The following is a 72,089-nucleotide window of genomic DNA, read 5'->3' as shown; positions in this document are numbered from 1 at the left end:
ACCACTTCATGGAATATAAGAATCTAGAAAATGAAAAAAAAAAAAAAAAAGTTCAAAATGACCTAGTTGTAAAAAATTCATGGTCTTAGTTATGTTTTCACATTTATCCATGGTAATAACACTTTTAAATAAACTAAAAATTTGTAATGCAAACTAAAAAATATTTAAAAAAAATTAAAAATTGTAAAGTATGTAAAATGTGTTACAAAGGCAAATTGAGAGAGAGAGAGTTGAAAGACAATTTTTCAAAAAATGGATAAGTTTTTCTTCTAGTATGGGTAAAAACGTATTTTGATTTTCCTTTCGAAAACTTGAATAACTGCAGCCAGTAAATGAACAAGATTTATTCCTTGTACTAGTTTTAAGCATGCACCGTTTATAAAATATTATGGCTAATTTTATTCGGCAGGAATAGTAACAGTTGGAACATGGATAAGGTATTTAGGTCAAGTATGGGTAAGAATGTGAATTTTTTCGTGTTTCCTTTTCGAGAACGTAAAAAGCGTAAGTAGGAAGAAGAATACCGTTTTATTCCAGTATGACTGCATAAGCGTAACGTTAAATCTGACTAACGTGAGCAAGAGTAGTAGCAATGGGAACATGAATCAGGTTTTTCTGCAGTATGGGTGCGTAAGTGTTTCGGTAAATATGACTTGAGTGAGCAGGAGAAATTAAAGTAGGAACAAAAACAAGGTTATTCTCCAGTATGGGTGCGTAAGTGTAACGTTAATCGTGACTTTTTTGAGCAGGAGTAGTTACAATTGGAACATGAATAAGGTTTTTCTCCAGTATGTGTGCGTAAGTGTACCGTTAAATCTGCATTGCGTAGGCAGGAGAAATTACAATGGGAACATGAATAAGGTTTTTCCCCAGTATGGGTGCGTAAGTGTACCGTTAAACTTGTCTTGTGTGAACAGGTGTAGTTACAATGGGAACATGCATAAGGTTTTTCTCCAGAATGGGTGCGTAAGTGAACTGTTAAATTCGATTTTTCTAAGCAGGAGTAGTTACAATAAGGACATGAATAAGGTTTTTCTCCAGTATGGGTGCGTAAGTGCAGTGTTAAACGTGACTTGCGTGAGCACAAGTAGTTACAATGGGAACACGAATACGGTTTTTCTCCAGTATGGGTGCGTAAGTGCACTGTTAAATTTGATTTGTGTGAGCTGGAGTAGTTACAATAGAGACATGAATGAGGCGTCTCGCCAGTATGTGTGCGTAAATGCATCGTTAAATGTGATCTATTTGAGCAGAAGTAGTTACAATAGGGACAGGAATAAGGTTTTTCTCCAGAATGAGTGAATAAGTGCAATTTCAAAAGTGATTTTTGTGAGCAGGAGTAGTTACAATGGAGACATGAATAAGGTTTTTCGCCAGAATGGGTGCGTAAGTGCAAAGTTAAATGTGACTTGCTTGAGCAAGAGTAGTTGCAATGGAGACATGAATAAGGTTTTTCGCCAGTATGGGTGCGTAAGTGCACTGTTAAATTTGACTTGCGTGAGCAGGAGTAGTTACAATGTAGACATGAATAAGGTTTTTCGCCAGTATGTGTGCGTAAGTGTACCGTTAAATCTGACGTGCGTGAGCACGAGTAGTTACAATGGGAACACGAATACGGTTTTTCTCCAGTATGGGTGCGTAAGTGCACTGTTAAATTTGATTTGTGTGAGCACGAGTAGTTACAATAGGAACATGAATAAGGTTTTTCTCTCGGATTCATCTTCAGGTCCGTTATCATGTCTGAAAAAGATGGCAAATAAAGCTCAATAAGTAGGTATCTATAATGAAACGATAAGATTATTAAAACTGATTCAGATAAAAACATCCATTTTACCTGCAGTCTCGGTAATACTTTTAGAGTGCTGTAAGCATTCCTTTTTAACATCTGGCAGGTCTATGTCTATTTCCGTATAAGGAATTCTTCCTCCGTCTTCTTCTCGGGATCCTGGTTTTTCCTTAATAGGTACAGTCTCCACATTAATGCTACCTGAAATATAACAACAACTAATGTTAATATATATATATATAGATATGAGAGCTATGTGTATGATAATTTGTATTTATTTTTAGATTGTTTCATATAGTTTAATCAAGATCCTGCTGAAAGATATTTACCTTACCAAATACAATATAAATTCCAATCATTTGAAAATCAATAACCGGATAGGTTTATTATATCGAAATCGACATATGGATATGCATCTGAAATATGGATATGGCGAATCGTTGTTGAAATGTTAATATTTCTCAAACTTATATCAATGGTCACATTAAACAAGCTTAGACGTGAAATATTGTGAAAAATCACGCGACATTATAATTCAAATTTTGAAAATGGAAAATAAAATAACTTGATGAAAAATTATTTTAATTATATAAGTAGGTTCTTAAGAACCCGTTTGGGTGAATTATTTAAGCAATTATTTTTTCATTTCATGAGTTGCCAGTTAAGCAATATTTTGAAGGTTAAATCAAAAGGGCAGCTGAGGTGAAATAACACAAACCTGCGCTATAAAAATGTTGTGTTATTATTATTAAAATAATGGAGGCCAATAGGGGAAGTAAAGAACAAGCAGCTGTTCTAATTATGTGAATTAAAGACTTCTGTGATATGCAATGCAACTTACTAGTTGGCTGAACACTCTCGTCATACTGCAAAAATTCCTTCTTCACATCCGGGAGGTGGATTTCAACATCCTTATAGGCCATTTCACCTGAGCCTCCTTCCTGTGACCATGGTTCAGTTTTAATGGATACACTCTTTGGGTTGGGATTCATGGCACTGCTGTGATAGCGTACTGTCGTGTGATGGTAATTATTCTCAGCTAAAAAAAAGTAAAATCTGTAACAAAACCTTTCTCTTTGAACCGTTCATATTATTAAAAATAATCAACACTTTTATTATTAACAAAACCAACATGTTTCGTAAGCAATGCTCATCAATTCAGGGTTTACTAATAACTAATGGTCCCACAAAAAAGGTTGGCCGTTTTTGAGGTAAGGAAAAAAATGACTGGATGTGACAGGGTAAAGGTAAGATGAACTTAATTATCGCTTGGTTGTAATGTTTGACAGCGTCCGTAAATGAACAATGAACAAACTCATGTACTCTCGTCTGTCTCTCGTGTTATATCGCGAATACTGTTTAAACTGGTCAATAAGGTGTTGTGCGATATAATATTACAATTAACAAGCAGAAATTTACGAGTTTAAGTGTTATTTAGTTAATATAATAAAACCTACTTACATAAAAGGCGAAGGACGAAGGTCAATTCCAAGACGTTAAAGAAACGTTATAAAAAAGCAGAAGCAGTTAAATTTCAATTTTTGTGTAGTTCGTATAATATTACGTTAGAGAGACGAAACAACAATCACATACGAGAAGGAAGCAAAGGCGACTGTGTCACACATTAGTCTGACTCATAAATCAACTATCTATAGAATGATAACTCCGCCCTATTTCCATACGTTTGGTTTGGTCAAGTTTTAACCTTAGATCTGGCAAATTTGTAGACACCACGCATTAATGACGTCACAGCACACCATCGATAATGGATAGAAGAAATTTAAAAAAAGGCACAACCATAGACAATATAATTCTGCTTCGGAACCTACCGAAAACCTAATTCATTAGCCTAAAACATAAGTAAAATAACACCCAAGACCACAAGGTCCCATCTGACAAAGCCCTGTCCTAAGAAAGAAATGACCTTTAAAGTATCTTCCTTTACAGCTCATTTTCTCAGGACAGCGTTTTATCAGAACGAAGCTGAAAAACAAACTCATAATTACATGTACAATAATTTTATTTTTTAAATATAAACATGAAATACAATAATATAAGCACAAAACACATTTAGAAGGTGAAATTACTGTATCAATATAAAACTAGCTGTTGGAAATGATAGTTATTTTCTTTCAACATCCAACGGCTATTGAAAAAAAATATTGTCAATAAGGCAGTCAACGATTCAACCTACTGTTTTCGCTGTATTAGCGTCTAATTACATTATTATTATTTTTGTTTCCCTCCTACTTATCTATTTACTTAAATATTTATACCTTTCATATATAAATAGTAATTATATAATACTTTTTTCTTTTAAAAATTTTATATGCCTTTTGGATATTTTTAACTCAGGAATAGTTCACAACATAAAGAATTTTTTTTATTTTTTTATAGTGAATACCTCACAAGAGTCCCAACTGCTCCCGTCTGAAGCCAGTGAGACTATGGCATTCCCAATTGGGGGATGTTGTGAGGCTGAAGGTAAGTGGGGAAGGGAAAGAGGAAGGTGGGGAAGTACCTGGCTATTCAGATCTAGTCACTAAACACGGCTAAAGCCATTTGGAGCAACGTTTCAATTCTGAATGGTGGTCTTACACCAGGGCGATACTGGTAGTATCTTCCACTCTGGAACGTGCCGCAAATATACTATATATTATTTTAATTAATTAATTGTGAAATAACACAAATTAATCAAATAAAATTTATTTGCGCACGCCGGGTTCGAACCCGCGACCTTCGGAATGGCAGTCCAATGCGTTACCACTGGACTATGCCGGCCGTGGGATAGATGGGATAAGGTGTTCTATCCCTGAGCATTACCTCCGTCTAGCTCTTATTAAGGCGTGACGATTCTCTCTCGAGGCGTGGAGTCAGCTATCAGGTTCTGCAACCATCATTCAGAACAGGACAAAGGGTTCAGTAAAGACAAGGGACTCAACGAAAAGTCAAGAAGATTTCAACGTTATATTATAGCGAAGGGCAACTTTAAAAAAGAAAAAGGATTATAACGTAGAACACTCATCTTATACTCATGGGGCATGCAAAGCATTACGAGTACAATATATAATCCTAACTAAGTTCAATCTTTCACTCTGAATTTAAATAACGAAATCGGAACTGATTCTATGAAAACACATGGAAAGGGGACAGGGTGGTCAGGCTGTAATTAACAACATAATTCTTCAATAAGTGTAGGCGGCCATTGTCCACGTGCATCGTACACGTTAAAACATGTGCATGCGAGTTAGTTTCATTGAGAAGTTCAGCCAGTAATTTATACTGTGTCCATTGTATGGTCGTGTATCCTTGCCAATTAATTTTCTATAGACATCGGTACACCATGCATTGATTATAAATGGTACAGTAATTTTGATAATGAAATGAATCAATTTTTTTTATGTTCGTTACAATTAAACCAATCAAAATAAACATAAGATTAAACTGTTGTTTTAAAATAACTTTATTATAAACTGTGATAAGTAAAAAAAAAGAAAAAAGTGGGTGTGTCAAGCCTACGCAAGACAGAAGTGAAACTTCTAGTTTCAGCTGATGCTTGGCGTGGCGCAGTTCGCTGGTGTCTGAGAGAGAGGAAAGAAGAGAAGAGAGAGAACGTTCGTGAGCGGCTCCCCCACCTCAACAAGGTTTCACTTCAAAAATGCCACAGCCGAGAATCGAACCTCGCTTAACTGATTGAAAGCCAACCACGCTGAGCACCAACTGTAAGCAAAGCCGCATAAATTGATTATATTATGTAGGTTCTGAAAATATGAGAGCTTGTTATGTTTTATAATGTTACCTACATCACACCCAAAATATAATATATTTTTAAAAATAATGTACAATGTACAGAAATAGAATCCCACACAAGATCGCGTAGTGCGCTCTAGCGAACGGATATTTTATCAGAGGGAGATAGTTTTAATTTTTTTTTCTGTAAATTATTACATATTATCAAAATAAATAAATTAATTAAATAAATGTAATACAATTATCATAATATACGGATTAGATAATAATTTTAATCCAACACAATAACGCAAAGCGCGCTCTAGCGGAGTAATGTTTTATCACAGTGAGATAAGTGTTTTTATTATTTTGCAATATTATTTTCTTTTAAAAAATGTTCTGACCTACTAAAAAATAAGATATTGAATGAAAAAGGCGTTAAAAACAAAAAAATAATGTGCGATGGCCGAGAATCGAACTCGGATCAACTGCTTGGAAGGCAACTATGCTGACCATTACACCACCAACGCCAGTTGTCGGGATGAGCTAAGAAGCATTTATATGTTACTTCAAAACTTTGACTAGATCAAATGAACTTTAATCGGTGGTGGGGGTACCCGCATTTTCGTTTCGGTCATGAGTCGGTTTTACTCCGGTCCTCGAAATTGCATGACGCGCGTAAAGAAGTTTCACTTCAAAAAAGCGCCATCTGTTGGACGTAAAGGCAACACGTGCTTTTGTTTCTCTTTCTATCTGCACAGATATACTTAGTCACAACAGCGCGTAGCGGGGTACAGCAAGTTAATAATAATTTGTTAAATTTATCGAAAGAGCCGTTGTATGATTTAACTTTATTATTCGATTTAATACTTGAAACTGAATTTCTTAAAGATCATACAATTTACTTTTGGAACACCAGACCTTTTTCGAAGGAAATCAAAAATGATCTCTAAAGGGTATCAAGTGCAAGCGATTCTCTTAAATAAATTAATGCACTTTCTCATGGCATACAGGTTTAAATCACATATTATCAAAAAACGCCAGCTAGGTCTAAATTCCAATGCCAGCAGCGCATTAACGGTTTGTCGGCGGGAAAAATTCTCATCACTGGTGCACGAATGGTTTTCTAGAGAAGCGATGGGAGTAGTACCTACGAGTCCTTCGAATGCAAATATCTTTGTTAATTTATTTGGCTATAGAATGAAACCCGAACAAGCTAGAAGTAATTTAAAATAAAGTAACGAAATGCATTATAATGCAAATATAAAAATAAATTTGTTTTTTGCAAAAGTTTACGTAATTCGCGGGCAATTAGTTAAACAGCATTTTCTAGAACAACAAAAACATGTCAATAATTCGAGGACTTAAAGTCAAACGTTGTCAACACAAAAACACGATTGGAAAGAAATGTTTTAATATCAAAATAACTAATAAATTGTATCTATTAACTGCCACCTGTATATTGTAAGTTCTTCTAGTCCTAAAATGAGTTTTGTAACTCATCATAGCAAGAAATAAAAAGAAACAAAAAAGAAGATTCTTAAAAGAAATTTCCTACTAACAATGTATTTAACGCAATCTTTGTAGAACCTATATAATTGTAGCAGTATTCTGTTCAGTCAACTTTATTATGGATATAAGATACAATATTGACAATTCTACAAAATAGAGCGATGAGATTTATACTAAAGAAAAATAGTTATTCGAAGGTCAAGGAAAAGTTGAAGGAGTTAAATATTCTGTGGTTACACATTATTTACTTCAATACTTTACTTATCTACGCACCCATACTGGAGAAAAACCTTATTCGTGTTCCCATGACAACTACTTATGCCTCCGCAAGTCACATTTAACAGTGCATTTACGCACCAATACTGAAGAAAAATCTTATTTATAACACGTTCCTACTGCAACTATTATTTTTATCAAATTCAAATGAAATAAATGAAACGAATTAAAAAGAAGCTAACCAGAATGTATTATAGGTTAAAAATGTATTGATGAAATAGTTTCTGAATGGAAGATACGTCGATGAAATAAAAGGGGTTGACAGATTACTCTACAAGTTCAAAGCGTTTTATATAATTCCATATTGCTCGCCATACAGTCCCATACAGCTATTACACTTGTGAAATGGATGAATTAATTTCACCTGAATTTAGGCCATGGGGAAAATAAAGTTTACGTAAAAACAGTTAAGAGTGGGTTATAGGGCATAATGGTGATTTGCTGGAAAACGGCTCCCTAAAACGGCTTAATACTACCTTTCGTATGTCATTCTCAGACTTCATATTTTTTTATACCAATTAATGGACTATTATTTTTCAGTCTGCCTATTTTTTTGTAGTTGTTGTAGGCATTGATTCGACTATAAAAAATAAAAACATTGATACACCATACAACCCACTTTTAAAACTTCGATCCATGATTATCGCATTAAAAACGGTTTTACACAATATTTAAAATTTAAAATATGTATATAATACACACATCTGTAGAAGTACGGCCTCTTATTATCTTTATGATATCTGTAGACATTAACAATTAAATAAATACTTCATCTTGCACCAAATTTTCAACACATTTACACTGTTTTACTTATTACGGGTGAGAAGCCCCCGAGAACGGTGGTGAAACTATCGCTCCCTGTTTCACGGCGTATATATTTCTAAAATGCCATCAAAATGTTTCATTTCTGGGTCTAAAAGTAGAATACCGACTCACTTGAAGCATTGCAATAATTTTAGGAAGCTACAAAAACGCTAAGTACTCACAAATACTCTTTTTTCACGTAAATTTGTCGCATTGTATTTTTTGAAGTGTCATATTCTTTGAAACGAATAAAATACAATATTCAATGTGCGTTGTGCGTTCCTTTTCCTAACGGTTAGCACGAACGTCACGATGTTGATTTGGGTGCCATTTATGCAAGTGTGTGTGAGAATTCATTGTCGCTCTGACTCAGTTGTGAGCGCGTTTGGTAATCAAACCAAAAATTACCATCTCACGCCAAATCATTTTTAGTTTGGTAAAATCGGCAATTTTAAGTGATAACAAGTCAAGTTTTTCACTATTCCGACCTTACATGGTAAGGCGTATTCATATAAGGAGTAAACAAGTTTATTACCGTTTTTTTTATCTTTAGATTAAACAGACAAAAAAACTTTTTAAGTCAATTTACGATTATATCACCTTTCTGCGTTTACACACGTAACCATTCACACTTTGTCAAATCAAAGATATTCTATCTATGTATTGTGTTGTAAAGTTCCAAATAATAAGGGTTTTTTAGGAAACAATTTTTTCCCTACCGAGAAAACACAAGGCCTCTAAGTCTATAATAGCCAGGTAACATTTTAAACACCCAAATGAGGCAAAAATTGTGAGGCGCATATGTCGCCGTTCTATTTGTATAAAGAACAGTAACTTTAAATTCAGTAAATTTAAATGATTCACCATTTCATATATTTATTACGCGTCAATACATCTTAAACAATAGGTCGAATCGTGGATTCGTTGAATAATATTTGTATTTAGGTATTATATTTCAACCCATTGACGTAATTTTTTTCAATAGCTTTGTTCGTTAAATGAATATAACTATTATTTCCAACGGCTAGTTATATTTTGATACAGTACTAGTATGCCTTGCACGATAGCTACTGCCATGGTTAAAACAGATTATTGTTTAGTTAACACTGAATAATTTAACAAATATATAAAATTAAAAAAAACTTTCTTTTATTTTTCGAGGTCAATATTATTATTATTATTTTATTTTTTTTATTATTTAACATTATAAATGATAACAATATGCAGACTTATAAATAATTTGTTCATTATTATTCTATTTCTCCATAAGTTGAGCTCCAGGAGCTCGTGTTTATGGGAGGAGTCTTTACATTTAGTTCTAATGATTTTTTAAACAATAATCAAAAACTTTTGAAATAAATACTAACATAATATTAACATAGGTACACAAATTAGAAAATTGTTTTTTTAAAGATAATTAAAATAATTCATCTTTTTACAGATTAAGTAAGCGTGAGGAAATTAAGGGTACAATATATCAAGAAAAATTTAGAAAAGTAGTTTTTTTTAAAGACAATCAAATTAATATATATTTTTTACAGATTGAGTAAGTGTAAGAAAATTAGGGGTACAATATATCATTATCCAATTTTAGGGACTTAATTAACTTTTTGAATTGTTCATAATTCACAGTTTCGGTTACACTAATTTTATTTTTGGACAATAATATATTGTACCATCTCACACCTAAATACGAATAGTGGTGCTGAGCCGTGGTCGTTCTAAGCATAGGAATAGCTATTAAGCCATTTGTTTTGAATCTATTGCTTATGCTATCTGAGGGGTGAATTTTATAAATAAAATATTCTTTATAAATTTGATATACGGCGATTCTCTTATACAATTCTGTTATAGATGGTACATTAAATTCCTGAAATATCTCTAAAGTAGGGGAGTCATATGGTTTTCTAAGGATGATTTTTATAATTATTCTTTGAATTGTAATTATGGGCTGTAAAGAAGCCTTAAAAGCCCCTCCCCACCCAATAATCCCGTACTGCAATAAGGACTGAATTAATGCATAATAGACAATTTTGATAGTTTTCTTATTTAAAATATTTCGTATATTATAGAAAATATAGATAAGTTTTCTTATTCTTTCAACAGTGAGATTAATATGGTCTTTCCATTTAATATTTTTATCTATTAAGATACCAAGATATTTTATATTGGATTTATGATTTAGTTTCGCGCAGTCCGTATTACATGTACCGTCATTTACACAGTTTTTAGAATGAATTGTTATGTTAATTAGGTTATTTGGCACATCTTCTTGTAGAGTGAAAGGAATACAATATGTTTTTTCTGTGTTAAGTGATAATAAATTGCCATCGAACCAATTTTTTATAACCTTCATATCCTGATTCGCTGCATTGGTAATTTCGTTCCATGTCTTTTTTTCGATAATTATTGCAGTGTCGTCAGCAAAGGATATAAGTTTACCATTAAGTGATAATTTAAACATATGGTTAACGTAAATTATAAATAAAATTGGTCCAATAACAGTCCCTTGGGGAATTCCAAATTCTAAAGTTTCATCTACGCTAAGTGAGTTATTAAGTTTTACTTTTTGGTTTCTTTGAGTTAGATAGCTTTGCAGCCAATACCGATAACCAATATTAATATGTATAGATATTCTATCAAATATAAAATTTTTAAATCTACCAAATAAATCCGCCTTCGATTTTCTCGAAAACGAAAGCTCAAATAAAAAAAAAATCGTAACCCAAAATTGACTTTAAATGAAAGGTAGATTTATTCACAAGTTATACCGTTTATACCACGAGTTTCCGAATACCGTGCAAAACAACCTTTCTTTGTATTGGAAATGTTTCTGAAATGCGATTCGTAAAGCCAAAAGCCGTTCAAATCTAATTAGATTGAACAACAGCAAGTGAATCATAAACATTTATAAAAAATGTCAAAGTAAATGCTTTACCAAAATAGTAGGTTCTGCAAATAAGTCATACCTTTTTACTAAGCTGTTTGTTTTACTTAATATTTCCGATTTCCGATTGCGTACGTGATGATGCGCGACATGATCATAACGCACATTTGACGTTGTATTTTGACAAGTTCATTAATGTACAACTACCGCCCTCTAGCGACAAAAAAATGAAGAGATTTTGACAGTTTGAGAAAATCCGCTGGCATATAACAAGCGCTTAACTTCCCTAAAGAAATGAACGGAGAAAACATACCTAATAACTTTAATAAATATTCATTGACAGCATCACTCAAACAACTGTGTACCTACGTTAATTTAATTTGATGAAGTGAAGATTGTTCGCAAAACATGTAGATTATGTAAAAACATAAAGCGATGTAAATTAAGTTAGGTATTAGTCAAATATTGCCATCATAAAGTGATATCCGCTTTTTTCGAAAAATCAAACATTAAAATATTCCAAAAGTTCCGAATTCACCAGTTTCGAAAGTAACCGGTTCCTCGAAGTAATAATATATTATGAAAGTTTCCAGTGACAGCCAAGAAATCGGTTACTTGTAGCCTCGACATGAATATAGACCATCCCTAGTGGATATGTCAAATTGATGTCAATGTTCTGCGTCTCCGTCTATTTTGCTTCCTTGTCGCTAGTAATTGTTGCTCGTTTTATCTAAAGTAATATCACATTAACTAAAATGCATATACCCAGTTTCCTGCATTTTATCTAAAATTAACGTATTCTTTGTATATAGGGATACATTTACAATGTTAATATTATATACTTCACGTGACCCACGCAAGAATAAAATTGACAGTTCTGCATTGTCTGCAAGTCACAGTTTGTGAAGCAAACATGGTAATTGTTTATTTCCTTTACTGAACGGTCACGCTTTTTTCGTTTTCAAAAGCAGTTGTTTATTATAGAGAAGTGCAGTAGGTAGTTTATAATAGATGGATAATTTTTATTGTGTCGTTTTCGTGAAAAATCAGCTCAAGGGCGATTGAGGTAATTTTTTCTACATAATTACGTACTTAAACTATAGTTTCAACATTCTTAATCACTTAATAACACATAACACTTCACTACAATCTAAATATCTGCCCTGATGATGGACACTGTAACGCTATCCGAAACTTTGGCTATAGAAGGAGGACGAGCAACTCGGCGTAATAACCCATAAATGACGATAATACTTTTGGCCTTGTGAAATATAAAATCATCTTTGATGTAATATGTTTTTAAGATTTTTTAGTCCTTATTTATTTTCAGCTGAGTATATTTACCATAACATAATAGGACGCTATCACAGCAGTCTCATGGATCTTCCCAATGCAGATAGTGTTTCCATCAAGACTGAACCATGGTCACAGGAAGAAGGCTCAGGTGAAATGGCCCATAAGGGTGTTAAAATCCACTTCCCGGATGTGAAGAAGGATTGTTTGCAGTATGCCGAGAGTGTTCAGCCAACTAGTAAGTTGCGTTGAATATCACATAGGTGCTTCAGATGGACACAGTCAGAACATCTGCTCGTTTTCTACTCCCTCTCTTATCGTACATCGGAACATTTGATTGTCGTTTTGCTAATTTTACTAATGACGAACTAAAGATACGTCTCCTTTGTTACCCGCAAACACTTCCCAATTCCTTAACCTAAAACCTATTATATGATTTTGCACAGAAACGGCGCTCTAAAAGTCATCCAAATATTATTATTATATATTATAACACCATATTCTATCATTCAAGTAAATCATCTCACCTTCATTCTTACAACAATTCTTTTGGATTATGAGATGATGCATGTTACTTGTAAATAACAATTTTCTCAATTCAATACTTAATATTTTGGTCTTCTAGAAGTGATTGAAATCTCTTATCTACAACGGATGTTAAATTACACATTTTCGAATAATAAAAAATATTTAACCATGTGCAACAACCGACATTATCAATATGAAATTCATTTACTACGCTAGTTTAATTTTAATCATTTATATTATTTTATTTTAACTGACGATGTATATCAATGATATTTAAAATGATGTAGATAGCTTGGTTTTTGAGGGATATTTGTCAAGTTGTGTTGTTGTATATTTGGAAAATTTAGAACTCATTTCCAAATGTAATACAATTTCCATTGGTATTATAGCAAAAAAAAATATCTCAAAGCTAACTAAGTCAATTAATCAATAAATTGTTGATAATTAAAAAAGAACAATTATTTTTAACTGCTCATGCAGCAACAGAAATTCTGGAGAATTGCTTTTCATCATATATGAATTTCAGATATATTTAGATATAATGGATATAAAACGAATTTGTATCTGCTTAGCAACAGCAAGTAGCATATCATATTTGAACAATATAATACAATCTTAAATAAATAAATACAAACAAACACATAAATTAAAAGCAGTCCTACGACATGGCTCTGACCTTTTAACCTAATACTAGCAAATCTTTATAAGTATTACCAATTTTTTTTATCTTGTTATTCTAGGTAGCATTAATGTGGAGACTGTACCAATCAAGGCAAAACCAGAACCCCTAGAAGACGATGGAGGAGGAATCCTTTATACGGATGACATAGACATAGACCTGCCAGATATTAAAAAGGAATGCTTAGAGCACTATGAAAGTACCGAAACTGCTGGTAAAATCCATGTTTATTTTTCTGAATTGGTTTTAATAATTTTATCGTATCATTATAGATACCTACTTATTGAGCTTTATCTGTCATCTTTTTCAGACATGATAACAGACCTGAAGATGCATCCGGGAGAAAAACCTCATTCATGTTCCTATTGTAACTATTCCTGCTCCGCCAAATCATGTTTAACAATTCACTTACGCACCCATACTGGAAAAAAGCCTTATTCATGTTCCTATTGTAAATACTCATGCTCACGCAATTCAACGTTGAAATTGCACTTGCGCACTCATACTGGAGAAAAACCGTATTTGTGTTCCTACTGCAGTTATTCATGTTCTCAAAAGAAATATTTAAAAGGTCACATTCTTGCCCATACTGGCGAAAAACCTTATTCATGTTCCTATTGCACTTATTCGTGTTCTCAAAAGGGACATTTAAATCGTCACGTTCTGATCCATGCTGGAGAAAAACCTTATTCATGTTCTCATTGTAACTACTCCTGCTCAGAAAAATCACGTTTAACAGTGCACTTACGCACCCATTCTGGAAAAAAACCTTATTGTTGTTCCTACTGTAGCTATTCATTTTCTCAAAAGAAATATTTAAAATGTCACATTCTTTCTCATGGTGGATAAAACTTTGTTATTGTTCCTGCTGGAATGAAATTTAAAAATATATAAAATAAGCCATATGCTAACTCATAGTGGAAAGTAATATTTTTCACTATCCATTTGCATCTATTTATGTTCACGAAATGTTAAGTAAAAAATTACATTCATTTTTTCTATTTTATTTATTCGTTTATTTGAAAATAAAATTACAATTCCAGAATCAAGAATCCTTATGTTTCCAACTGGGAAAGTTTCCCGTTTTAAGACAGTCGAAACTTTTCTGTGATGTGAAAAAATAAATGTGTAAGATTTATTCTTTTATAATAATTCGAATAAAATAACTTTAATTATTGAAGACAATATCAGCGATTTCTAAACGAAAATCAGAAACAGAAAAGGATACGGTCACATCTAGAACTCGAACCCAGGGCATTGGTGCCCCGGCAAGGCAAGGGTAGAAATCGCCCATATTGTCTTCAATAATTTAATATTACAATTTGAAGTTTTACTCAATAAAGTTTTTCTAAAAAATAAATAAAATAACTTTTTTTGTAATACCACTTTATTGTATATATATATATTTTTTAAAATTTTTATTCCAGATCTCGGGGAGTGTGGTGCAATCCCACGAGCTCCATATTATACATAGAATATATATATAAAGTAAATATAAAGAAATATTTTAAGATAATACATACACAATAAACGAATACAAAAGACCATAATAATAATGCAAAAAAAACATAATTTAATTAAAGTTTTTTTTTTTTTTAAAGAAAAAATCTTTAAAAAAAATAAATATATATATATATATTTATCTATGACATCAGGATTTGGCTCCATCGCTTGTAAATAGGTCCCTGCCAGACGTGCAGTGCTGCCATCACAAGACCGTTTTCGCTGGCGGCTAGTCGTGTTCGAAAGCTGGTGATCCGTTTTTTCATTAGTGCTCGGAATCCGGGAGCACGCCCTTCTACAAACATCTCAGTGGCACTGCAGTACCAGGACAGCCCAAGAAAGTATTCGGTAGGAATTATTGTACTGTACTTCCATTCTTTTTAGAGATGCGTTGTTGAAGTTGGTCCACAGCTCCGAGGTATATAGGCTCGTGCAGTATGTGTTAAAAAGTTGCCTTTTTGCTTTCGGGCCACACTTGTTAAATCGTCGAGAAATCATATTTGCTCTGATGCACAGTGATCTTCTCTGTCGCTCAGTATCCATATCATCATTGAGCTCCGCTGTTACGATGTGATATACTTTCAATATATAACACAAACCAATTTCACGGTTCACCCTGAACCTTATTCACCTTGTTGCATTAAAAACATTATTATTTTATTCTAATTATTATAATTATGTATATTCACAAAGTGTTTGCTACGTGTAAAAAAATATTATTTTTAACTGTTTCAAGACGTGTTTATGGTACATATTATTTGAGTTTGTGAAGTGCGGTGGGAATTTTAGGTCTATAGGCCAAAAATATTAAATAATATTGAAGGCAAACTTTAACGTATTTTACGTTGCTATGTCCCACTTTGCAACTCTACAATTTTATTTTAATCCGCCAACCTTTATTCTATAATCTTTCATAATCAAATAAGGTTTTGAGGTAAGCTTTTATAATTTATTATTACTTTCAAGCACTTTGGCTCCACTGCGTTATTCACAGAGAATCATTCACTCGCATCAAAATATTTGAGTTCTACATTGAATCTGGTTTTAAATTGAGAAAGTGATGAATTGACTTCATAGTTCAAGAAATTAGTTTTTTTTGATACCACGTATATTGAAAGTCTATTATTTATCTTGTATCTTTGTTATTAATTAGACCAACTAGATTCAAGTCACCTTATTATTGCAACAATACTGGAACTAACACAGAACAAAATTCAATAATCCATCGCTTGCACAAATTAGGCAATGAATATTCGAACATCGATCACGCTGATTGTCTATTATCATATAAAATATGCATAAATCAAAAATTGTCGATTAATACCATACCATCATATTGATTATGTACTCCAGATTAAAAACTACTCGATAGGTAGAAGCTGATCAGTGCATTATAAATCATAGTCATCATAGGTACTATGTAAAACTTTATCGGACTGTCAAGCAGTGTCGCACATTATTATTATACACGCGATTCTCCCGGTAGATTTACGTAATTTATTACTTTTGTTTCTTTTTCATATTATAATAGTATATATTTTATTCCTTTCATTTTCTAATAGTACCTATATACCTTTCTAATATCTTTTATTTTATTTTTTACAAGCTCTTAATGCCTTTTAGACATTTTATAAGCACTTCATTCTTCCTTATACTACTTTATTGTACCTATATTATTACATATAATTTCTTGCTTTGATTTATTAGGTACTATACTACAGATTGCTACTTATATTATATTTATATCTCTTTGTTTTTTCATACTTTTAACCTTACTTACTATTTACTGATTATACCATTATACTTACATTTATATTGTTGCATTCCTTATGTTGCTGTACTATTCTCTGTTAAATTAGTATGTGAATGGCAAATGTTGTGCCGTATACGTGAAATAAATAAATTAAATGTATAAACCCAAATAGGGCGAGAATTCATTATTCATTTCGGGAAATTGCATTTGTTGTTATTTTTCGAGGATATTAACCTTCCGAGGTCTCGAATTAATTAATGTAAGACAGATATCTGTTGTACGTCACTGTTACATCCAATACGCAGGAATTTAATACGACGGATTTTCAGCTCTAGACATTTGGCTACGGTTGCACATTAGGATGAACCTTTTGGTGCTTATAATATCAACTACGATTATAACAATCACTTTTCTCGATTGTGACTACTACTTCTGATTTAGAAACATCACTATTATAACTGAAATATTATTTTGCCAATGAGCAAGGCTTATAATAAATCATTTGTAGAATCTAGATAAGTGTATTATAACAAAGGTCCGACTTTCAAACATTTTCTAAGACGGTGCGTGGAAATTTTTTAAGATGAAAATATCAACATCATAGTTGGAAATTTCAATATGAATGTAGCAAACAGACATGTACACAGGGACGCCAATAAGCCAAATGGGTCCTGGCGCCAGTAAAATTTGGGCGCCCCTTGTCAAAACCAGGAGACGCCAAAGTAGGTGTTCACTGTAATAAATAATATTCGGATTATTTGTATTTTTGTTTAACGCCGTTTAATGAAAGGTAATCTAACTGAATTCAAACTGTTTGGTGTATTAAAAGCGCTTTGGCAATTCTGCACCCAGATCCAATCTGCTCTGATTGCGCCTGCATAGGTCTGGCTCTGCATATACATCCAAATACTTCGGGAGACATTTGGGTGTTTATGGTGTCCCCCGCGGGCCGCACAAGGGTTTTGGCAGCGAAGGGATATTTATTGTTTACACTGTATCCTTTTTAAGTTGAAAATTTAACCTTGAATCTTTGTTGAGGTTTATAATTTTACAAAATAATATTTTTTTTTGGAATAACTTAGTGACTAAAACCTCAAATTTTAATATTTAATTATTGAAGACAATATTAGCGATTCCTAAACGAAAATCTGAAACAGTTTTTGCAAAAAAAAAACACAATAAACTATTATTTTAAAAAGGACCAGACCAAAAAAAATCTTTATAAAAGGAAAATGATGAAGAAATATTAATATCGTGCCATTAATTTAATAGGACAACGATGTAAAAAAAGTTATTTTTTAAAAGTACAGAAGGAATAAGACAACTTAATGTGATTTGGAAGACTATATTGAAGTGGAGACTGATACAAATCGACGGTCCCGTAGAACAATGCGGATCTGCAAAAAAGCAAAAATCGTTTTTTGGCTTATTTTAAATTTCTTTTCTTGCTTTTGTAGTCTGCGTTTTCAGATTTTTTTATCTTAATTATTTCAGAAGTTATTGAAACAAACAAAGTCGGTTGTGACATACTGTCCGGAGAACATTGTCAGTAGAGCACAACCGACTTTGTTCGTTGTCACAAGTCCACCATTGGAGGTTCGCGTGCACAGTCGGATTGTCAGAATCGACTTAGTTCTTCGGAGAGTTAGAACGGTAAAGGCGTGTGTGAAAAATCAGTGCGTGCACATCAATATAAAAGTAAATTGTTGCTCTTTTGTTAGTAAGGCAGTATAAACTAACTATGCCTCGAAAATATAATAATCGTTTTGAATGTTTGCCTAGTAAAATGTGTCCAATTGAAGTGAATGAACAAAGTGCAGACAAAGATAAATGAGAACCAGGACATGCCTCTAACGTGTCAAGAAACATTAATTGTCGAATAAAGCAGTTAATGGACATTACAAATAACATTATTCATCCAAATCAGGATAATGAGAATGAAAAAGAAGTTGTACTAGGTAAGTTTTTATTGTTTTCCTACAGAACTACTATGATTTTAAATTACTTCATCGGGCCTCCCAAAAACAATGTCGAATTGTCAAACCGACAACAATCACAGAAAATAAATCATTTGTCTTTACAATGAGAGTTTTTAGTTTACATTAATTAAATCATTGTTAGGTGGTACTTAAATATGTATAAGTGATAAAAAATATGTGTCGCCGTAAAAGCACATCCGACATTTTTTGTTGGAATCTGTCAAGTAGCGGTGTGCAGGAAACAAACATCCGACTTTGTTCTTGGAACATTTAAATTTTTTCTCGTGTCGGATGTTCAGATCTAACATTATTCTTGGGAAGTTTTTTCAATACTACTTTGTTCGACAACAAAAAAGCTCTTAAACACCTGTAATTTTTTTTTCTGTGGTGTTGTTGATTTTACTAAAGGAAATGCAATCGTGCTTGAAAATCTATTATTGTATCATGTTGCATCAATTTTGTAAAGATTTATCTGCTGTGTAAATAAATTATTTAATAACATGATGATATTTTCATATTTGTGATACAATAAAAAATGTAATTTAATAAGTATTTGAGATTAACATAATATTCATTTAATTTTTTTTAAACCTTTTACAGATTCCTGAATCACCTCTTCCTGATGGTTCAGAAAAGATTCGACAAAGTTATCTTTAGATGGAAGTCTCAGCATTGCTCGGATGTTCAAATTGTATATTGAATGGTTTAACCCAGACATATATACCAAAAAGGCGACATCCGAACGACAATACAGACACATTGTTAGTAAAAAAATTAATTTAGGTTTCCATATACCTAAAAAGGATCAATGCGACCAATGGATCTAAAAAGGATCAATCCCCAAAGATGACATAGGCCCTGAGGGAAATTATTTTCTTCAGGGCCTCCTGTGTGGAGTTAATATAAAAAAAAAAAAAAAAATGCTATGCATTTAAAAATATGTCTCAGCCGTCTGATGAGCAGACAGAAGCCATCATTTTGCATCGCGAGGAGAAGGAGTTTGCCCGGGACCTAAAAAATAACGACAAAGCCAAAACTATCGCTTCTGATTGGTCAATCATATGTGCGACTTTTGATTTTCAAAAGGTGTTAACTTGTCCTCATGGTAAGGCGAATATTTTTTATTATCAACGAAAATTGTCCACCTACAATTTCACTGTTTACGATATGGCAGCGAGACACGGGATCTGCTATATGTGGCACGAAGGAATCGCAAAACGAGGAGCCAATGAAGTAAGTAGTTGTTTCCTAGATTTCATTAAAAAAAAGTTGAAAGGGGGGCTAAAGAATTCAGATACTGGTCTGATAACTGCCCTGGACAGAATCGAAATAGGTTGGTTTTTAGCCGTATTTATATGCAGCTAAAGAATTCGGAATCACCATTACACACAGCTGCAACCACTGGAACGATTTCGGTCGAAAAATCGACCACTATTATTGTTCTGCGATTGATATCGGTCCAAAAATGGACCGATTTTTCTACCATTCGTAAAATATTTATTGTAATTATTTAAAACGTTTATATGGCCAGCTACTTGTTTTATCGAATAGCTGATAATATATTTTCTTTGTCTATGAACTTATCCGTTGTCTTTGAAGTGTTATTTAACGAGTTTTCGCGGTTTTTTTATGGCGTCCTGTCAAAAAACAAAATTATAAATTTTCAACATTCACGAAATTTTGGACTCTTCCTAAAATGCCGTAAGTAATTAATTTATTGGGTTTTTAACGAATAATTATATATCTGTGTAATCATGATTGACTTATCTATCTTTGAAATGCGTTTTTAATTCGTTTGTTTGTATTATATTGTTTAGGTTGAAGTTTTTGTGTAAGATTACGTCAACTGAAGACGTCATCTGTTTTTGATTTACAATAATGTCTTAAATACTGCACTCGCGCATTTGAAATATAGATATTCCATCACAGTGATTCAAAACAAAGAGATATATATATAAGTTTTATTTGAATTGGTTCATTATTAATACAGATATTTGCTAACCAATTATTTTAAGTCATATGTCAAAAAGTTGACTCCTTTTCACATGTAAAATGGTGTAAAGCCTTCGTCACACAATAAAAATTTAGTAATTTAGTTGTATAATTAATTAATTTGTTTACTTTTACCAAATTTGTGCAGAAACAGCTGTCGTCCAGGGAAAGGGATCACTCCACGACCCAATAATTATTTTCAAATTTTATATTAGTGCAATATTTAACAAAATTTAAATATTTAAGTACTTACATTAAGTGTTTTCAATTTAAAATATATAGAGTGGTGCTGACTGCAAGATGAGGCAGAGGAAGAGGGAGAGGTGGGGTACGAGCTGGTGCCGGACTACCTGCACGTGGACGTCAACGCAGAGCTGCAATTGCAGCCTCGTCTGGAGTGTTAGTATTTTTTAATGTTTTTTTATGAAAGTACTTTGCTGTGTCCGTTGAACTCATCATATATTTGTATTTATTTAAACAGCGACCCTGCTTTGCTATTGGTGCGAGAGGATCGCGTCAAGGCCCTAAAGGCTGTTAGGGCCCTGCCTGCTTCCTTCCGGCTAGAGCTGGAAAGCCGAAAATTAAGAAGCAGGCGGCGCGCATTTTGCTCCCTACCGCACCTCCAAGAAAAACTAAACAAAAGTAAGTAATCGTATTTAGATGCTTGATACAATATTATTGTTTTTTCCTGACAGCGTTCCACTCTTACAGTGAGAGTTGGTAAGATCAGCGCTCTGTGCATTTGGCACATTCAGTGCATATTTTACAGAGTTCTAATTTTATTGTTTATTTACATACTGTACTTACTGTTTCACACGTGAATGAGAACAATTTATATGATTTATGTAAATGTTTTCAGAATTCCATATCCGGAGAGAACAACGTGTCCCTTTTCACAAGGGACGCCTTCACCGTTGCCACGACCCGTACCACCACCGTGGATGTCCACTCCCGCACAGACCCAATCAACGGCTCCCAATGCACCAATTATGCCTATCCGTGCAGCATCTCCCGAGCCGTTACCTGGGACATCGCGGAGTGGGGAACTCTTCTCTCCGGAGGCCGGCTATCACAGCGAGCTGTGGGTGGACGTGCCATTCTACGAAGAATTGTCGGCGTTTGGGAACGGTGAGTTTATTTTTTGAAATGTCATACCAGGGGCTCAATATAAAATCAATTATCTATATTTTATATTGATATCCCTAGCACAGTTTCACTGTTGGTATATTGGCAGGAAATAAGCATAGTACTTAAAAATTCCACATAACAAACATACAAAATGTATTGTTGTTATGACGTGGATGCATCATTACACATCTTTTTTTTTCTGTAACGGGTATTGCAGAGTGAGAAATAAGACATGCCGAACTTCTTTGCGAGGATTACATTTGATTCACCGGCTTCTAAACGGTGTAATACAGCATTTTTTTCTTAAATTGAAAAAACACTTTCGCTTCACGGGACTCATTGTGTCGAGCTTCCTAGTCAAAAGCGAGGCTGTATTGGTAGGTGGGTTTTGTAACCGGACAAATTATCATTAAAATAGGTCGCTTTACGTAGTTGGTCACTTTAAACGGATACGTTTTCCTACTAAAAGCTATGAAACCTTACTAGAGTTTACATTATCGTCACTTAAAACAGTAGACCGTTAAATGCAAAGTCATTATATCCAAATTCTACTGTAAATTTGTGTTTTCTTTTATTTCAGAGTCAGACATGGGCAGAAACAGTAACGTGGACGAGGCAGCTGTACTAGAAGAGTCTGTACTTGGAAACCGTGAGTTATAAAACTAACTAACTTACCTTCACGCCATTTCGGTAGGCAGAGAGGATGAACCACCATGCAACTCGATCTTGGCACACACACTCTTTTCTTCATTCCATACCTACCTGACTGTGCTATTCTGACTCCTGACATTGCCCGCCTCAAGTATTTGATTAACTTTTTTTTTTTTATATGAATACCTCACAAGAGCCTCAGCTGGAGCCAGTGAGACTATGGCATCCCCAATCGGGGTATGTTGTGAGGCTGAAGGTAGCGGGTAGGGGAAGGAGGTGTGGAAAAGGGAGGTGGAAAAGTACCTGGCTATTCAGAACTGGTCACCAAACACGGCTAAAGCCATTTCAAGCAACGTTTCAATTCTGAATGGGGTCTTACACCAGGGCGATACTATGGGTATCTTCCACTCTGGAACGTGCCGCAAATATAATAATATTATTTTTAATGAATTTTGTGTGAAAATAACACTAATTATTCAAATATAATTTATTTGATTTGATCCCGCGACCATCGTATTGCGAGTCATAAGCCGTACCAGAGGCAGTGGGTTATCGTAATATAGACACATTAAATTAATTTGGGTTTTCTGTTGTTTCAGAAATGGATATGGACAGATCGAGCGACGAGGATGACGAAGCGAGCGACGTCGACCACGAAGAGAGCGATGAGGATACATGCCACCAATACCTTATCATAATATTATCAACGTTTCACCTAACTCCCATAGACTTTAGTAGACAAGACCAGGTAGATAGTGAGGCAATGCGTTCGATTCTGCCGCCCGAAGGTTACTCTTTCGATTGGTCTAATGATATCTTACGGGATAAGGGAGACTTTCACAGGCACGCCAGGACCAACTTTCAATACCGACGAAATGGGCAAACCTTTCTTAAAATCTTTGATGCAGATTTCGTTGAACTGATCGCGAGAGAGACCAACAGGTATGCAGATCAATCAGACTTACAAACCTCAACTCGTACTAGACTATAACAAGGTAATGGGGGGGGTTGACCGAAAAGATCATCTTTTGTCAGGCTTCCCCATTGAACGACAGCGAAACCTGGTCTGGTACAAGAAGCTTTTCAGGAGACTACTAAGCGTTTCGGTGCAGAATGCGTATATATTGTACGGCTCAAAGCTCCGCAAGGAAAATAAACGCATTTTGTACCGAAACTTCAGGAGTGAGGTTGCGGATGAACTCCTTCTGCTGTTCTGTCGTAGTCAAATTGACACGACTGTGCGGACCATTGTCCTAATAGCTGAAGGAAAGACTCTGCGACCTATCCTGAAAGGCAACCACTTCGTGGTCCGTAGCGGGAAAAAGGTGAAATGTGCGTGGTGCAACATAAATAACATTTTCAAAAGGACCCTTACAAAGTGTGATGTGTGTGATGTGGCATTATGCTATGATTGCATGAAGCCATATCACACTACAATATAGATTTGCTGAGGGTTTTTTTTTATTTCATTTTTTTCTTTTTTGGTCTTTTAGTTATGAAATTCAAATTCATAAATTTAATTAAATTTGTTTGAACATCAATTATGATGGCCTGGATGGCTGGACTTAATCATTTCTTTCCGCATACTCACGTCTCATGTTATGTTGTCCTCAAAGGTTCTATATGATAAGGTTCGGTGGACATTTAATATGTATATTTCAATTCTGATCATTGAAATATGCATGTTAACAAATGCACAGGTATTCTCATTTTTCCCTGTTTATTGTACACATTAAATAACTCGTTTTATTTTTATGTCTTAATTATATTTTGTCAATTTTTCTGTAAAGAGGCTTTTCCAGATCTAGTCACTAAACATAACTAAGCCAATTCAAGCAATGTTCAATTCTGAATGGTGGTCCCTCACCAGAGCGATACTCAGAATCTCACTCTATAGCGAGGCACAATGATATTATTATGTATTGATTTTCTTAAATTATGAATAAACCAATAAACTGAATACATTTTTATTATGACAAAGTGTGTAAACAATGTTTAAATCATAGACATATGAATATAAGTAGACCTGCCCTAAGTGATTAAAAGCGTATTATCCCCACTCCCCATACCGGTTCCATTGGAGCCGGCTGTGCTCGCGTATGGCCTCAAGTGATTTTTGAAAACGTGACGTCATCATTCTTGTGCGAACTATGGTCGAGGCATCATCGGTTCATTTTACGAAATAACACGGCAAAATGTTGACTTGTGCTATGAAAACTTGTAAAAATAGATGTGAAAAAGAGAATAAACCCAATTGTCGTATTACATTCCATATATAAGCATTATTTTACTTTATTTTAAGCATATTCACATCGTTTAATATGGATCAGTTGTAGAAACATGTCTGGACGCGAAACACAAAGCTGGTTGGTTGCTGGGAAGTAAATTATGAACATTTATAAAAGTGTCTTAACTAAATACTTAAACGAAATATTCGACTCTGAAAATAGAACCGAATTTTTTTGCTGAATTTGGACTTCGCAAATTTGTTCATAACGCGGCGAGTAATTTGCGCTCCCATGTAAAAATGTCTATTCATTCAAAAGCAGATTTTACTTTTAAGAAGTAAATGGTGATATTATAATGCGAGATGCCTATTTACTGTCAGATTGATTTATTGACGAATCACAGTCAGCTTCACCCCCTTCGTTCTTCAACAGTTGATTTTACCCCTCGCCATTATCTTCTCGTCTATTAATTCCTATGTCTGTGGTTTAAATCAATATACTGCTCTTTCATTGTAACCATACAACTGTAATATTGATTTAAAAGGATATTAGGGCTTAATAAATAAATCAATTATTGGTTCCATCAATTATTTTCCCCTCACCCATTTTTTTACGATACCTTTGCGTTTAGATATAAAATTATCACTATGATTTTATTTGCCATTCTACGGTCATACAAAGGTTTGATATATATATACAAATTTATCATCATTTTACATATTCCGATTAACCCTATGTAGATTGACCTTAAGGTAGCTGTCAGAAGTGATTTTTCGTCATATATTGGTGAATTTCATCAACTTTCAAAGTATCCCCCTGAAATATTGGCAATGTTAATATCTATGATATATATCTCATTTTAAGCCTTATTTCCTCGTTTTGCACGTTATATAAAAACATGGTTACAAATCTCCAGTGCTAATTTACAATTATTTAAAAAGTAGCACCATGATTTTGACATCGTGAAATAGGCTCTCTGTATAATTCATCAAATGAATAAAATAAAGCCAACACGGCGACTATGCTTATTAATAATTGTAGACAGTTAATGTATCTTCCTAACGTTATACCAGTTTTTGTGGTAAATTTAGTATATAGTATAATACAGTGATTTCAATTTTGACACGTCACGCATTCAAATTTAAAAAAATTATTTTCTAACCAAACTTTTGAAGAGAGCATAACGTACAAAAAATTATTTTTCTATTATATTCTTGCATCTGTGGTTATCAAACAGGCCATAGAGAACATAAAAACGTAGAAAATATTCTATAAAGACATTTAAAACTGCCACTGGCGGCAATTTCAAATCACAAAAACGCTAATTTCGCGCATTTATAAAGTTTAAGATTTTTTAATAATTTATCTATCAATTCTAAAAATATAGAATAATTATAAAAATATAGGTGAATTCATTGGCTGTATAGCACTATAATCAGTTTTATGTCTCCGTATTAAAATTTGGAGGTTTGATTTTTTTAATGTTGGCGGAAAATATTCAAATTCGTCGCCAAAAAACCGCGAGCAATCGGAGAAAAAAGTTTTTTGACGCGCGATCGTTCGAGTGGGTATTATGGATCAGCCACGCTATCAATGGTAATAATGAATTGTTTCCAAATGTCATGGCTGCCTATTCAGAAACAATGTGCAGGCTTTGATAGTTAAAGACTTGGAGCTATTAGAAGAAAAAATGTACTGTTATTTTTCTAAGTTTGACCTACAACCTATGGACTGGGTACGAAATCCATTCTCGGATAACATTTCCCTTGGACATTAAAACTAAAATTTTCCAAAGTAGAGAATGTGCTAGCATATAAAAAATGAGTATCCACTGTTTTCAAAGCATGCCGTTAAAATATATATCCGTTTGCCAAACCTACTTATGCGAATTGGGATTTTTAACTCTCACTACTATTAAATTGAAAAAAAGAGAACGCCTGAGGACGATCAATGAAGAGATGAGAACAGTCTTATAAATGATTGCTCCAAATTTTGATCTCCTGTGCTCAGTTAAACAGGCTCACATTTCTCACTAAACATCTTTTCATGTTAGGTATATTGATTTTAGTAATAAATAAATATTAAATAAACATTGCTTTTTTCTTAAGTGTACCTCTAAAATTAATTGATTTGATAGGTGTACCTTGAACACAAAAAGTTTGCGGAACACTGCTCTAGCCCATTCAATAAAACAGTATGGTATCGTCGCATGGGGGGAGCCTACAAATCATCACTTTTACCGCTGGAAATCACTCAAAGACTAACAATAAAAATTTAAATAAAAAAAAAAACATTCAACTACCCAACCTCACAACTTCTCCGAGACTTACAAATCCCACCACTAAAATATACAAAAAATACGCTGCTTCAAATCCACAAAGATCTCTATAAGAAGTCACACCATGCCATGGTTCGTGTTAAGAGAAATAGGAAAAATACAATGGGTCGCTTGTGCACTCCATTAATGCACACCTATTAATTAAGTGGTGTGGTTTAATCAACTAACGACGAGATGAGGCTAAAACTGGACTATAATAAATTTGAAAATAAATAAAAACTTTACTACATTAAATAATTCAGTTAATTAGAATCACGATGACATCTCATTTTATTACTTTATATATTATTATTTTAAAACAAAAATCTCTTCATTTTGTATGTTTTTATGATTTTTTTTCTTCTAAATAGATATATATTTTTTTATTTAATTTATATAAGTGGGTACAAGATGTTATATAAGGACACATGGTTACAAAATATATTTATGTTCGCAATCTCACCAATGAAGAAACTTTTTCTTGTGATTGGTGAGCGAGTTACACTAATTAAGAAAAATAGAATACGATTATGATATTGGTAAGTAAATATATGGCAAGTATATATATAATTTATTTATAATTTCTAAAATTTTATAATTTCTATAATATAATTTCTTCATCATTGTGAATTCAAATTAAAACGAGATAGATTTTAGCCACAATCAGAAATCGAAGGGATTACCTAAAAAAATGATAATAAACTCGGTTAAACAGCCCCTTTTGGGTATTTAACTTTGAAAGTTCTTTAAACGCATTTATTGACTTTTATACTGTGGTGCAAGACGCCAAGTCGACTTAAATCAATTAATGTGTTTAAAATGACATTTAAACCATATTTAACTTATGGTGCAAGCCGCCCTAAGATTTGTAAGCAGGAACTTGAAAACTTACAAAGGTACATTATAAAACAAACATTATTCATGATGTTTCTTTTAAATTCCAAATACGGAATTAAAAAAATAGACCAGTGCGAAAGTGTACCGTTAAATTTGACTTCTGCTAGCAGAAGAGGTTACAATGGGGAAATGTATAAGGTTTTTCTCAAGTATGGGTAAGAAACTGATGTTTTAAAGATCCCCTTTGGGAACATGAACATTAAAGATGTTTTTCTGCAGTAAGAGTGAGTAAGTGCCTTTTTACAAGAGATTTGTATGAGCAGGAGTAGTTACAATGGATACATGAATAAGGTTTTTCTGCAGTATGAGTAAGTAAGTGTCTTTTAAAATGAGATTTTTGTGAGCAGGAGTAGTTACAATGGAAATATGAATAAGGTTTTTATCAAGTATGGATGCAAGGGTGCCTGTTTAAAAGTGACCTATGTGAGCAGGAGTAGTTACAATGGAGACATGAATATGTTTTTTTGCCAGCATGAGTGCGTTAGTGAACCGTTAAATGTATTTATTTATTTGCAAAAACAGTACAAAAACCAATACATTGCAAAAGCGGTAAACAAATTATGGAAGAAAATTTTATACATAAGTATACAGTTAAAACATATGCAAAAGCGGTTAGCAAAATATGGAAAAAAATTATACATAAGTATACAGTTAAAACAAATACAATATTTCGCGCTTAAAGTCGTTGTAGGACATATGGAAAATATCCAAGTTAGCTGGAAGGGAGTTAATTAACCTAGTGAGTCTTCCCAAGGGCATCACCATTGGTAAGTTAGTTCTGGACCTGAGAAGAATTAAAAGCCTGTGTTGGCGGCCTCTCGTGAAATTAAAATCATACTTCTGTGAGCAGGAGTGATTACAATGCGAACATGAATAAAGTTTTTCTACAGTATGGGTGCGTAAATGTATTTTTAAAGGTGGTTTTTGTGAGCAGGAGTAGTTACAATGGAGACATGAATATGGTTTTTCTCCAGTATGGGTGCGTAAGTGCCTTACTAATAGTGATTTTTGTGAGAAGGAGTAGTTACAATGGAGACACGAATAAGGTTTTTTGCTAGTATGTATGCGTAAGTGCACCGTTAAATCTGACTTTTGTGAGCAGGAGTGGTTACAATAGGACATGAATAAGGTTTATCGCCAGTGTGGGTTCGTAAGTGCACTGTTAAATGTGATTTGCTAAAGCAGGATTGGTTACAATGGGGACATGAATAAGGATTTGTTCCAGTATGGGTACGAATATGATGTTTTAAATTTCCTCTTTCGGTACATGAATAGCTGCAGAAGGAACATGAATAAGGTTTTTCACCAGTATAGGTGCGTAAGTGCATTTTCAAACGATATTTGCGTGAGTAGGAAAAGTTACAATGGGAACATGAAAAAGGTGTTTCGCCAGTATGGGTACGTAAGTGTACCGTTAAAGATGACTTGCAAGAGCAGGAGTAGTTACAATGTAGACATGAATAAGGTTTTTCGCCAGAATGGGTGCGTAAGTGCTCCGTCAAATGTGTTTTTGTTGAGCAGGAATAGTTACAATGGGGACACGAATAAGGTTTTTCTCCAGAATGAGTGAATAAGTGCACTTTCAAACGTGATTTTTGTGAGCAGGAGTAGTTACAATGGTGACATGAATAAGGTTTTTCTCCAGTATGGATGCGAAGGTGCCTGTTTAAAAGTGACTTTTTTGAGCAGGAGTAGTTACAATGAAGACATGAATAAGGTTTTTCGCCAGTATGTGTGCGAAAGTGTACCGTTAAATCTGACTTGCGTGAGCAGGAGTAGTTACAATGGAGACATAAATAAGGTTTTTCGCCAGAATGGGTGCGTAAATGCACCGTTAAATGTGATTTCCTTGAGCAGGAATAGTTACAATGGGGACATGAATAAGGTTTTTCTCCAGAATGAGTTAAAAAGTGCACTTTCAAATGTGATTTTTGTGAGCAGGAGTAGTTACAATGTAGACATGAATAAGGTTTTTCTCCAGTATGGGTACGTAAGTGCACTGTTAAATCTGACTTGCGTGAGCTGGAGTAGTTACAGTGGAGACATGAAAGAGGTTTTTCTCCGGGATGTGTCTTCAGGACCGTTATCACATCTGGAAAAGATGACAGATAAAGCTCAGTAAGTAGGTATCAATAATGAAACGATAAGATTATTAAAACTGATTCAGACGAAAAAAAAATCATTTTACCTGCAGTCTCGGTAATACTTCCAGAGTGCTCTAAGCATTCCTTTTTAACATCAGGCAGGTCTATGTCTATTTCCGTATAAGGGATTCTTCCTCCATCTTCTTCTCGGGATCCTGTTTTTTCCTTAATGGGTACAGTATCCACATCAATGCTACCTAAAACAAAACAAGAACAAAATGTTAATATATATATTAACATTTTGTTCTTAAAATACACGAGAGCTTTGTGTATGATTAGTTGTTTCCGACTTTATATCCGGGTTAAATCTTCCCCACCGAATAAAACTAAACCGTTCCACACACTTTTCCAAAAATGATTATCAATCCAAATTATGCAAGTGCATTATATAAGGATACTAAATACAAAACAATACAAGAACAAAACGTCAACTCACCAGAGATCAAATGGGAAAATAATTCACCAACTCCAGATATTTTATTATTATCGAAGAAAGCAAACGATTTGTGGCTTAACATTATCCAGATATTTTCATATTAGAGGGTTCGGCTCGGTAGAACTTCTAACAGGGCCTATAAATCCTACTGATCCCTCAGCAAAAATATTTAAAAAATCTTTCGTAATCCTTTATGTATTTAAAATGACTATATTTTTCCATTTATATATAATTGAAATTGCTTAAGTTAAGTGATAGAAGAAAATTTTTATACAAAATTATATTTTATCAGTTGGATAGCCCTGACATATTAATGTTGATTCAATTTCATGTACCTACCAGTAAATCAAGGTCCTCTTGTATGTATTATTGTGACAATTATACCACAGTCTCAGGATATGTAAAATGTCAAAATGTAACAATAACATTCAATGACAGCTGTCGTGTTTTTATTTCACTCTTGAAATATCTCAAAATAAAATAAAAAATTCTAGCTAAAATCTAAATATCTATATTTTAATAGCTTTAATAGTTAAGTGAAGTTATACTAATTAATATTTCGTGCCAAAATGACTACACGAGCAACTGCAAAAACACTAAATACTACGGACACCCAACTCCTCCAACTTCTTGACAAAAAGTTTGAAGAATTTAAGGTGCAATTTCTGGAAATCATCAGAAACGAGTATAAAAAAGAAATCGAGGAATTAAAAAATAAAATATTAACTCTAGAAAAAAAAATGATACGAAAAAAAACAACAAACTTGAAAAAACTCTGGAACAAAACGCCGTAATACAAAGTGAATTTAAAGAATTACAAAAACAATTGGATGCTAACGAACAACACGCACGCATTAATAACATAGAGATCATTGGGATACCAGAAAAAAAACAAGAGAACCTGACGGAGATTATCAAAAGGATCTATTCAGAATTAAATATAGTAAGCGACGACATTGAATACGCCACCCGAGTCACCCCCAAGGAGATGATTGAAGGAAAACCGCGGAATATTATAGTAAAACTAAAGGGCAGGAAACAGAAAGACGAAATCATAGCAGCAATCCGGACAAGAAGGGGCCTAACAGCAGAGGATATTGACTTTAATGGAAAACAACGGATCTATATAAATGAACATTTAACTCATAAAAACAAAGTACTCTACAAAAAGGTCAGAGAGTTTACCAAAATTAATAAATTCAAATTCTGTTGGATCAAAAATTGTAAAATTTATGTAAGACTTAATGAAAACACAAATCACCATTGCATAAATAATTATAATGATTGTTCAATTTTGCAGGCTACCGACATCTGTAGTCTAGAAATTTGAAGTTACTACGTTTAACCAAAATGGTGTGAGTCCTTGCTTAGAAAATAGTGTCAATTTGGTCGGTATAGCAGGTTTCATTTTTACTGCTAGATATCACAATGACAAATGTTTTATTTACATGTGGTGGTTTTTTGAAGTCTTTAAAAAGGCTCGCATTATGTGTTTTTTCGTTCTTTTCTCAACAATAACTCGATAATAAACAAGCTCATAAGTCAGAGCGATCGTAGCAGTGTTATACGCACAGTTTCTTTATAAATATTGTACCTGTTTCAATAGTTTGAAATAAATGTAAAGTGGTATCAAGAAAACCAGTTTTTATTCAAAAAGGATCATCCCCAATTTTTAACATTTGATCCTTCAACCGGATTACGATCAGGAGATTGTATAAAAAAAAAACAAAGAACCAGCAGCCAAAAGGATACAAAATTGATTGAAACTGGAAATCATTAAGGAAAGTGGACCACATCGCAAATCTGAGATAAGTATTCAGTGCTTTCCTTCCTATCATCCATTTTATGTTTATTCAGGTCTCATGTAATTTAAACGAGATTAATCTTAAATAGAGTCAATATTATAAATAAAATCACTACCCACTTGAAAATAAGAATATAATATTATTGAATAGTGTTCTCAAATAGTATTGTCAAGATTGTCGTGGTATTCTTTCAAACGGGTGTTTGCTAAATTAAAATAATTGTCAACCGATATTAACAAAATATAATTAAAAATGGAAAATATGAAGTCATTAATAAACAAACGCGGCGTAATCAAAGGAAAACTAACCCGATTCGCGGATTCCTTAAATGCATTGTCGGTAAATGAAATTAAATTAAGATATGAGCGGGTGAAATCATTGTTAGATGAATTCGAAGCAGTTCAACAGAAAATTGAAATGTTACCGGATTCAGACGAAATTGAAAATTATAGTCAACGAGAAGCTTTCGAAAACCAATATTTCTCAGTTTTGGCAACGGCCAAAGGCGCGATCGAATCCGTCGATCAAAGTAAGGTGGAAATTAAACTACCCAACCTCCAATTACGGGAATTTCATGGCGATCAGAAAAATTGGGTTAATTTCGTCGAAACCTTCAAAACTTTAGTCCATAGCAATAGTAATTTAAGCAACGTACAAAAATTCTTTTATTTGCAATCAACTTTAAAGGGAAACGCATTAAAGATAATTGCTAATCTAGAAATTTCTGAATTAAATTACATTTCCGCTTGGGAATTATTAAATGAACGTTATTCAAATTTAAGAACTACCGTTCATAAACACATCCAAGCTCTATTTTCATTAAAAGACACGAAACAAGAAGAGCCTGTAGCATTGAGGTATCTAATTGATGAAACAAACGTTAGTTTAAAGGCATTACAAAATATCGGGGTTAAGGTAGATCAATGGGATCCATTGGTTATTTATATAATATCAAATAAATTAGACACAGCTACCCGAAAAAATTGGGAACAATATATATTACAAGACGAATTACCGACGTTAAAGGAATTCTTAAAATGTTTATCTGCTAGAGCCCAAGTATTGGAACTGATGAACGCTTCTGAGAAAAAATTTTCTAGCTTACATAAAACACAACTAGGCAACAATAATTGCAAAAAAGATTCATCAGTATTTTTAGCGGTAAAGGCTAACAACTGCATTTATTGTAACGAGAAAGGTCACCATATTTATTATTGTAAAAAATTTCTGAAATTAAAATTACATGAGAGGATTGATGCTACGAAATCAATCCAAGCTTGTTTTAAATGTTTAAAGGTGGGTCACCAGGCACAGAGTTGCAAGGCAACCTTTTCTTGCAGGCGTTGTGGCAAAGATAATCACAACACCTTACTACACAATGAGGTACCTCTGCGGGAGGCCTCCAATATGGATGCTGATAACGAGGTTTCAGTATCGAATTTTTCTGCATTGGATAAAGCAGAAAAAATAATATTATTGTCAACTGCCAACATAGGAGTTGTGGGTAGTAACAATAAAATTTTTAAAGCCCGCATTCTGATTGATTCAGGGGCCCAGTCAAATTTTATGAGAGCAGAATTTGCTAATAAATTAAATTTACCATGTGAATTGATAAACAAACCCGTTTCTGGGATCCATAATAACATCACTCACATAAAAAAGAGAATTTCAGTGGAGATGAATTCGCTTCATACTGATTATAAAAGTGAAATATCATGTCTGATTTTACAGGAGATTACAACAAATTTACCACAAGTGACAATGGCGAAAAAAGACTTCAAGTTACCACGAGGATTGGAGCTAGCTGACCCGAACTTCAATATAGCTGCACCCATCGACATCCTGTTGGGCGCGGAGAGCTTTTGGGAAATCCTAACCAACGATAGATTGAAACTCGAATCGGGACCAACACTTCAACGTACGCAACTGGGATGGATCATATCAGGACCAATCCACATGTACCCAAAGCAAAGGCCTGTATCAGATTGTTGTAATTTATCTATAAATAAAATAAGTCACCAAATAGAAAAATTTTGGAAATTGGAGGAGATTAATCCCACTAAGATTCTAAATCATGAAGAAAAGGCTTGTGAAGCCAGTTTTGCTAGTACTCATACTAGACAAGACGACGGTAGATACGTAGTAAGTTTACCGCGTCGAGCATGCATTGATCAGCTGGGAAGTTCATTGCTCACTGCTGAAAAAAGATTTAAAAATTTAGAAGGAAAATTTGTGTCAAATCCCGAATTGAAGACACAATATATACAATTCATGCGTGAATATGAGGAATTAGGTCATATGGAGGTGTGTGACCAGTCAAAGGGGGATCGTGAATCCTATTTTTTACCTCATCACGCTGTGACAAAAGAATCAAGCACTACTACTAAAGTGAGGGTCGTTTTTGACGGCTCCGCCAAAACTTCAAATGGAATTTCTCTCAATGACGCCTTGATGACAGGACCTGTTATACAAAAGGACTTATACACCCAACTATTGCATTTCAGGAAACATCAAGTAGTACTGACGGCTGACATCGAGAAGATGTACCGCCAGATTAACGTGTGTGAAGCGGACCGTGACCTGCAGAAGATAGTGTGGCGCGAGTCGCCGCAGGAGGTGCTCAAGCATTACCGTCTGAAGACAGTCACATATGGTCTGGGGCCTTCCTCTTTCTTAGCCACTAGAAGTCTACGGCAAATTGGTATGGATAACAATATAAATTTTCCTAGAGCTAGTCAGGTCATAGAAAATGACTTCTATATGGATGACTTGTTAACCGGAGGAGATGACATGGAATCCTGTAGAGAGTTAAAAGAGCAATTAATCAACATCTTTTTGTCTGCGGGGATGACCTTGAGGAAATGGAGGTCCAATGTCTTGGAGTTGTCAGCCGAGTCGGGCCAAGCTAAGATTGCCGAATCAGGCAATTCTGAAAAAATTATTACTGACAATCCAAAGACTGAGAAAATATTAGGATTAATATGGAATAATGAATCTGATTATTTTTCTTATGTATTAATGAAACCATCAAGTCGAACCGAGAGTAAAAGACAGATATTATCTTGCATCGCATCAACCTTCGATCCATTAGGTCTTCTAGGACCGATTATAGTTGTAGCCAAATTAATAATGCAGAAGTTATGGCAGTCTAAAGCAGCGTGGGATGATCCATTGCCTAATGAAATATTAGCACCCTGGAGGTCCTACCTTCAAGAATTAATTCAACTAAATGTGTTGAAAATACCAAGAAAAATTATTTGCAGGCAATCTACATATCTACAACTACACGGTTTTTGCGACTCATCTGAGAAAGCTTACGGAGCCTGCGTTTACATGGTGTCAGTGGACCATGTCGGTAAGCGGCATTCACATTTAATAACGTCCAAATCAAGAGTGGCGCCATTGAAGTGTATTTCCCTGCCCAAGTTGGAGCTTTGTAGTGCTGTGCTACTGGCTAAATTAATTAAAAACGTAAAACAAGCGTTAAATATAGTGGAGATCGACACACATTATTGGTGTGACTCCATGATAACGTTGTGCTGGCTGAAAGGTCAACCTACGAGATGGGCTACTTTCGTTGCAAACCGAGTAGCCGAAATACAAGAACTTAGTGATCCAGATCTATGGAGACATGTATCATCAGCCGACAATGCAGCAGATATACTTTCAAGAGGAACCACTACAGATAAATTGATAAATTCTGCAATATGGTGGAATGGACCAAGTTGGTTGACCGAGGGAGTCAACGCTTGGCCTATATCAAATATTTCGTGTTCAAACCCTCCTGAACTCAAAGGCAAAAATATTCTATTATCCACAGATATTCAAGAATGGGAGATATTTGAAAAATTCTCATCATTTATTAAATTGAAAAGAGTTACTGCGTATGTATTGCGATTTGTCAATAACTGCAGAAGTGTTAAGGGTAAAATTTCAGACAATTTAAGTGTGGCCGAATTGGAATCAAGCTTGAAATGTCTATTGAGATCAGCTCAAATACACGCCTTTCAAAAGGAATTGAAAGAATTAAAAAACCATGGCATCGTCAACAAGAAAAGTAATTTAAAATCTCTTAATCCCTTCTTACATGATGGTCTAATATATGTAGGCGATGTCGTCCCCGAACCGGTCATCAAATCATGGGAAATTTGCCACCCGAAAGAATTACGCCGAGTCGTCCTTTCGCTATCACCGGAATAGATTACGCCGGACCAATTCTAATTAAAAGTGGGACGCTGAGGAAGGCTTCCCTCGCAAAATCGTATTTATGTATCTTTATTTGCTTCTCAACCAAGGCCGTTCACTTGGAATTAGTTTCGGATTTATCTAGCAATGCTTTTTTGAACAGCTTAAAAAGGTTTATATCCCGTAGGGGACAACCTGAAAAGATCTTTTCCGACAATGCTAGTAATTTTAAAGGAGCTAGCAGCAGACTCAAAGAGCTGTACACCAGCTTGAGGGAAAACAACGACAATATTCAAAATTATTTAGTGAACAGAGGTATTGAGTGGAAGTTCATAACCCCTCGAGCCCCTAATCAGGGAGGTTTGTGGGAAGCAGCAGTAAAATCAGCAAAATTCCATTTATATAGAATCACTAACAATTCTTCATTAACATTTGAACTCTTATATACCTTAATTTGTCAGATTGAGGCCTGTTTGAACTCCCGTCCATTAACTTCCTTATCCGACGACATCCATGATTACCAACCTCTTACCCCAAACCATTTCCTTATAGGCACTGAATCCTGTATCATTCCTGAGAGAGACGTCCGGGCGATACCGGACAACAGACTAACTCAATATCAGAGGATCAGTTCGCTAATTCAATCTTTTTGGTCTAGATGGAAGCAAGATTACCTGATGGAACTACAAAAGAGAACTAAATGGCAGACCAGCACTCAACGGGCACTGCAAAAAGACGATCTGGTGATTTTAAAGGAAGATCATTTACCTCCACCTTTATGGAAAATGGCCCGAATTCTGCATACACACCCTGGAGCGGATGGAGTAGTACGAGTTGTTACCCTAAAAACACCTCAAGGAGTCTTTGTGAGGCCCATCACAAAGATATGTCTGATGCCCCTGGATTCAGACACTAAACCTGTAATTGACGTCCCGGACCTTACCAAGGATTGATTATGTACATTACACTATGATGCTTATCTTCTCGACTCCACCTTGGATGGATCAAGCAGAAGACCTGAGAAGAAAGAAAAAAAAAAAAGAACAATAATTGTGTTGTGTTCAGTGTAAACTATATTATTTGTGTTATTGAACTATTTAAATATGTAAAAATTAGTATGCAGACGTGTGTAATTTAGTCATTTTTGAATTTTTTTTTGGTTATTTAATAGGATTAATAATTTTCTAGTTATTTTTAGTTTATTAATAGAGTAATTCAACAGCATTTATACAGTTAAATTTATAAGTTTACCAGCAGGGCATAAAAAAAGGGGGTTTTATTTTGTTAACTTCTGCTATTTTGAATTATTTTGTTAGTATTTTTGTGGTATATTTAGATTAAGAATTTTTAGTTTATTCTGTTTGTTTTATAGTTTATTTTTAAATAGATTATCATTCAAAAATTTAGTGCAATTTTTGAATCCCGCCCCCTGGCAATATGTTCAATTTTGCAGGCTACCGACATCTGTAGTCTAGAAATTTGAAGTTACTACGTTTAACCAAAATGGTGTGAGTCCTTGCTTAGAAAATAGTGTCAATTTGGTCGGTATAGCAGGTTTCATTTTTACTGCTAGATATCACAATGACAAATGTTTTATTTACATGTGGTGGTTTTTTGAAGTCTTTAAAAAGGCTCGCATTATGTGTTTTTTCGTTCTTTTCTCAACAATAACTCGATAATAAACAAGCTCATAAGTCAGAGCGATCGTAGCAGTGTTATACGCACAGTTTCTTTATAAATATTGTACCTGTTTCAATAGTTTGAAATAAATGTAAAGTGGTATCAAGAAAACCAGTTTTTATTCAAAAAGGATCATCCCCAATTTTTAACAATGATCTAGAAAAACTAAAAACATACAATATTTCCATCAACTAACTTTCCAGCAACTTTATATTAACTGCACTATATACTTAATACAATGGAATCTTTAGAATTATACTATCAAAACTTAAGAGATCTCAGAACCAAGACACATATTTTTCTTCAAAATGTATTATTAAACAACTATGACATTATATGTCTCAGTGAAACATGGCTTAACAATTCAATCTTTAATGAGGAACTTTTCGATCCACGGTACCATATTTACAGACGAGATAGAGATTATCATAACCTCAATCAAAATCGCGGTGGTGGAGTTTTAATTGCAGTCAAAAGTAAATTAATTTCTGATCAAAAACTAGAATGGGATTCTGAAGCGGAAGACACATGGGTAACTATATCACTTCCTGGTAAAAAAAATCACATATATACTTCGTACATCCCACCTGACAATAAACATCTTATAAATATTACTTCTCACATAAACAAAGTATCACAGATTATGACGGATAACAATAATGACAGTTTCATTATAGTGGGAGACTACAACCTACCTTCTTATGGTTATGGTTATGATATGATTTATATGCACAATATTGTTTGTATTCTTATGGTTACCAATGTATCGATAATCTTTTATTTTATATAAATTTTAGTTTTTTTTCCCCTTTATTTTTGTTGTATTATTTTGTTCTATTATTTTATATAATTCTTTTATTTTATATAATTATAACTTCACATTTCTCATAAATTTAATTATTTCTTCTAATGCTGTCTTACGTAAAGTCACAAGGAGGAAATCCGTAATTGGTTTTATTTTGGCTATTTTACTTATGTACAATCTGTAAAAATATAAACTGTTGATTTCCCAAAAATGAATAAATAAATAAATAAATAAATACAACTCAGTTATAAATAGATTGCACACACTTGGGAACTTTTATGCTAAAATCGCAGATACTTTTAATATTCCCCTTGTAAAGTATAAAGCTGAACTAATAACACATTTTACCGCCACTTATTTTAATGAGGTCCCTACATAACAGGCTATTGTCATTGCTTATTTCTTTACTGTTATTTTATTTGTTTTGTTTTAACTTAATTTAATTCTTTAATTTTTCTCATCGAAATTTAATACCGCACTATATATATATATATATATATATATATATATATATAGGTCCCACAACATTTATTGCGTCCGTGCGTAAATCCGTCTTTTGGCGTCCAGCACTTCTAGTTCTTTTTTTTAGATTGTTTTTGTGAATATTGCACTATGTTTTACTCACGATAATCGCTAGTATCATATTTTTTTAATATTCATAATAATGCAGGTTTTGATGTTTATTACACTTTCATACATTTCTAGCGTCACGTACATACTCACGTCCGGGTGTATATTTTTTGTATATTGAAGGTTCCTTTTAATATAGGTTTCACGTCCGTTCACTCTATTTTAATTGTTACGTCTTCCGTATATTGCTGACTATTCTAATAAAGGTTTCACGTCCATACTGTATAATTTATTCTTGCGTCCGAGTGTATATTATTTGCTTGTTACATGGCGTTTTGAAGGTCGATTTAATTTTTGCATCTTCCGTATATAAGGCCCTTAAGACTCTTGGATTTGTTTTGAGAGTTTCAAAAGGTACATTTAGGCCGTTGTTATGCGCCTTATATTATAAAACCCCTTAGGATTACATGACATTCTGATATGGGGGATATATTTCACCTTAAAAATAATCAATATAAATATTGTTTATTTTAATTCTTTTATATATCGAGACAAATAGACATCTATAATTTTTGCAATCTTTTGTTTATTTTGAATATCTACTTATGTGAGACTTCTTATCATTTTTACCAATGTATCTTATTTTATTATACGCTTTTGTTGTAACATTTTTTTTTTCATTGTATTTTGTTTTCTCTATTGTTTTAATTTTGAAGAATTTATAATTGCGATACTCAACTATTAAACTAGAATTTAAACGTCTATTAGGTGTAATAAATAAATTAACAAATAAATAAACAAAAAAATATATTTCTTACTTTTCTAGTGATGTTTTCACGTTCATAGTGAATTAATTAATTAATTACAGCATCTGTTGTTGAGAGGTAAGACTCTCGACTCGCAATCCGAAGCCCGTAATCTGACGGTCAAACCCGGCGTGCGCAAATAAATTTTTATTTGTTTGTGTTATTTCACAATTAATACATTAAACATAATATAAAGTGTGTTTGCATCACGTTCCAGAGTGAAATATACTCTCAGTATCGCCCTGGTGTGAGACCACCATTCCGAATGGAAACGTTATTTCTAAGCTTTTGCCGTGTTTGGCGATCAGATATAAATAGCCAGGTACTTTTCTACATTTATCTTCTCCATCTTCTTCCCCTCCCCAATACCTTCACCCTTGTACTCAGATTGGGGATGCCACAATCTCGCTGTTCCAGACGGGAGCGGTTGAGACTCTTGTGCGGTATATAAAAAAAATATACGTATATATATATGTTTTATTTTTTTGACATCCAGAAACACACCAGACCTGACAAAAAACTGTCTATTGATAGTGAGAATTTTGAATGAATATCTTGTTGCATCTTGTATACAAAGTATCTACTGGGCGCAGGCGTGCGACAATCATTTTTACAACGATATCCTGAATAAAAATGTATCATTTCATAATTCGCCAGTTCGCTCCATTGCAGAAGGCGGTCGGACCTTTTTAGATCGGGACATCAATTTACCGTCTACTGTAAACCATCTTACAAAAATGTCCACCCGCGCAGGGTGATTTTTAATTCTGAGTGCTACGTGGCATCGTTGTAAATGAACTGAATGTTGCCAAATCTACCGTTTTGCTTCACCAAAGGCTCAAACAATACATGACAATGTATATATTCGCAAACTGACACGAGGACGCAATACTATCGACGTAATGCGTGGACGCAGCACGGCCGTCGTTATGTATACAAAATAATATCTACTCGTGATCGGTCACGAGGATACAATACCATCGACGAAGCACTTCCGTCGTTACGTATTCAATATAATAATATCTGTTTTTATATTTAACTTAATTAGTTCAACCTCAAATTGTAATATTTTAATTAATGAGTTAAACTTATTACTATCATTAAGTTAAAAATAAAAATATATATTTATTTTTTTTAACATCTATTTCTTAACATCTTTAGAGTTAGAATATTTACAACATAATATTATGTAATATTTCAATAACTTTTCTGATAAATCAGATGCTTGTGCTTAGGAGAGGACAACTATATATTTTTACATATATTTATATTGCAAATATTATTACAAAAACTCTTAGGACGGGTTGTTTCGGAGAATTTGAACAATTCATCAAATTTCAACGTTCATTTCCGGGTTTTGTGAAAGTCCTATTCAAGTTCTGTTATTATACCATCATAGGCTAGGTGCTTGACAAAACTGAAATTAAAACAGAACTTTAAAAAATCTTTCACAGAACTTGAAAATGAACGTTGAAATTTGATGAATTGTTCAAATTCTCCGAAACAAACCGTCCTTAATAACCTTACAAGAAAATACAATAAAAGTAATAAAAACAGGTTAGATATAAATAATACCAAGAAATGATACGCAGAAACATAATATGTGGAGTTTATTAAACAGCATTGATTTGAAAGTACCTACACGGCACACACGCTCATGTAATCTATTTAAAGAAAAACACTGTAAAACCAATTCAAATAAAAATGCTTGTCTTAGAAGAATATGATCAACATATGTATAATAACATTCTCTCTGATTCTATCTTCAATGTAACCAAAATAAATTTAAAAACTCAATTTAAAATGTATTAAACGTGTACCAAACTGCATAAAATGTTATTATATTATGTAATGACTAATGACATATATTATGTTATAATAACCTCATGTTATAATAAGCTCCCTCTTGAATAACGTTATATTTTTACAAAATAAAACCGTACTTTGTTTTAAATCACTTTATATTTATTTATCACAATATTTGTGTTCAATCCAAACCGGTCAACGAAATATAAATTAAATAAAGTCTTTTAAAACAAAGTATTTGTTTCATTTTGTATAATGTCAAGCTACAAAGTTGTTACGTAATACAAGTTACCCTATAAAAAGGATGCACACTAGCCCCAATTTCCCCTCACTAGTTGCGACACACGCGACCAGATGGTCGAAATACGTGATCGACTTGGACCACCCACACTGCTCGCGGTCAACACGGGCGGCCCTAAGCGCGCTTCGGCAGTGCAAATCCGACCTTGGTCTTAGCAACACGGTCGCTCACGATGGCGAAAACCCCTCGCGGGCATGGCTTGCATGATTACGCAATAACGGACGCGATCTCGTTCCAGTTTAACTAGATACATTTCGCCATCAAACTAGCAATCATGTTTATTATCTCGGTTCGAACTAAACTCAATGGAGTCCCGTTCTCGTGTAAAATCCCGAGTGCATATTACCACACCATCAGTACCGCTGCTTTTTAAGCGCGGGAAACCTGGGTCAACATGATGTACCACATCTCAAGGCGAATCGTAAGCTTTCAACCTTCCCCCTTTTCTTGTGTTCAATTCTCGTAAATTCATGTAGAATCCACGCTTTATCTGGTCGTCACAAATTAGTAGAGAGAGTTAGTAGGGAGATCTATGTCAACCTGTATTTCTCGAGACAATTAATATACCTTGTGCCTTACTACCCATGTGTTATTATTGTGTGATAAACCTACCCTTTGACCTCCTAACCGATGGACGAGCCTGATGACCAAAGAAGCTGCCCGCCCCTGATAGTACACGAGCCTCATCTCTCTACCATTTTATCTGAGCTTAGCCAATTTAATAACCAGGTTCGATTCCCGGTTTAACCAATACTTAGCACTGGCGCAAAAACGTGTTTTTTTTTGGTAATTAATCGTCCATCGGGAGGTCAAATTGGAAATAATCTTGTACTCCTTCACTCTGTTTTCATGCCTTGTTTTGTATTAACCTTTGAATAACAATGTTTTCTTCCAATAAATCTTAGCTATTCTACAAACCATCGCGTCAAATTTAAAACAACCGTGTCACATTAAAACCATTCGGTGTCAAATTACAAGTTTTACGAATCGTCACTCGACAAAATTTTAAGTACCGGTATTCCATCACAAGGTGCGCAACCAACATTTACTTCTTTTCGGACATCTCAAACATCACATAGTGATCCAAAACCACAATGGTTTACTTTCCAAGTGCAACTATTAGAGAGAATGAACTACAATAATCTACAATTCAACAGTTTCAAATCTTGTACATGATACAAAATAAATTCCTTGTTAGTGGAGCCATAAGCCAGCATCGTTCTGCAAAATACATAGACAAGGAAAACTAACGCCCTTCTGTCATTTGATAATTCCGCTTTATATGTAATAAAGGTGGGTAGAGTATCCTTTTTGAAAGAAAAGTCTTGAAAGCCGACTTACCCTTTACATATAATTGAGATTCGCGATTGACGTAAACCCGGACCCTCGGCGCTTCTCCGCAATGGCCTGTCGATTGTCCAAGGGAAAGGGAATCTTTACGAGTAAATAACCAAACACTGGTTCTGCTTAAATTCAGACAATTTGTCTCGAATCACAAACAACCCTCCAATTAATTGTTGAAAGAAACAAACAATACTCTCTCGAAATCTGCACTTTGAAATTTTTTTCGGAAGAAATTTTTTTCAAAAATTTCCTTCACTCATCTAGGACTTTGAACTTTTTCGGAAATTTTTTTCAAAACGCACAATCTCAGGGACTTTTCCACTAAAATTGCAAGGAGACCCCTGGCCGTTTTTTTTCTCAAATCAAAGACTTGGAAATTTTTTTCAAAAATTTCCTTCACTCATCTAGGACTTTGAACTTTTTCGGAAATTTTTTTCAAAACGCACAATCTCAGGGACTTTTCCACTAAAATTGCAAGGAGACCCCTGGCCGTTTTTTTCTCAAATCAAAGACTTGGAAATTTTTTTCAAAAATTTCCTTCACTCATCTAGGACTTTGAACTTTTTCGGAAATTTTTTTTCAAAACGCACAATCTCAGGGACTTTTCCACTAAAATTGCAAGGAGACCCCTGGCCGTTTTTTTTCTCAAATCAAAGACTTGGAAATTTTTTTTCAAAAATTTCCTTCACTCATCTAGGACTTTGAACTTTTTCGGAAAATTTTTCAAAAACGCACAATCTCAGGGACTTTTCCATCAAAAACACAAGGAAACCGCTGGCCATTTTTTTTTTTTTTTTTTTCCATAATTGGAACTTTGAAAATTTTTCGGAAATTTTTCAAAAACGCACAATCTCAGGGATTTTTCCATCAAAAACACAAGGAAACCGCTGGCCATTTTTTTTTTTCCATAATTGAAACTTTGAAATTTTTCGGAAATTTTTCAAAAACGCACTATCTCAGGGATTTTTCCATCAAAAACACAAGGAAACCGCTGGCCATTTTTTTTTCCCATACTAGGACTTTGAAAAATTTCACAAAATTCTTCACCAACCATCACAAGCAAACCCCTGGTATTTTTTTTTGAAAAACAACCAGCCACACACTCAGACAATTCTTTTTTCTTCTCACAAAGTCTAAATCAACTTCCACAAAATGAATCCTCACAACAACACCTTAGGCATAATAGCCAACATCTGCTCTCAAAGTACTCAAAGTTTAGAAAAGGAATTAAAAGACAGGAATATTTCTCCTTTCAACAAAACCAAAAACGTCCTGATTAAGTACGCAACATTTTACAACAGGAAATACATAAAAGGGCTGCAATTTCAACCCGGCAGTATAATTGCTGACACAAACAGACACAATCTACGCAGGAAACATGTTACCTTTAAGGAAAACGACACAGTTTGGAGACGCAACAACACACTCTCACAAGGTGCTTTGTACTTCTCTGCAAAACTAGCTCCTCGCTTTGTTAAAGCAAAAGTGCTGAGAAAAATCTCAGATGTAGTATATACCCTATCGGACGCCTCTGGTAAACACATCGGTAACTACCACGTGAAAGATATTGTCAAACTAGGAAGTGTGGACACAAGGGACACCACCTTCACTAGGTCACTACACTCATAACTAACAAACTTTTGGCTCTACCTTTGTCCCACGAGATTTGGCCCTCGTGCAGACAAACAGCATGTCTCATCGCGTAAGTTTCATAAAAACTCGCATTTCGACCTCTGCAAGGTAACCTTCTCATTTTTCAAAAAACACAGAAGTGTCAACTGTGGTTTTTTTTAATCATTTCTCACCCATACATGTACTACTATGCTCTTTTGTATAAACCTTTTGTTATTTTTGTTTCTTTGTCACACCTCACCGTGTAATGTATATAAATTGTACTCATATTTTGTACGTATTCTTCTCTGGAACTGATCATTCCAGTCAAGAGATTTTTTCCACCTCCAAAACGATTGATGCTCCCGGAGTCATGACCCTGGACATCAGTTGTTAGTCGTCACCATTCTGACACTTACGACACTAAGTATATAACTATTTTTTGTCTTAACTACCACAAAAAGTCACGTACAACATTATATGTAAATGTTTTCTTAATTCTCTCATGTTCTTTGTTTTTCACATTGTTTTTTCACATTGTTCTTTCACATTTGTTCGTCACATTTGTTCCATTGGGCTCCATCGTACATAAAACAATGACCCTTTGCAACATACACCCAATTGAGGTGAATTTTCTACCCCTGTAACTTGTAATCATAATGCGTGTGTAAATTCCAGTTTGGTATCGTCATTTGATTCATGTTTACAAAGGTGTAACAAATAAAAGTTACAATTACCTTTTTTAAAGTTTTTTCAGTTTTGTCTAAAAAATTGAATGGCGCTCAATATTCCCATTTGCTCTAATTTGTTGTTTTTTCAGAATTTGATATTGACACGTCAATTCTGAAAAAGGTTGTTGTAAAGAAGAACAAACGCCGCTTTGTCCTCCTCATCAATAACAATAACACCTTTCGGTCACATTGAGTATGTAAAATCTTAAGATCTCAACTTTCTGACCCCAATTTGTTATATTATGTACTATATTTTGACTTAAATGACATTAATTTGCCTTGTCAAATACACCGAGCCAGGTCACTTATATTAAGTCATCCTGTGTCTCTAGGTGCCTCTTGTATCTACTTGTAACATAAAGTTCACAACATTCGTGTTTGTGGCAATTTTGGCAACACCAAGTGTGTTCCCCGTTTTGTGTTTGGTCATTTTAAGTAAGTAAAACCCTAAAAGGTCTTAAATAAACCACTACAAACCTTTTTGTAAGCAAAGAGTGAGTAAAACCGAGTAGGTCTCTTTTGCTATATGTATGTCTTGTCTAAGACATCCTTATAGGCATATGTTTTGTATTATTGCCAACTTAAAGCATAAACCCAACCAAAGGTTATGCCATCTCAACATTTTGTAAGCAAAGAGTTAGTAAAACCAAATAGGTCTCTTCTGCTATACTGTGTGTCTCGCGTAAGACATCTTTAGGCATATGTCTCGTATTATTGCCAACTAAACGCATAAACCCAACCAAAGGTTATGCCATCGTCTTTTTGATAATACCAATAGCCACTACTTGATTGTTTTTGACATTGTGTATGTATCTTTTTTCCGGTATTGAAATGGTACTTTTTTATTATTGAACGTTGATATGTTATTTTCATGATACATGAGAATGTTACAATATCCACCATGAGACGAGGGATCGTTATAAAATCTAACGCTATACATGAGAATGTTATAATATCTACCGTGATACGAGAAGTTCGTTATAATTACTTTTTTACTGGCTTACATATACTGTGGCCAAAGAGATAATTTGTTCCATAAATGGTTATAAATATCTATGTTGTACCGTCCTTTCAATACTAGGGTTCTTTCGTAATTCGTTCAATTTCTACATGAGACGTGGAAACGTTATAATATTTACCATGATTCGTGCGAACGATACAATATCTTGTTGTTGTTTTCTTTAAATAAATTGACACTATGTACTTGTTCTACCAGACGTAGATCATTTTACCCTGACTTGTCGCCCTTAATTGGGACCCTTTTGTATTACTCATGACACTGAGGGAAATGTCCTTCACTGTAGTGAGAAATTTTTTTGTTCTCTTCAAACAAACATGAAGCTGTGCATTCAGCAATTTTTTACGCTAACTGATACCTGTGGACTTCTTGTCAAGCGGACCCAAGAACCATCCACTATCCATTGACCATGGACTAGCCATCAGCTTCACTGTTGGTTATGAGGTATCGTGTCGTGGGAGTTAATTGAGACAGTGACACAAAACCACCTAACTCGTTGTCTGGGAGACGAATAAGAAAAACTCCCAGGTTTGCGAAGCTTGAGCAAGGGTCTGTCATGTTCTCACAAACTGTAGAAGATTAAAAACGACCCCTAATCTTTCACCAAATACACGTGAAAGATTAGATTGTTATTACTGTGTATTCTCCTTCACCTTTTCATCAAATTCATGTATATTTGTAAAGAGTTAGGAAATTTGCTGGTTGATATATTTCGTCCTCACATAGAGATCGAATTGAGAATTAGCTCAGTCACTATCAATTTTCGCTGCTCAAACCCTCCATCCTTCACCCTTCCATCAAACTCATGTATATTTGTAAAGAGCTAAGAAATCTGCTGGTTGACCACATTTCGTTCTCTGAAAGAGATCGAACGGAGAATTAGCTCCATCACCAGCAGACCTTCTCGCTCAACGCCATTTTTTCCTCATCCCTCATTATTCTTGAGGTTGATTTCATGAATCTGGAAGGTGTACCCTACGCACATAGCGTATCGTCTGTCTTTAAGACAATCTTTATCCATGAAATTTGCTTCAAATATTTCCTTTTCACCCCATTCCTAGGTAATCAACACATTTCTTGTAATTTTGAAAGTCGTAAGTTGTTATCGCTCAAGCGCTAACACCGGCCATGGAAGGCCAACTTCTTTCAGAAACTTGGTGTTACTACGGCACAACCACCTACCTGTACCTTGTAAATCAAATAGGTAACCTCACGCTAGACGTGATAGTTTTTGTCTCCCCAATCTCGGGATACTCATGGTATAGTCAGCACACTAGATCTCTCTCTACTCTCTCCTCTCTAACCAACAACGTTTTTTATCTTTTTGTCTTTTCTCTTGAACACAATTTGTTTCTCTCCAAACGTTTTTTCATCATTGGTCTACCAGGCAGGTAAACTTCAAGAATTTTGACTATAATAATAACCTGTCCCCGGATTAAAAAGAAGACCAGCAGCCCTCCTCATCACCTGCAAGCTGAGCTTCACTTCTTTGCCGCCTTCACTTCCATCACTCACTTCTCTCCAATCTCTGCGTACCAAAAACACCCGACCGCACCCAAATTAGGTGTGAGTCGTGCGTGCAGTAGCAAATCAAGTTGTCTCATCATTCAAACCACATTCAAAAGAACCAACCTCAGAGCATGCCAGCTCAAGGTTAGCTATGTTCCTGCAAATCAACTACTTGCCATTGTGCAATCAACCACCTGCCGTTTGTACAAATCAACCACTTGCCATTGTGCAATCAACTACTTGCCATTGTGCAATCAACCACCTGCCGTTGTGCAATCAACTATTTGCCGTTTGAGCAACAACCACTTGCCGTTGTGCAATCAACTATTTGCCGTTGTGCAATCAACCACTTGCCATTGTGCAATCAACTACTTGCCATTGTGCAATCAACCACTTGCCATTTGTACAGATCAACTACTTGCCGTCGTGCAATCAACTACGGGCCATTGTACAAATCAACCACTTGCCGATGCGCAAACTCAACATAATAGCCATCACACGCATCGATCATCAATCAACTTACTGGTATTACTCCATGTCTTTACCAACTTCACTTCACCTTGACAACCACTGCCCCACCACATCAGCATAATGGAATTCACGCTGGTACAACATCAGAACCCGGACACTTCTGGCCCTCAGCATCACCATCTCTCAACCACAACCAAGAAGCACAGTTCAATTTCTATGGCCCTAGTGATACTTGAGTGCAATCTCAAATGGGTCAAGTTACAGTGAAAGTGTAACTTAAATAACTTCAGTGAAATTACGTCTACTTGGTACTCAACAAACACTACGCTCTTCAAACTTAGCTTACAGACCAATGAAATTTTAGAGTCAGGTTGTTGTCTTTTCATCACTGCATAACCTTGTATGTTGTTCTTGTCATCACTGCATAACCTTGTATGTTGTCTTTTCATCACTGCATAAACTTGTATGTTGTTCTTGTCATCTCTGCATAACCTTGTATGTTGTCTTTTCATCACTGCATAAACTTGTATGTTGTTCTTGTCATCTCTGCATAACCTTGTATGTTGTTCTTGTCATCACTGCATAACCTTGTATTTTGTCTTTTCACCATTGCATAACCATATTTTTTTTTTCTCTTTGTTTTTTTTGCAAATCAACACTGTTTTTTTCTCTCTCTACTCACCTCACGACAAGATGAAGAGGATTTTTAGTGCCTAAAGCTTCATTACCACGTCGCCTTTTACTGGCGGAGGGGGAATGTGTTACGTAATACAAGTTACCCTATAAAAAGGATGCACACTAGCCCCAATTTCCCCTCACTAGTTGCGACACACGCGACCAGATGGTCGAAATACGTGATCGACTTGGACCACCCACACTGCTCGCGGTCAACACGGGCGGCCCTAAGCGCGCTTCGGCAGTGCAAATCCGACCTTGGTCTTAGCAACACGGTCGCTCACGATGGCGAAAACCCCTCGCGGGCATGGCTTGCATGATTACGCAATAACGGACGCGATCTCGTTCCAGTTTAACTAGATACATTTCGCCATCAAACTAGCAATCATGTTTATTATCTCGGTTCGAACTAAACTCAATGGAGTCCCGTTCTCGTGTAAAATCCCGAGTGCATATTACCACACCATCAGTACCGCTGCTTTTTAAGCGCGGGAAACCTGGGTCAACATGATGTACCACATCTCAAGGCGAATCGTAAGCTTTCAACCTTCCCCCTTTTCTTGTGTTCAATTCTCGTAAATTCATGTAGAATCCACGCTTTATCTGGTCGTCACAAATTAGTAGAGAGAGTTAGTAGGGAGATCTATGTCAACCTGTATTTCTCGAGACAATTAATATACCTTGTGCCTTACTACCCATGTGTTATTATTGTGTGATAAACCTACCCTTTGACCTCCTAACCGATGGACGAGCCTGATGACCAAAGAAGCTGCCCGCCCCTGATAGTACACGAGCCTCATCTCTCTACCATTTTATCTGAGCTTAGCCAATTTAATAACCAGGTTCGATTCCCGGTTTAACCAATACTTAGCAAAGTGTTTGTTTTCTTCGATAAATTTAGTATTTTTTAGTTCTTGTAAGTATAGTGTTTAAATTTTTAGATACATAATAGAATAGTATATTGAGGAAATCTGTAATTGGTTTCTTAGTTAGGTAAATTACACATGTATTAATGAACCACATTGTAAACTGTTGATTTCCCTGAAATAAAATAAATAATATGAAACAATAAGAAAAGTTATGAGGTGGTATTAGAGAATTTTAAATCGATTTTCTTTGCAATTAAATAATAATTTAACAATAACTTTGTAAACACCACTTTTATTTTTTATATTTTGTTTCGACCGGGTTTCGCTACCACCGAATGTTCTTCAAAAAACAATATTGTTTCGTTCTTCGTTCGATAATGATTTCAATGTAAAATAGTGTGTTTGTGTAAACTCCGCTCATACGAGTTTTGAAAACATAGTGTAGAGATATAATATAAAATAATTATCATCCTAGACATGAAGAAAAGTCAATAGGTGTTGCATATTAATTAAAAATTGATAAATGTATCCAAGACACTATCCAGATAGCATTTAGTTCGAGTTGAATGCTGCAATGATACATAAAGATAGCAGCCAATAAAAATATGCGTTAAGAAAATTAAGATTAAGTATGTTTTATTTTTATAGTGAATATCTCACAAGAGTCCCAACTGCTCCCGTCTGGAGCTAGTGAGACTATGGCATCCCCAATTGGGGTATATTGAAGGGGAAGAGATGGGGAAGAGAAAGGTGGGGAAGTACCTGGCTATTCAGATCTAGTTACTAAACACGGCTAAAGCCACTTGGAGCAACGTTTCAATTCTGAATGGTGGTCTTACACCAGGGCGATACTGGGAGTAACTTCCACTCTGTTGGTAATTCTTAGTCGAAGTATATTACAGTAAATATGACGGAATCAGATAGGGACACATTATCTCAGTTGGTAGGGTCACGGCTCGGAAACCCAAAGGTCCTGGGTTCGAGTCCCAAATGTGACAGTGCCTTTTTCAGATTTTTCCGTTTCAGATGTTCGATTGAATTTCGCTAATATTGTCTTCATTAATTAAAAATAATACCTAATCTAGATCGGCCACGGGTACGCAATACTATCGATGTAATGCGTGGATATAGAGCACTAATATCGATATGTATTAAAAATAATATCTTTTCGTGAACGGACGCAATACTACCAACGTAATGGGTAGACGCAGCACGATCGTCGTTATGCATTAAAAACCACGCAGGATGCTTCTTAGTTCTGAGCATCAAGCGGCATCGTTGTAAATTAACCCAATGTTGCCAAATCTGATGATTTACCCAACCAAACGCTCAAATAATATACAACAATGTACTCGCGAATGGCCACGGGGACGCAGTACTATCGAAGTAATGCGTGGACGCAGCACGATCGTCGTTATGCATTAAAAACCACGCAGGACGCTTCTTAGTTCTGAATGTCAAGCGGCATCGTTGTAAATTAACCCAATGTTACCAAATCTCATAATCATAATAATATTTCAGCGTGATCGGCCATGGGGACGCAATACTATCAAAGTAATGCGTGGATGCAGCACGACCGTCGTTATGTATATAAAATAATATCTACCTTCGACCGTCGTCGTATATTCAAAATAATATCTACTCGTGATCGTTCACTGGGACGCAATACTATCGACGTGATGCATGGAAGCAGCACGATTGTCATTATGTGTTAAAAATAGTATATTCTCATGAGCGGCTACGGGGACGCGGTACTATCGACGTAATGTGTGGACGCAGCAAGACTGTCGTAATGTATTCAAAATAATATCTACTCGCGAACGGCCATGGGGACGCAATACTATCGACGTAATGTGTGGATGCAGTACGACCGTCGATATGTATATAAAATAATATCTACTCGTAATCGGTCTCGAGGACGCAATACTATCGACGTAATGCGTAGACGCAGCAAGATCGTCGTTATGTATCGAAAATTATATTACTTCGTGGACGCGGCAAGATCGTAGAAATGAATAAAAACATACACTGCTCGATATATACATTGTGTAGCGAACCTGTCGGCAAAATGTCAAACGTTCAATATTCGTTTCCAGACATTCCGAGAGATTTTTCGCTTCCACAAAATTTTTTGCCATACGATTCTACATGGGGTAAGCATCGTTCTGGCCAATTTTGACGTCAAAACATTACAGCGTCCGTATATCGGACGCTGTAAGTCGGTGGACGCTACAATGCCATGGAGTTTTTAGGGGTCGGACGCAACAAATGTAGCGGGATATATATATATATATATATATATATATATATATATAAAAATAAAATAAAAACTTTGTATGTAAATGGCACTTGTGCCGTAAATTCTACATAAATAAAATAAATAAATTCTTTGACAGATCTAATACGCCTAAATATTGAATGAGAGAGCTAGGTATAATACCAGTAGCCGAAAAACCAAATGGTTTTTTTTTATAGTCTGAGAATGATAAATTCTTTTAATCTCATTTTTCAATTATAAGTTTAAACACTACTAAACTACATTTTGACAAAAAAAAAAAATTTCAACCTACACAAAATAACACTAACATACTAGTTAGACAAGCGTACAAAGAAAACATAAAAATTCAGACAGTAAATTCAAGCTTTGGACAAAGACACTACCAATACCATGCTATAAAAGCTTTCAACAGCGTAAAACTTGAAATTAAAATTGAGGAAAATAAAAATAAATTCACAAACAAAATTACAAAATGGATTAAAAAAATAAAAGACAATATTACCAAAATTTCATAGCATAAAATAATAAAAAACCTACACGTAACACACAAAACCAACATAAACACACATCACTCACACAAGATTATATTTTAAATGTATTATTTTCTCTTTAAATGTATTATGTAGATTATATTTTCTTATTATAAAATGAAGGCCTCAGCACGGGCAAGCCACCCAATGAGGCCAACATTACTGGAAAACATGAAATGTAAAAAATATTGTACCAAATAAAAAAATAAAAAATCTGTGTATTTTCTTATTTTTTCACAAATTGATTTTTTTTAATATTAGAGGAATCTGGATTAGCTACATCAATGATAAAGGTTATTTTTATAGTTTAATTTTGTCATGTAAAACTATATCCGGTCTATTATGACTAATCGTTCGGTCTGTCAAAATTCTACAGGGGTGAGAAAAGGGGAAAGGGATAAATTTACGAATTCTCTTGTATATAGTCGCCGTCAAGTGTGCAAAATGTCCTCAATCTCGGAATAAAACAGTGGATTCCAAAATCAGACTCTCTTCTTTATACAAACGATGTAAATATGATAGATAGGTTAAAAATTTAAAATTTCATTATTCAATAAATCAAAACCAAAATTTCCCATGAAAACAGAATTAAGTTAATGGTGTGATACTTTCGTATTGCATATATATTTTTTTGCAATTTTTTTTTTAATATGTTTTGTTGACCGTAGTTGTGAATTTTTGCTTTTGCGACTTTGTATTGGGAAGTATTAATTAACATTTGCCATGCTGTAGAACATTACAATAAGTGTTTAAAATAAGAAAAGCATTAAAATAAGGCTTATTTAAATGCCCATTTATCATATTTTCTGAGTATCATTCTTAAAGTGTCATAAACAGTCTTAATTTACTAACGACTGGACAAAATAACAAGGTTTAGTGTGAGAATTACATTTGTTGAAAAAGCCAAAACAAACACAAAACACAAAAGAATTGATGTAATTGTAATGTTGATGTTTTACCAGCTTCAAGAGTCACGTGACTTTCAATCACTATTTAAAAGTGTGTTGCATTTTAATTATTTTGGGTTAACATGGAACCCTAAAAACATAACAATATGACAATTTTTTATTTTTCCTTACTTTAATTTTTCTCTTTTTTCTAAGCATACACTAAGTACAATATCGGAAACAAATTGACAATAAATTAAATGAAAAATAACTACAAAAATTACACATGTTTCCATTTAACTCAAAATTTTGATTGTTCATAATAGGAATTATGTCTAGTTAGGAATTAATAGTGACCAGGCAAGTATAAAGACAACTTGAATTCACATCTAACCCCTATTTATAATAAATTAAGTGTATACACATAATTATGTTTGCCATAATACATAAAAAGAAATGTCGAAAAAAAGTAATAATAAAAATAAGATTAAATTTGAACCGCTCATTGTATTGCGAAAATTTTGCTTGTGCAATGATGGAGAATATGTCTAGCAGAGTTAAGAGACGCAATGCCTGCTATGAACCAGACATTTATCCACCCTTTTCCAGTTTTTTTACAAAATTATGTCAGTTGATAATCAGTTATGTAATTAAGTTCCTATAACTACTTGCACAATTAATTATATTATTATAATGGGTATTTAATTCAATGTCATTGTGTCTTTAAGAACCAAATAGAACGATAATAGATAAATCGTAGCATTAATATTAATTTCTGCGATATATTAGTTGTGTGAGTATTATATACGAGTATGTAAAAAAGTACGTTTCTAATTTAAGCTAATTTAATAAATCAACAGAAAATTAAGATTTGTAAGTAGGAACTTAAATACCTATATGGTACTTAATTATATAGTAATTATAAAACATAAAATATTTTATAGGAATTTTTTTTTAAATTTCAAATAAGGAAATAAACAATTAGTCCAGTGCGGGTGTGATAAGTGTATCGTTAAAACTGACTTGTATGAGCATTAGTGGTTACAATTGGAACATGAATAAGTTTTTTTTCCAGTATGTTAAGGTGCGTTATGGGTGCAGTAAGTGTACCGTTAAATTTTACTTGCGTGAGCAGGAGTAGTTACAATTTATTTATTTAATTTTTTATTTATATAAAATTTATAAAAAAATTAATATGTACATGAACAAGGTTTTAAGATTTACGCAGTCAAAAGTATTTTTGTTATTTGTTTTTGGGGTGTTGTGCCGTGTTGCGTTAACGCCTTCTTTAGCCAACTTTTCCGACAACGTTGGCTAAAGAAGAAGTTAGCGCAACATGGCATGACACCCCAAAAACAAATAACAAAAAAAGGTTTTTCTCCAGTATGAGTGAATAAATCCATTTTTAAAATTGATTTGTGTGAGCAGGAGTAGTTACAATGGAGACATTTATTTTTTATTTTTTATATTTACTCCACACAGGAGGCCCTGAAGAAAATAATTTCCCTCAGGGCCTATGTCATCTTTGGGGATGCTGTGTGGAGGGTCTTTTTGTGGAGAGGAAGGAGTGAACATGGGTCTTGAAGAGTCCCATGTTGTAGGAGGGAGGAAACACAGAGGCCGGCAGTTCGTTCCACAGCCGAGCTGTTGAACTTTAAGACATAATGAAGGTTTTTCGCCAATATGGGTGCGTAAATGTACCGTTAAATCTGACTTCTGTGAGCATAGGAGGTTACAATGGGGACATGGATAAGGTTTTTCTCCGGTATGGGTGCGTAAGTGTACCCTCAAATATACCTCGCTTGAGCAGGAGTGGGTACAACGGGAAAATGAAAAAGGTTTTCTCCAGTATGGGTGCGTTGATGTGTCTTTAAATTTCCCTTGCTTAAGCAGGAGTAGTTACAATGGGAATATGAATAGGGTTTTTCTCGAGAATGGGTGGGCAAGTGTACTGTCAACCCTGACTTGCATGAACAGTAGTTGGAAGTTGGAATTGGAAAACGAATAAGGTTTTTCTCCTGTATGGGAGCGAAAGTGAAGTGTTAAAGATGATTAACGTAACAGGAGTAGGTACAATGGGAACATGTATAAAATGTTTCTCCAGTATGGGTAAGAATGAGATGTATTAAATACAGCATTTAAAACATGAAATGCTGCAGTAGGAACATATATAAGGTTTTTCTCCAGTATGCGTAAGTACCTTTTTAAAATTGATTTTTATGAGCACAGAAAGTTACGATGGGAACATAAAAAAGGTTTTTCTCCAGTATGAGTAAGTACTTTTTTAAAATTGATTTTTATGAGCAGAAGTATGTAGTTACAATGGAGACATGAATAAGGTTTTTCGCAAGTATGGGTGCGTAAGTGCATTGTTGAATCTGATTTGTGTTTGAGCAGGAGTTACAATGGAGACATGAAAGAGGTTTTTCTGTATGTGTCTTCAGGATCATTATTTTATTTGTAAAAGATGGCAGATAAATCTCAATAAGTCGGTATCTACAATAAAACGATAAGATTATCAAAACTGATTCAGACCGAAAAAAAGTATTTTACCTGCAGTCTTGGTAATATTTTCAAAATGTTCTAAGCATTCCTTTTTCACATCTGGCAGGTATATATCTATTTCTGTATAAGGGATTCTTCCTCCATCTTCTTCTCGGGGTCCTGGGTTTTCCTTAATGGGTATAGTCTCCACATTAATGCTACCTTAAACAGAACAACAACAAAATGTTAATATATATCATGAAAGCTATGTGCATGATTATTTTTATTTCTTGTTAGATTGTTTTATATAGTTTAATAAAGATCCCACTGACAATATACTTTCCGACTTTGTAGTAGCTAAGCTAATTCAAATTCCCATCACATAAAAATTAATAATCGGATGGTTTATTATGTCGATTTACATCTGAAATATGGATACGATAGTAAGTTTTTGAAATGTTTATTAATCTATGTCTAATGTAAACGATACATTAAACTAGCTAAGACGTTAAATACAGTGAAAAACATGGAACATTATGATTCAGATTTGGAAAATAAAATAACTTAATGTTGATTTATTTTAATTATATAAGTAGGTTCTTTACCATTTGTTTGAATAATTAAAACAAACTCTTTTGAAAACGACACTTAAATTCAAAGCATGAGTTCAAGTGTTCATTGAACCAGAGGTTAAGAGAAACACAACAGAATTGAGTAATTTTCATTATACTAGCTGAATTATCCAGCGTCGGCCGGGCTTCACGTTAACGTTCAAGTTTTTTCTAGATTTTGAACGCTTATTTTTATCTTTTGTTGTATTTAATAAATTTTCAACTACCATACTAGGCTCATGCCTGTAATATGGTAATCGTATATGATTTTTGTAAGAATAACAATAATAAAACATAACGGAAACAGAAATTGTCATGGTAAAACAAAACAGAATGTTATGGTCAAACAAATCTTATATTATAGATAGGGATAGATTTTCAAAATCTCTTGTAGATAGTCGCCTTCATCTTGTTTAGAAGTTCAAGTGCGCAAAATGTCGGAACATCAATCTCTGAATATGTTTTATTCCGAGATTGATGTTCCGACATTTTGCGCACTTGAACTTCTAAACTACTGTTTGTAGATATGAAAATCAGACTCTCTTCTTTATACAAACAGATGTAAAGATGATGGATAGGTCCATTAATACAAAAATAACAATAAATTCTCTCATTTAATAAATCAAAACCACAATTTCCTCTGAAGACAGAAGATTTGTGAGTAGCAAGTAGGTTCGTAATATAAACCATTATTTTAAGTGTCATTTTTTTATTTACAATAAGGAATTATGAAATTTTCTTCAGGTAGGTAGGTACCATAGTTTTGATTATTCCAATTGATAGAATCTAAAATGGACACCATTGGAAACGGAAAATACAAACAAATTTACAGACGTACATAAATGATCAACGGTCGACTTAAAACAGAACTCCGCTTCGCTCTTTTGAGAAGAGAATTTTTGGAGTGGATTGATTTACTTTAATAATAAAATATGACGAGGCAACATTTGACGAATTAAGAACTGTTTGCGAGCATAATAAGTTAAACGTTTTCTTAGATCATCAGTTGCGTGTAAAGCAATATTCCAAAGGTAAAATTTTGAAGTGAAATAACACAGAACTGCGCTATATAATTATTATTATAAAAATTAAAAGTATGGACGACAATAGGGGAAGTAAAGAACAAGCAGCTGTTCTGATTATTTGCATCGGAAACACTTCTGTGATATGCAATGCAACTTACTAGTTGGCTGAACACTTTCGGCATACTGCAAACATTCCTTCTTCACATCCGGGAGGTGGATTTCAACATCCTTATAGGCCATTTCACCTGAGCCTTCTTCCTGTGACCATGGTTCAGTTTTGATAGAAACACTCTTTGGGTTGGAATCCATGGCACTGCTGTGATAGCGTCCTGTTGTGTAATGATTATTATTCTCGACTAAAAAATAAGAAAGGACAGTAACAAAAACTCTCTCTTTGAACAGTTCATATTAAAAAGAATCAACACTTATTTAAAACCGCTATTATTTTTCAAAAAAACAATATGTTTCGTAAGCAATGCTTACTTCTTCAAAATTTACTTAACCAATGGTACCACGAAAAAGGTTTGCTGTTTTTGAATTAGCGAAAATGACTTTTGTGATGTTCAAACAGGGTCAAGGTTAGATGAACTTACTAATCGCTTGATTTTAATGTTTGACAGCGGCCGTAAATGAACAATAAACAAACTCATGTACTCTCTTTTGTCTCTCGTGTTATATCGCGAATGCTGTTTAAACTGATAATAATAATAATATCTTTATTGTGATAAAATTTCAAACTATAACTATAGAAATACATGAAAGACTGTTTTATGTACATTGGATTATAAATTAGATGAGTATAATTTTATCAACGGAAAGTAATATATAAACAGTAGGTAAAATAAATGTAAATAATAGAAATGTTAATGTAGTTATGTGTTAAGGTTTATCATAGCCCGCCTCACTAGGCTTAGCCTGTGTTGAGGCAGCTATCTACCAAGTTTTATTTATAGTACTATTACGTACCTACAATTATATAACAATACGAACACTCAATAGTTAGGTAGCATAAATATCAATACAACATTTACCAAGTTCGTTTATAGTCCTAATAATATACCTACTATTATATGAAAATACATACAATAATTAGGTTGAATCAATAGCTGCGAATTTGGATGAGTGCGCCGGTAAAGGCCCTATCATTCATTACTTTTGATCAAAATTTTTACGCTATCTTTGAAATTTTTTTGTGAATGACATATTTTTATTTTATCAGAAAGAATGTTGTAAAGTCTTGTCGCAAATTACAAATGGCATACCTCAGATGGAATCTTCACACTCAAATTATTGCAAACAAAATAATAAAAAACATGCACTTCTTCAGAACGATACGAAACTTCCTCAACTCACAACACTTGAAAATGGTTTATTTTGCACTCTGTCAATCTATTATTGAGTATGGTATCATAGCGTGGGGAGGTGGAACTTTATCTGCACTAGACCCAATCATAAAGGCACAGAAAACTATTATAAAAATAATTCTTAGGCTTCCTCTAATTACTGAATCGAACTTAATCTTTTATATTATGAATGAGTTTGATGTTCGGCAGACATACGCAAAAAACAATACTCACTCACCTATACACAAATAAACATACATTCTACGAAAAAAGATCTAATACTCGCTGTACTCGAAGCAATAACAAAGACTTACTTCAAATTCCTGTAACGCACACTACTTTTGGACAACGAAACTTTAGATATCTTGCGACAAGACTTTACAACATTCTTCCTGATAAAATCAAAACATGTCATTCACAAAAATTTTCAAAGATAGCGTAAAAATTTGGATCAAAAGTAATGACAGGGCCTTTACCGGTGCACTCATCCAAATTCGCAGTTATTGATGCAACCTAATTATTGTATGTATTTTCATATAATTGTAGGTATATTATTAGGACTATAAACTTCTTCTTCCTAGCACTATCCCAACTCATTGCCTAGGTAGGCTGTTTGGGTCGGCTCTTCTCGTTCTCAGGTTATAGCTTCTTCGGTTCTGAGTGTCGCTTTCATCTAGGCCGTGTCTTTGTAGGATTTTGGAGCATTGGGTCATCCAGGAGTTTTTTGGTCTACCTCTGGATGACTGTCTTTGAAGCTCTATAGACATTGCCTGCTTCACAGTGTGGTCTGGTGGTCTCCGTCTTATGTGCCCATACCATCTTAACTGTCGTTCCTCTAGCTTACTGTTTATGTCAGTGACACCCAGGCTACCACGAATGCGTGAGCTTTTTATTTTATCTTTTAATGATACTCCTGCCGTCCATCTAAGCATTCGCATTTCTGCTGATTCGAGTTGCCTAGAGTAGGAATTCTACATAGTCCAGCATTCGGAGCCATACATTATCGCGGGTCTAACAATAGTCTGGTATGTCTTTCCTTTAAGTTTTATTGGCATTTTCGTGTCGCACAAAATTCCTGTTACGGATCTAAATTTCATCCATCCCACTCCTATCCTATGGTTGACATCCGCTGCACATTCTCCGTCTCTGTGGATGAGTGAGCCCAGATACTTAAATGAGTCAGAGTTGGCTAATGTTACTCCATCCAATTGCATCGAAGGAGTTACAGCATTTGGGTCTTCAAATGGTAAATACAAATATTCCGTCTTTTTCCTGCTAATTTTTAGTCCATTATCCTCCAGGATCTTTCTCCACCTTTCCAGGCTATTTTGTAGATCACAATGATTTTCTTCTATCAGTACTACATCATCTGCAAAAAGCATAGTCTTGAGAATACTGTTCATTTCTTGACTCATTAGGTAATTCATGACCATTATTAATAGCAATGGGCTGAGGACAGATCCTTGGTGTACCCCCACTTTAATTGGAAATGTTGGTGACATCCCTGATGTGCATCTTACTTGTGTTTCTACGTCTGTATACATATCTTGTATGGAGAGCACATATCCTTCAGGTACGTTATGAGATCTCAATGCCGCCCATATCAGGCTTCGGGGTACCCTGCCAAATGCTTTTTCCAAGTCTATAAATACCATGTGTAAATCTTTTTTTGCATCTCGATATTTTTCAACTATGATTCTGACTGTTTGAATAGCATCTATTGTTGATTTCCCCGATACAAAGCCGCATTGATCGTCGTGTATTTTTACAATATTCCTAATTCGTGTGTTTATAATCCTCTCATATATTTTCATGGTGTGAGACATAAGTTTTATCCCTCTATAATTGTCGCACTTCCTAGAGTCTCCCTTATTTTTGTAAAATGGAAGAAGATAGCTTTTCCTAAAGCTTTCTGGCATTGGTTCTCCGGTCAGTACTTTATTATACAGGTTGCACAGCCATTTATGTCCCACTTCCCCACACTCTTTCCATAATTCGGCTGGAATATTGTCTGGCCCCACTGCTTTCCCCTTTTTCATTTGTGATATGGCTACTTTAACTTCTGTCGGAGTGATTTCTTCAACTGGCCCCAGCACTGGTCTCTCTGACACATGAATTGTTCTTGGAAATTCTTCGTTCAGTAATGTAGAATAATAATCTTTCCATCTTTCACATATTTTGATTTCTTCTGTGATCAACTCACCGTCAGTGTTTTCTATGTATTTGGGTGTTCTAATAGATTTGGCCCTTTCTCTCCTGTGTGCTACGATTTTGTATATTCTTTGCACTCCGTTGTGTGTTTCTAGGTCATCAAACAGCTCTCTCAATGCCTCATGTTGTGCAGAGGCAACTATTTTCTTTACTGTCTTTTTGATTTGCTTATACACTATATTATTAGGACTATAAACGAACTTGGTAAATAATTTATTGATATTGATGCTACCTAACTATTGCGTGTTCGTATTGTTATATAATTGTAGGTACGTTATAGTACTATAAATAAACTTGGAAGATAGCTGCCTAAACACAGGATAAGCCTAGTGAGGCGGGCTATGATAAACCTTAACATATAACTACACTAACTTTTTTTTTATTTACATTTATTTTACCTACTGTCTATATATTACTTTCCGTTGATAAAATTATCTACTCATCTAATTTATAAACCAATGTACACAAAACAGTCTTTCATGTATTTCTATAGTTATAGTTTGAAAATTTGTCACAATAAAGATATTATATTATTATTATATTGCACACTTTTCAACACTCTCTTTCAAACACTTGTTTCCAACACTCTCTTTCAAACACCGTGACTTTGTACTTAATTGAATTCATTAATAAATTATTTTGACACAAGAGAGAGTAATAGTTACACGATTCATTACACGTGTAACTATAGGTCATAAGTAATGATATTGTATTTGTTGTGGAATAAGGTTATTTTGGTAAGGAATGAAAATGTTAATCTTATAATTGAAAGAAGTTTTGGAGATGATTTACTGTAATAATAAAATATGGTGAAATAACTTTTATTACACATCGATGGAGGCAACTACTTGAGGAATTAGGAACTGTAATAATAAGTAAAACTGTAATGGTATAATCAGTTTAAGAATTTCTTAGTTTGTCAGTTTCCAGTAAAGAAATATTTCAAAGGTAAAATCAAAAGCACCGATGGACGACAAGAATGGTAGAAGAAAACAGGTGGGTGTTCTAACTGCGTCCATCTGAAACACATCCCTGATATACGTAATGCAACTTACTAGTTGGATGAACACCGTCAGCATACTGTAAACATTCCTTCTTCACATCTTGGAGGTCGTTTTGTATATTTATATACGCCATTTCACCTGAGCCTTCTTCCTGCGACCGTGGTTCAGTCTTGATGGAAACACTATCTGGGTTGGGAAGATCCATGGCACTGCTGTGATAGGGTACTGTTTTGTAATGTTAATTGTTTTCAGCTGAAAATAAACAAGACCTGTTACAAAACCTTTCTACACAAACATTTTATTTATTTTTCGGAATGACTTTATTGAGTAAAACCTCAAATTGTAATATTTAAATATTGAAGACAATATTAGTGATTTCTAAACGAAAATCTGAAACAGAAAAATCAAAAAAGGAAACGGTCACATCTGGGACTCGAACCCAGGACCCTTGTCTTTCCGTGACAGTGCTCTACCAACTGAGCCAATGGGACCCTATTCCCCTCGGTCATTTTTAACTGTATCATACTTCGAATAAGAACTACTAACATTGTCTTCATTTTTTTCACCGCACATTTTTATTGGCAACTATCTTTATGTATGATCGCAAGATTCAACCCGAACTAAATGCATACCGCAATATGTTATAACACGAATTCTGTATAATCTGATCAATCAAGTGTTAAGCAATATACTATCACAATAAGCGAGCACAAAACAAGGAGTTGAGAAGTTACTTAGTCAATATAACTAGAACCTACTTACTTAAAGGCGAAGTGCGGCGGTCACTTCTAAAGCGTTGAAGCAAAGTAGAAGCTCCTCAATTATAAAAACTTTGCTTTAAATGTGTTGGTTATTGAAATAATCTCAAGTGACATAAATTTTACACCATTATTGTAATTTTTATATGAAATTACTTTAGAAAGACGGAGCAATAATAATTATTGACGACAAGAAAGCACAAGATACGGAGACGCCGACTAACGTTAATCTGACGCGATCTGACATCTGACGTATCCACTAGAGACGGTCGATATTTCTTTCAAGGTTAAATGGAACCGGTTACTTTGTTGTCACTGGAACCGCCCACATGGTTCTTCTTAAGGCCCGTTCGCATTGGTCGAGTAGTTTAGTCAAATAGCGAGTAATTTAGTAACTGGACACGTGCGAACACCATAAATTTAGTAGAGTAGTTTAGTCAGCGATTTAGTCAAGTCAATCCATTCTGTTCTATTTTTTCGGGCGAGTAGCGTCCCTCATCATGTGTCTATGGCAGATTTATAGAGTTTATCGATGGTCTATTGTCACTGGCTGCATTAGTCAGTGATCAGTATAGCGAGTATAGCATTAGTAGCCGTCAAAACACGCCAAAATGTCTTGTCGTTGGAGCGAAAACGCTACTGTCAAATTCGTGACGTTGTATTTACAACACGAATGCTTGTGGAATATAAAGTCGCCCCGATATAAGATCAAACAAATCAGGGAATCAGCATACGCTGAATTAGAAAAAGGGATGAATATTCCTGGATTTGGTGATAGGGAGATAAGAGCGAAAATTAAAAGCATCAGGTTAGTGAAGTTTTTTTTATTTATATGGTATATTACAAGTGCCTGTATTATTATAAATTTTTGTTAAAGTAGTAGCAGAGTCATTAATCATTAATAATTTCTTTTCAGATCTACCTACTCACAGGAGTTAAAAAAAATAAAGGAGTCAAAACCCTCCGGTGCCGGAACTGACGCAGTATATTCACCATCAGTCAAATGGTTCAATCTATTAGATGGATCCCTCAGAAACATTAATACAATATTAACAGAAAGTGAAAGCAACTTGGCAAGTACATTTCAATTCTATTCTATCGTTTATACATCAGTTTTTAATGTACCATTCTTGTCTGCCAAGGTACCGATCCATCGTTCACAAAGTAATCTGCATATCTTTCTCGAAGATCTGTAGACCTTCGGGATGAACGATTGGACAGACAACTTGGTAGTGGTTCCAATCCTTGAGGCTCTGGCTCCACCCTCCAATTACCAGGGATAACAGTTCCTGAATCAAAATTGTCTTTGTCTACTGTATATTCCAACTGCTTGTTCTGTAATTTTGTCTCTCTGAGCCAATTATGTAAAGCGCAACACGCCTTTACAATGCAAACAACCTTCTCAGGACTGTAGGGCATCGGTTTCTCAAACACTCTGAATCTGGCAGCTAGTATACCGAAAGCATTTTCAACTATTCTTCTGGCCCGAGACAATCGATAATTAAAATTTTTTTGCTTTGATGTTAATCGATTTCCTGGGAAAGGTTTTAAAAGGTATTCTTTCAAGGGAAATGCATTATCTCCAACTAGTACATGCCCTTCTGGCAGAATACCGTTTTCTAATGCTTGATACAAACTACAGTTTCGAAATACGCCTCCATCAGAAACCCGCCCATTACATCCAATGTCTATATAACTGAAGCAATATTTATGATCTACAACTGCCATTAAGACAATGCTGTTTGTCTCTTTATAATTGTAGTATAAACTTCCTGATTCAGGAGGTGCTTTAATGACGACATGTTTGCCGTCGATTGCTCCACAGCATCCAGGAAAGTTCCATTCTTTTCGAAATCCGTTCTCAATGATATTCCAGTCTGTGGTGGCGGGAACCTGAAAAAAGATTTATAATAATGTATACATTCGATATAAACAACATTCTACTTTATTTTCAGGAAGACATTATACACACGGATACAGATACTGAGGAAAGCAGAATTACTATGAATTCTTTTCGTGAACCCGTATCTAAACCCCCTACAAAAAAAAAGCGGCTTTCCCAACTTTCGAGTATGGTGAGTCAACTAAAGGAGATAACTGAGGTTGCCAACTCTACAGAAGAAGACGAGTTTGAGGTCTTCGGCAGACACGTCGGCTTACAACTGAAATCTTTGCCCTTGCTATTGGCACTTGAAACCCAGGAATATATTCAACTGTACATGAACAGAATTCGACGCCAACACCTTCAAAATTCAACTGAGCAAAATAGATTCACCAGGATAGTCACACCAGTATCAAATGATTCGCAAGACTCTCCATGTAGTAATACTTCGTATTATGATGATGTAATTTATTTAGATGAGCCCCCAGAAGACCGTATGAAATTGAAACACATGAAAACCATGACATCGAATAACTTTAATGTAAATTTTAATATTTAAACCATGTGAAAATTAATAAATGTTTCTCAAATTATATTTATAATTTATTTAGAACCGTTTTAGATACAGCTATAATTATAGCGGGATGGCCTATTTTAGTGGCTATTTCAGTGGTCGTTCCATTGGGAATTTATGGCGAATGATATGCTGAAATAAGCCATCTACTATATTTGTAGCTGTGTGAAACAGCTCTTAATCTTACCTTGATAAATTCCTTTAATGATTCATAGATAGCTTCACAAACTTCTATAATGAATTCCGAAACAGTTGATTTTCCAAGTCGAAAGAGATGTGTGATTGTCCTTAAACTACATCCTGTAGCAAAAAAGTAGAGAACTGCCTGTAATTTGGTTTTTGCGGGAATTGCACTTCTGAAAAGGGTATCCGTGCGTTGAATTTGTGACTGCACTTTCATTAGAAGGAAATTAAAACAGCTTTCAGTCATTCTCAAAGTCGCGAAGTATTCTTTCGGATCTTCAAATGCCATATCCTTCAGAAGAGAATTTGTAGCTCCTAATGCATCTCTTCTATTAATCCATTTTCGTATCCATAGTTTTTTCACTTTCGTCTCACTAATTTCTTCCTCCACCTCTTCTAAAATATCCATTACAATCAGCTTAATTAGCCTATTTACTTTGTTGCGTTGCAGCCCGTTCATCTTACAATTTGACACTTCACTCGTGAAATCTACTCGACCAATGCGAACGCTTTTTGGTCAGTCAAATGGCGAGTAGCGAGCTACTTGACTAAACTACTCGACCAATGCGAACGAGCCTTAAAGGCTCGTTCGCATACTGTGCTGGCACAGTAGTTAAGAATAGATCTAACAGATTGGAGCGGTGAGTCTGGACATCAGGAACCCTTGTAGGCTCCTGAACTAATTGCTCTAATCCGTAGCAAATGGCAAAGGATTCCGCCTGTCGGCCAGCCGAGTCCGTTGGGCCTGAGAACTTCAACCATGGTTCGTTATGAACATTGAAGTCCCCCAGAACAACAAACTCGGCCGAAGGGTAGCGGGGCAAGAGATCATCAATAGTATCGCTCAAATGTTTGAAGAGCTCGGAAGTGTCTGATTCGTTATGGTTCGGTGAGCGGTATAGACATGCGTAGAATATTGCCGTACTGGCAAGATTGACGCGCACCCACATTACGTCGAATCTGGAGTTTTCCAGACTCAATAGTCGTACACAGTTGACGTCAGCTCGACTATAGAGGCAGACTCCTCCTTTGAGTCGGAATTTGCTTGCGAGGGTAAAGCCCGGGTAGTCCAGATAGGAGGAGTCTGGCGGCTCGGCTAACTGAGTTTCAGATAGGAAAAGAAGGTTGGGACGTTGGGACAAAAGATGGTGATGGATCCACTAAGATGAACTGCATTACTAAAGGCTGGGTTTTAATATGTGACAGCGGCTGTGAGTCAACTATTAACAAACTTGTGTAATCTCGTCCGTCACGACACGTTTTAACCTGGTAGGTGTTAGTACCGCAATATGTTATAACACGAATTCTGTATAATCTGATCAATCAAGTGTTAAGCAATATATTCTCACAATAAACAAGCACAAAACAAGGAGTTGAGAAGTTACTTAGTCAATATAACTAGAACCTACTTACTTAAAGGCGAAGTGCGGCGGTCACTTCTAAAGCGTTGAAGCAAAGTAGAAGCTCCTCAATTATAAAAACTTTGCTTTAAATGTGTTGGTTATTGAAATAATCTCAAGTGACATAAATTTAACACCATTATTATAATTTTTATATGAAATTACTTTAGAAAGACGGAGCAATAATAATTATTGACGACAAGAAAGCACAAGATACGGAGACGCCGACTAACGTCATAACTAACGTTAATCTGACGCGATCTGACGTATCCACTAGAGACGGTCGATATTTCTTTCAAGGTTAAATGGAACCGGTTCCTTTGTTGTCACTGGAACCGCCCACATGATTCTTCTTAGGACTAGGCTATTTTGGAACTAGTTTCTTTTGGAATATTTATTTTATTAAAAATAATGAATTAACTATTAAAAAGCAAGAAAACGTTAGAATTTTTTGTGTAACCGATACCTTTTTCTTAAAATTTCTCTAACTACAGTCCAGTTTTATTTTCCAATAAACACTCGACTAAATAGTTCTGCCGAGTAATGATTACGGATGGATTTAATTATTAAATATAACAAAATTAAACTCAAGGATTTAAATTTCCGAAGTAAAACGGTTTTAGGAAGAAGTTTGGATACCTTTTTTTCAGTGGCAAGCAAAAAGTATGAAAAAAGTCATTATAAAAGGTAAAATTATATAAGTAGTACGTAACACAATGTACCCTTCGGAATATTTCGTTTGCGAAGCAATCCGAGACATTCTTCACGTATCTCGGATTTGGTAATCGATAAATTCTGACCAATGACGTGACTGCTTTAACATCGATGAATTCTGACCAATGACGTGACTGCTTTAACATCGATGAATTCTGATCAATGACGTGACTGCTTTAACATCGATGAATTCTGACCAAAGACGTGACTGTTTTAATATCGATGAATTCTGACCAATGACGTGACTGCTTTAACATCGATGAATTCTGATCAATGACCTGACGGATGTGGTTTCGAATGATTTTTGACAGAATCGATTCCTTGTTCGATGATATTTCAAAACCATTGTCTCGGACTGTGTGATGATTTTTGATAATATCGATTTGTCCGAAATCATCGATTGTGCCCATCGCTTAACTATATCCACCAGTGAAAAAGTGCTGGGTGATTGGTATTATTTATTGTGGTTTGATATCGTGAACTTGATCTACGCTGCACGTTGTCTTCATCCCATAGAACCGACATGTCGAAATTATCATTTTTTTGTTACAAAATACTTTTGGAGGGTTATCTTGAATCCACAATGGAGTGCTGGTACCGACCCTGATGTATGGAAGTGAGGCATGGAACTGACAGAGAAAGGATGTAGGTAAAATGAATGCTGTAGAAATGAGATCCCTGAGGCGTATGTATGTAAAACCATGTGTGATTGTGTGAGAAATGTAGAAATCCGCAAACAGAGCAAGGCTTGTGTAAGCGTTATAAGTAAGATCATAAATGGACGCTTAAATGGTTTCGGCACGTAGAGTGAATGAGCGAAGAAAGGAGTATAAGGAGAATATATGATGCAAATGTGAATGGTAGCAGAAGTCGGGGATGCCTAAGGAAGACATAGCACGATCAAGTGTTACACTCCTATCTTCGCTCATTCGCTCTACATGCCCAAATCATCTAAGCGTCCCTTTCTTAACCTTACTCCTTACGCTTACACCAGCCTTGCACTTTTGCGGATCTCCACATTCTTTACACGATCAAACATGGTATTACCACACAGCTGAGGATCCGGCATCGGGATGTACTCCACGTCATACGGGGGCTCGATGTTAACAAAGCTAGTGGACCTGATGGAATACCTGCCCTGGTATTGCAGAGGTGTGCTGCGGAAATAGTTCCGGTTTTGACAAAGCTCTTCAAAATGTCCCTGAAGTGTGGCACTGTGCCCTCTGGTTGGAAAAAAGCGGTAATTCACCCTATTCCCAAGAAAGGTGACCGCTCCAACCCGGCCAACTACCGCCCCATAGCGATCACATCAGTTCTGTCCAAAGTGATGGAACGTGTGATCAACGACAAACTGCTCACATACCTCGAGAAGAACAAAATTATCAACGACCGTCAATACGGATTCCGGCGGAACCGCTCGTGCGGTGATCTTCTCGCGTATGTGACGCATGTTTGGGGGCGGTGCCTGGAACGTCACGGTGAGACCCAAACGGTCGCACTAGACATATCCAAGGCCTTTGACCGGGTCTGGCACCGAGGACTTGTCAACAAATTGCATTCTTACGGACTTCCCGCATCCCTGTGTACGTGGATTGCTAACTTTTTAAGGGATAGGTCGATTCAGGCGGTTGCTGACGGTTTCACCTCTTCCTCGCACTCCATAAATGCTGGCGTCCCACAGGGATCGGTTCTGTCTCCGACTTTGTTTTTGTTGCACATCAATGACCTTTTGACATGTGCACCGATTCATTGTTACGCGGATGACAGTACAGTTCATGATAGCTTTTTGTTTGATAAGCCCCCAAAGGGCACACAAACTCCAACGGCTCGGAGGGCTTTGAAGCAGAGAATGGACGGTTATCTCGAGAGTATTTCCTCCTGGGGTAAAAATAATCTCGTCGAATTTAATGTTTCAAAGACCCAATCCTGTCTGATTACGTCTAAAAGGGATCCAAATGATAATCTAGTCTCCTTCAACGGAAGCAATCTTCCGAACAGGCCTTCCATTGATATGCTTGGTGTAACTATAAGTGACCAGCTCAGGTACGGGGGCTCCATCGAAGCCAGAGTAAAGTTGGCCTCTCAGAAGCTGGGCGTACTGTACAGGGCCCGCAGATACTTTAATAGTACACAACTGCTCACCCTGTACAAATCGCAAGTGCGCCCTACGGTCGAATTTGGCAGCCATCTCTGGTCTGGAGCCCCTAAATACCTGAAAAAAACCCTTGACTCTGTGCAGAAACGGGCGGTCCGTTTGATAGATTCCCCAATCTTAACAAACGGACTGCAATCTTTAGAGCACAGGCGTCAGGTAGGTATGCTGTCCTTGTTCTATCGGTATTACAATGGAAGATGCTCTGAGGAACTAGCGTCATTGATCCCTTCGGCACCGGTGCGTAGTCGGGATACACGCCAAACGCGCGCCCAACATTTGTACACAGTTGACACTTGTCACATGAGAACGGGTCGCTTCTACGATTCGTTCTTAAGTTCAACAGCTCGGCTGTGGAACGAACTGCCGGCCTCTGTGTTTCCTCCCTCCTACAACATGGGACTCTTCAAGACCCATGTTCACTCCTTCCTCTCCACAAAAAGACCCTCCACACAGCATCCCCAAAGATGACATAGGCCCTGAGGGAAATTATTTTCTTCAGGGCCTCCTGTGTGGAGTAAATATAAAAAAAAAAAAAAAAAAAAAACATTCGCCTCAGGAATCTCATTTCAACAGCATTTTGAAACGATTTGTAAAAAATCAAATCCATACATACAGTTTTACTTCAAGACTGGTGAATTTTTGCACACTTGACCTTCATAACGGGAGGAACAGTGAAGTTCAACACTGATTTCGTAATTTGGCCGTCACGCGTCAAAATCTCTTCTCGGCTTTGCATTTTCTCTATGACGCGTCAATTCTTCAGACGGGAAACAACTGTATTAATTTATAATAATGGAAAAAAATTAGGTGTTTTGCTTGTATAAAAAGCAAATAAATTCTTTGGCTATTATTAATGTTCGCTGAGTAAAAAACACTTTCTCATCACGCACGATGGTATTTTGGCACTTTTTAAAGGCAATTTACTCAGAGATAGCACTTAACCTTACGCCACGCGTGATGGTTTAGGACCATAATTAAACCACTCTAGGACTAAAACGACGATTATCTAAATTTTCCAAATTGAGTTACCTTTTGCCTGCCATTTTGAGATTTCTACGCGAATTTAAATATAGTCACGTCATTGATTTTGTCAACGTCAATCAGTAATTAACGGTATAAAAACATATATCAACAGTCTCATTCAGTAGAAAAGGTATCGAAACTTTTAACCAAAAAAAGCTGTTAACTTCGGAAGTTAACAGCAGAACTTACATTCAATAAAAAAGTACTCCGCCGAACAGATCTGTCATTTTGACAATTCAGCCGCTATTCAACGTCAATGGCCGTTAATTACCACGCCATTATTCATTCGAGTGGTAAGTGACAAGTAAAACTAAGGCTA

The 72,089-nt window shown here is 35.0% G+C and overlaps 3 protein-coding genes, 1 long non-coding RNA gene and 1 pseudogene across 5 annotated transcripts; 3 read left to right on the top strand and 2 right to left on the bottom strand.

Moving 5' to 3' along the window:
* Nucleotides 1–694: 694 nt before the first annotated feature.
* On the bottom strand, nucleotides 695–3,373 carry LOC149414995 (uncharacterized). Its single transcript, XM_089642969.1, has 5 exons — nucleotides 3,248–3,373; nucleotides 2,628–2,825; nucleotides 1,835–1,987; nucleotides 1,451–1,572; nucleotides 695–1,354 (listed from the first exon to the last, which is right to left on the bottom strand). Exons 2-5 carry the CDS (start codon nucleotides 2,776–2,778, stop codon nucleotides 695–697), a joined length of 1,086 nt encoding a protein of 361 aa, XP_089499095.1. The 5' UTR covers nucleotides 2,779–2,825; nucleotides 3,248–3,373.
* Nucleotides 3,374–11,719: 8,346 nt separating this feature from the next.
* LOC149414994 (uncharacterized) lies at nucleotides 11,720–14,814 on the top strand. The gene is made up of 4 exons (XR_016303897.1): nucleotides 11,720–12,060; nucleotides 12,325–12,525; nucleotides 13,556–13,708; nucleotides 13,805–14,814. It is a non-coding gene; the product is annotated as an uncharacterized LOC149414994 (long non-coding RNA).
* Nucleotides 14,815–19,668: 4,854 nt separating this feature from the next.
* On the top strand, nucleotides 19,669–23,491 carry LOC149414993 (uncharacterized). The gene is made up of 4 exons (XM_089642968.1): nucleotides 19,669–19,727; nucleotides 21,581–21,849; nucleotides 22,430–22,498; nucleotides 23,100–23,491. Exons 1-4 carry the CDS (start codon nucleotides 19,669–19,671, stop codon nucleotides 23,489–23,491), a joined length of 789 nt encoding a protein of 262 aa, XP_089499094.1.
* Nucleotides 23,492–27,605: 4,114 nt separating this feature from the next.
* LOC149414991 (uncharacterized) lies at nucleotides 27,606–58,832 on the bottom strand (annotated as a pseudogene). The gene is made up of 4 exons (XR_016303853.1): nucleotides 58,682–58,832; nucleotides 56,957–57,109; nucleotides 30,131–30,283; nucleotides 27,606–30,034 (listed from the first exon to the last, which is right to left on the bottom strand). The product of XR_016303853.1 is annotated as an uncharacterized LOC149414991 (transcript).
* On the top strand, nucleotides 33,425–38,327 carry LOC149414992 (uncharacterized). The gene is made up of 2 exons (XM_089642879.1): nucleotides 33,425–35,028; nucleotides 37,171–38,327. Exons 1-2 carry the CDS (start codon nucleotides 33,735–33,737, stop codon nucleotides 37,188–37,190), a joined length of 1,314 nt encoding a protein of 437 aa, XP_089499005.1. The 5' UTR covers nucleotides 33,425–33,734; the 3' UTR covers nucleotides 37,191–38,327.
* Nucleotides 58,833–72,089: the final 13,257 nt, after the last annotated feature.

This window comes from Hesperophylax consimilis, chromosome 19 (assembly GCF_061612785.1).
Source record: "Hesperophylax consimilis isolate HC1 chromosome 19, BYU_Hcon_1.0, whole genome shotgun sequence".
NCBI lineage: Eukaryota > Metazoa > Arthropoda > Insecta > Trichoptera > Limnephilidae > Hesperophylax > Hesperophylax consimilis.
This window is presented reverse-complemented; position numbering and strand designations above follow the sequence as displayed.

Bases quoted from the DNA above. Each gene is read 5' to 3' on its own strand.
- LOC149414995 (XM_089642969.1), bottom strand. From the start codon at position 2,778: ATGAATCCCAACCCAAAGAGTGTATCCATTAAAACTGAACCATGGTCA. The intron at 1,573-1,834 runs GTAAAATGGATG...CACGCACGTCAG, and splicing joins AAGTATTACCGAGACTGCAG to ATTTAACGGTACACTTACGC. The intron at 1,355-1,450 runs CCTTATTCATGT...CCTTATTCATGT, and splicing joins GCACCCATACTGGCGAAAAA to CTCCATTGTAACTACTCCTG.
- LOC149414993 (XM_089642968.1), top strand. From the start codon at position 19,669: ATGTCTCAGCCGTCTGATGAGCAGACAGAAGCCATCATTTTGCATCGC. The intron at 19,728-21,580 runs GTTTGCCCGGGA...AAATGTTTTCAG, and splicing joins TTGCATCGCGAGGAGAAGGA to AATTCCATATCCGGAGAGAA. The intron at 22,499-23,099 runs GTGAGTTATAAA...CTGTTGTTTCAG, and splicing joins AGAGTCTGTACTTGGAAACC to AAATGGATATGGACAGATCG.
- LOC149414992 (XM_089642879.1), top strand. From the start codon at position 33,735: ATGGATGCTGATAACGAGGTTTCAGTATCGAATTTTTCTGCATTGGAT. The intron at 35,029-37,170 runs GTATGGATAACA...TTTTTGGTCTAG, and splicing joins TAGAAGTCTACGGCAAATTG to ATGGAAGCAAGATTACCTGA.